This window comes from Papilio xuthus, unplaced genomic scaffold, assembly GCF_000836235.2.
Source record: "Papilio xuthus unplaced genomic scaffold, Pxut_1.1 DF826933.1, whole genome shotgun sequence".
NCBI classification, from domain to species: Eukaryota; Metazoa; Arthropoda; class Insecta; order Lepidoptera; family Papilionidae; genus Papilio; species Papilio xuthus.
In genome coordinates this window covers 2,424,551-2,496,639 of record NW_013531716.1, presented here as the reverse complement: position 1 = coordinate 2,496,639, position 72,089 = coordinate 2,424,551, and the positions used below count along the sequence as shown (strand labels likewise).

The window sequence follows — 72,089 nt, the reverse complement described above, 5'->3', positions numbered from 1 at the left end:
TCAATAAGCTTCCGGTGCGACCTACAGTCCCATTTAGCTTGACATTTACATTAATATCTTATCAATTTATGATATACTAGATATTACCCGCGACTCCGTCCGCGCGGAATTTAAGAAAAAGTAATAAGTAGCCTATGTGTTCTTCCAGACCATGTTCTACATCTGTGCTAAATTTCATCAAGATCCATGAAGCCGTTCCGAAGATACCTCCTAACTAACATTTTTCCATCCAACCATCTAAATTCTTGTATTTATAATATTAGTAAGAGTAAGATGTATATAAAAATAGTATATTAGTTAGTAATATTGTAAACTGATCTGACCCGGAAGCAGATCATTGACACAATGACAGGAAGTGCGCTAGTTAGATATTGTAATTTAGTGTCACTTATGTTCACCGGGTCAGGTAATAATGTCGGGTTATAGTTTTTATCATAGTAAGTTGGCAAAAGAGCAAGCGACCACCTTAATAATAGATTTGCAGATATCTAGCGTAAGAAGATATTTCCCTTTCCTAGGCTAGACTTCCCTCTTCTCCGCTAAACAACTCCCCTTCCCATCCTTTTCTTGTAAGAAAGGGAAGAGACCCAAAATTAGTCTTTATCAGATTAAGCGTAATAACATACTCTCGCGACAAACTTTATCTATTGTCAGTTTTACTGCGAAGTAATAATATATTGCGAACTAGCCGTTGCCCGAGGCTTTGCATGTTTTGTTTCAATGCTGGTAAAGTTAAGTTATCATGATTCGTGGAATAGTGAGTTACAAAAGCAATGTTGTTCTTTGAAACCAACGGTCTTCTCGCAATAACTACTTTTTGCTTAGAAAAAGCAATTAAAAATAGCACATTATTTGCGCCGTTATTTTACGTTTTTATATTAATAATTATTCAAACAAATATATTCTTTAACTGGAGAATTTAAAAATAAGGTTTAAAATTTTTAATAGTTAATAGACGGGATATCAACAGCAAGAGTACTGATATGACAGAAAAGAGAGCCAGAGTAATCCGAGCGAAGCCGCTAATCTTACTAATATTATAAATGCGAATGTGTAGATGGATGGATGGATCTTTGTTTGAAGGTACCTCCAGAACGGATTTGGTATGGCATCGCGGGCGACAGCTAGTTCTACGTAAAAGTGCTAATTAGAAGTCCGTAATCTATGTTCATCTTTCTTACCGTTGAGAGTTTATTTGTGAGAGAAGTGTGAACTTTTAAGCTGAAAAGCTTTAAAGTTAGATTAAAGACGTTACTTCCGTGTCTTAAAACTATAAAGAAGCAATGACGAATGCGCTGTATATTTCAGTTAAAAGTGTTTTCGAACACTTTAGTTGATAGAAAAATAAATTTAAAACGATTAATGCTTAGATATATTATTCCTGTATATTTTTTTTATATAAATATATGAATGAGTTACAGTTAAAATATAATCTGAAAGAAAATCATCGTTTCAAACTGAATCGTACAAATATAACATTATATTTGTAAAGAAAATAAATTAACGTCTACGTTTCGTTGTTACACAACACAAATATGCCATTAAATTGTCGCAGACATGTCAACGTGACGCAAATAAACAATGTTTTCTTTTGCCGATACACTAACTGACACACGCGACTTCGTTTACGTCAATTTAAAATGCTTTTAATGTCATATTAATCATGGAAATATTACATTGGCTTAGGTGCTGTTTCATTAGCCACTAACAACTTTTATGATTTATTTAACGATATGATAAGCTGTTGTCTCTCTCTGGGCAGAATTAAAAAAAAACTTAATTAGTAGCCTATGTGTTCTTTCAGGCTATGTTTTACATTTATGCGTCATTTCAGCGAGACCTATGGATTTGTTCTGGCGATACCTTCTAACAACCATCCACTCAATCTATCCAGCCATACATTCAAACATTCACTTTTATGATATCTGTAAGATATAGAATAAAAATAATCAAGTAAAGTAAGTTTGAGCGCCTTGCTCGCCTTGAAACGATAAACATTGGAAAAAAATGACAATAGTGTATTTTCGACTATAAAATAGACAAAGGCAACTTATAACAATACAGATAATTGACAGTTTTATTTCATCAAAATATCAATAAAACTAACTGTATATATAGTACGGAGTAACTTTGTTGCGAGATACGAAGCAATTTTCATCAACTGAAATACAGCGAACGGAGACGACTAACATTGTAATTATTTTTATTAAGACTACATTTTAAAGATCTGTACTATTTCTACAAATTCTTCTATATTGGAATTCACGTGTGTATTGTCAGGGTAAGGTTTAATTTTATAAACGACTCGACCTCATTTGTAAATGCATCTCAAATTACATAGCCTAAGGCATCTTTAAGTTTTGTCATTTGATATGTGTTCTTCCTCACGGCGTTTAAATGTAGTCATTTGTTTTAGTCAATTAATATAGAATAAGTTTTCTTTACAAATGTAAAAATATATCCCTAAAAGAACTCGGAGAAATAAAAGGAAACTCGGAGAAATAAAAGGAAACTCGGAGAAATAAAAGATATGTATATCTTTTATAACTTAATTGTATTTTTTTGTAAAGTTTCAAGGTTTCCTGTTGTTATGACTTACATTACCATAAACTTGGAACCTGCGCTCCGTTAAGGCTTATGTTCATATTTACATATTTATAGCTTCCACCACACCTTACCAACATAACATTCTTATATTGAATTAGGGATACAAGCTATGTTTTCTGGTCCAGATTGGATAGTTCCTAAAAAAACATACTAAAAAGGTGTGAAATAAATATGTATATTTTGCTACGATAAGCTTGTTGCCTATAGTAATGTTCTATTGGTAATCAAATCAAATCCAATTAAAAGACCTTAATTAATAGCCTTAGTGGTAATTCAAGCTGACATCTCAAATTTACGTGATAACAAATATCCATTCGTACAGACTTTCGCATTTGTAATATTAGTAAAAACGAAGATATCTATCTCTATAAATCTTTAAAATCATAGTATGTTTTTATTTTACATTGCTATCAATATCGCTCCTTGAATTTACGCTGTGAGCTTTTCGCCTGACATTAATTTTGTCATTGTTGCAAGCTTGAAACATTTTTCATTATTTTCGTACCACCCATGGGACAGCTATGACCATTGCGAATAGCTTTGTATTTTCATTCCAGTAAATAAATCCTTGCTAAATGTAAAATATTAAACGTACATTTTATAATCATGTAATTGACATTAGAAGTTATTTACAAAGTATGTGCTTTCTTTGTTATTTTTTATCTTTCAACTAGCTGTCGCCCGCGACTCCGTCCGCGTATTTGTCTAAAAAATTGGGGTGGACTACCCTTAACATTTAGTGGGATGAAAAATAGATGATGGCCGATTCTCAGTCCTACTCAGTGCTCTCAGTATGCTTAAAAAATTTCATGAGAATTGGTCAAACCGTTTCCGAGGATTATGGGAACGAAAATTGTGACACGAGAATTTTATATATAAGATTATTATAGCATTGAAATCTTTTGAAACATTTAAACATTTTGGGTTGAAACACTTGTAATGCTCCAAATAGTTATTTGCTAGGTAAGACTATCTTATAGGGGGCTTGTACTGTTCATAAATTCCATATAAAAGAACATAATGACTAACTTGCAACTAAAGTGGTCTATGTAACATTATGAGCATCTGTGAACATACAAACGACAAAAAAAAACCGGGCTACATCTATTTATTCTATGTTTATTTTGTATCATAGACCACTTTAGTTCCAAGTTAGCCATATAGCTGCAGTAAAATTAATAATTACATTAAAAAGGTGTTTCATCATCATCATCAACTTGCCCTTATCCCTTTTGAGGGTCGGCACAGTATGTACTACTCCTCCATACATCTCTATCAGCCGTCATATCCGAATCTACCCCCTTTCACATAGTCATTTCATACTTTTTTTGCTCCTTCCTCTACCTTTGTAGCCATCCACATTCAATCTCATTAAAAAGGTGTTTATTTATAAAATAATATACACTATAGGATTTTTAAATATAGACCTAAAACATGTAAAAAATATTTCACATGAATAAACAAATTAAATCATACTGTGTATTGAGCGCTACAGCCACTTCCCGCTAGTTTAAAGTGTCAGTTTTGAGATGCAATATTTGAAATAAGTCCTCGTAAAATAGGCGATTCTATCGGAATATTAAAAATGTTGCCGATATATCATATCGATATTGGATGCATTTCTGAAATATCGATATCCTATTTTGTGTTATAAGATGGCAAACGCAAGTGGGCCCCTGAATTCGCTGAAATGGCGAAGCGACCATCGCCTATAGACATCTGCTATTGCAGATGCGTTTGCTACGTCTAATCGATGGAGGAGAAGATGCACAGAAAGATATATTTTTCTTTTTATTTGTTGCCCTAAGTGAAGTTCAAAAGCGTTATGAAAATATATCATGTAAAATTCTAATGTTAACATTAGGTTAAGAAAACAATGGTGAATGTTTGGTAACTTAAATTGCTTTTCTGTTAGAATCATATCGGTCATGTGGACTTTACTTTGGGTGTGACCACTCGATTAGAGGACACTCTTTTGTTTTAGTATCGTATTATAAAAATCCTCCAAGTCGAATTCAAACAAAGATATTAAAAAGGTTTTTATTTAGTTTTTTACTATCAGTAGATTTAGTTAGTCTATCAGATTTAAGGTTATATTTTATTAATATTCTGAGTAAACATAAAATGTATTTGAAGCGATGAAAAAATCTACCAAAATTGTACCTTAAAAATTATCTGTTTTCTTTACGTAATAAACACAAACAATGGTTAATGTAATAATAATATCTAGGAATTTTAGGACAATTTCATTCAGTGAATTCCCCAGAGATGTATTGCTATTGTCCGTCGGCCGGACTGCGAGGGCTTCTGCACACTGGCCTTTGTATTCTACACATGTGTCACATAAATGTAACAAATGCTCACAAAAAAAATAACGTTTACTATTCATTTGTACAGAAAAATAAACTTTCGTAATGTTCTTATCTTATCTACATATATAAAAAAATCAATTGCTCTTCGTTAGTCTCGCTAAAACTCGAGAACGGCTGAACGGATTTATCTTATCTTTGTTTTGAAATGTTCATGGAGGTCTAGGGAAGGTTTAAAATATGAGAAAAATTCCAATAATTGCCGGGAAAACCCTAAGAAAGATCTCGCTGAAACTTGGCATAGATGTAGAACATAGTCTGGAAGAACACATAGGCTAGTATTATTTTTAATTGCGCGAGGACGGAGTCGCGAGCAACAGCTAGTTAACTAAGAAACATCCTTCATTAAATCCATTCCTTTCCACCCGTTCCTTATAAGAAAAGCTGGGAAGGGAAATAGGACTAAATTTTGAACTCCAGAACGTATTTGAACCTCAAATGTAAAATATGTCGATATCTTTTACTTTGAACTCTGGTAACGTTCGTTTTATTTTTGCGAAATAATAATAATCGCATTTCAATGAATAATTTACCCTACGAAGATATAAACACATAAATAAAAATTGCTTGAATGACTCTGATTTAGTGGGTAACTTGGAGAACGTTTTATCCTCATATTTATTGCTTATGATTGCGAACATAACAGTAAAGTTTTTTGGAGTAACAAAACGAAGTGTTGTCTTACTGATATCAAATATTATGTCTGGTTTACATAATTCCAGTACAGTAGTAGGCCAATATCGCTTAATATTAGCGCTGCCACGGTATGTAAACACTAACTGCCGCCAGTGAGCTCATGCTAGGATAGTGCTTATGTCTTACTGTACTGGCATAATGTAATCCGAGCATTACTTATGTTTATACTTGAGTCATTTTGAGATCTATGTCGACGATGTACATTGTTATTACGGGTTCTAACAATGTTCAAATAACTAAGTGGTGCAGGTCAAAATGATATTACTTCTTTCCAAAAATTCTAATTCCAAAAAAGGGTGCACAAAAAAAACAAAGGTAAAAGTTGAAAACAAGTTAGACATGTTCAACATAATTTCAAATAACCTTTAATTTTACAATGAAAGGAAAATTAAGGTAAAAGTAAATAATTTGAACTTAATTAAGATTTAAAATAAGTAAGACGTAATTAAATTAAATTTCGAAAAGCCTATGTCCAGCAGTGGACTGATTAAGGCTGATGATAATGAATTACATTAATTACTTATTAATTAGTAACGAATAATATTTATGCGAAATCAAATTCCCCTGTAAAAGCGTACGTTCAAATCCTATCGTCTTAGTAATGATAATCTTACTTTATAACATTTATAGTTATACTAGCTGTCGCCCGCGACTCCGGTCGCCCGCGACTCCGGTCGCGCGGTATAACGAATAAGAATAAATTTATTTCACAAAAACACATAAGAATAATATACATTGAAATATCTTGCAGTCCCCGAACTAGGCAGGGCCTGTATCTCGGGGCCTAGCCTAGTTCGGGGCCTAATTAATAAAAATGCTTAGCCTATTAGTTCTTCCGGACTATGTTATTTGTGGCAAATTTAATCTTATAATAAAGATACCTTCATAATAATATCCATCTAAACATTTGCATTTATAATATTAGTAAAATAGTAAATACAAAAGTAAATTTTAAATTAGTTAATAACGTAAGCGTCGAACTGGGTTGCGATTCGTATGCAATGCGTTGTGCTACGAACAGGAAGCACACATCACGAGACGAGCATTTATGTTCTACATTTCATGACATACATATGTATTTATATGTTTAGTCTCATGTAAACATACGCTTCTATATACGATATAACCGTAGGTTTCCACCGCTACAAACATTCGCATAAAAACATCCTCCAACGACTATAAAATATGAGTTGATATAATAAAATAATTATTATCGGTTAAGTTTCGCCGCCTGCGATTTATGACCAGTTGCTCGCTACACTTGTTCTTAATGTTTACGCTCCTCTTACAACTTGACCAGTATATGTTTAGTGAAATTACTGTTATTTGTAAGAAAGCATCTATATACCGCATCAAGCGGCAACCAAGAGCACGAAGGCTATAAATATAATGCTGAAGTTACGTTTAGCTTTTCTAAATGTGACTGTAATGTCCTGTTTACATTGTTAGAGTCCAGCGATCGAATCCACCACTGAATTCCAATTGTAAAAACGTAAGCCCACTGTAAAATTAACTATGTGAGGTCAAGAGTAGGTTTACCCTTTTCCAGTTGTTTAACCATAAGAATGTGGATTTGCCAGAGAAGTACCAGAGGAAACCTAGTGATCGCTTGCTTATTTTCTAATGTTTTCTAGTATAGGGAAGGGTAATAAGACGATTAAAAAAAAGATATTATAACAAAAAAACAGCAATTTATATCTTTATTACATGCTTTTATATCGTTTTAAATATAAATATTAATAATTGAAGCTCAGAGCTAGACGAAACAAAATAAAGTAGAAAGTGGCTTTGAACAAGAAAATGAGCTTGCAAAGTATTAAAAAGCGAGATTTTTATCTTTATATTTTGTTAAAGATAATTTACGATAAATATAATTGCCGTTCTCAAAGGATACTTAATAACAATACAGTATATATATATATATAGTATCACTGAAATAGCGTAGTGACCGTTGCCCATATACATACGCAATTGCATATGCGTTGCCTACCTTTAATCTACGTAGGAGAGGATGCACAGAAAGAAAATATTTTCCCTTTCCATGCATCCTCTCATCCGGAAAGTCTTCTTCCACTTCCCATCCTTTCCTTATAAGAAAAAGGGTAGGAAGGGAAAGTGGACTAAACTAGGCCTCTGGCTAAACACTCATCAGACGAAACACGGAATTGCTTCCACTTCACGCCTGTCTTCTGTGTGGTCGTGGTATTTCAGTGGGCGAGCCGGGCCAATTAGTGCGAAGATGTTAAAGCGGGCTCTACCGCTGTTGTAGAATGTTGCCTACCTCTTAATGGACAGAAGAGGGGACTTTCATATACTATTAATTGAACATAAGCATTGCTTTTCTGTTAGCAGTGGCTTTTCGAAGAGCTAATATCTTTAAAAGTAGCTATTCTTAAATATATTAATTTGCAGTCAATGTTTTGTGACCGAAGTGTCTGGATAATACAAGTACTTTCTTTGCGATGTTTGCGAGACAAATAATTAAATTCATTATGAGTACCGTCGCTGTATTCTCAGCATTTTGTTTGACAGCTAGTTCAGTGCTCCCAGACAGTGATAGTTACAAAAGAGTAAAATAATTGTTACATAACTACGAATATACTATTTTTATATCTTACTCTTACTAATATCATAAATGCGAAAGTTTAGATAGACGGATGGATGTTTGTTAAAAGGTATCACTAGAACGGCTCTACGGATCGTGATGAAATGTAGATGAATCTACAGATGTAGAATATAGTCTGGCAGACACATAGGCTACTTAGTCTTTTTTAATCCCCGCAGAAGGAGTTGCAAACGCTAGTACATACATAATAGTAGAGATTCATTTAAAGAGATACGACTGACTGAAGGCTAAAGATAACCTGTTGGAATTGTGATTTCGTAGAGTTTCACACGAGGGCAGTCCAGTACGGAAGAACAATAGACAGTCGAGTACTGCTACTGTTTTAATCCTCATTTACTTTCAGAACAGTACTGTGTCTCGTCGTATGCATTCAAATATGCAATGCCATATCTAGTTCTTTATTTGTTACCTTAAAATATTTGTAATTTGATAAAGTCCCTTTGTTACATATTTGTGTAGCATCGCTTTGGCAGAAGCTCGTACGCCGTCATTGTTACGAATACGTGGAACGTACGAAGCGAAATACACTTTAATTATTGAGGTTAATATTACAAGAACTATTTTAATTAAATCTGTTAATGTACTTTAAATTAGTTCATTAAATACTAGTACATATTATACTATATTACTCCAAAAAATACGATTAGACATTGTTTAGTTAAACACGTGTTTTAACCCTTTGACGGCCGGTTATTTTATTATAAAAGCGAACGTTTTATCTTTAAACAGCATAATATTATTTATTTGTCAAAGTTGCATTTCGGAAACGTATGTATATTCATAATTCAATAATCACGATTTTTGTTACAGTGGATAAAAGGGTTAAATTATGTTTAAGTTAAATGTAACACTGTTTAAGTTTTTTATGTTTGCGTCATTTAAAATTTTCCCGGACAAACAATTCAGTAAATATTAAGAAAACTACATTAAGTCTGCATTCGTACACGCGCGTTTTTAAACCGCGTTAAAAATTGTCGTTACACGTCGAACGCTTTAAAATCACTCTTATTTCTTTTACACAGTGTTAAAAGCGTTGCTATGTGAATAGATACATTGAAATGCGTTCTATCGATTTGGACGCGTTTGAACACGATGTAAAAAAACGCCCATGCTATTTAGTAAAGGTCATAAAACGTCGATAGAAGTAAAACATCTGACACTTTCCTAACATTATTACACAATCGTTGTAACTTTGTTACGAACAAGGACTCTAAGTCGTAGTTATGAAATGTTTTCTTCGTCCTTGTCAAATTATATTACGCCAGTTTCGGCAAACGCAATATTACGTAAAAAAGTACCGACTTGAAATACTTCTTTAGATATCTACTACTAAGTAATTCTTTAATTAAGATTTTAATACTTCGCGGTCAGAGACGAGGGCAAAAGCTAGTTCGTAATAAATACAGAAAAAAACGACTCCAATCAGATATATAGGATAAAATAAACAGCATTCTTTCGAATTATACAATTCATTATAATTTTAATTGGCATATTTATACCGTTTAAATAGTATCAAAACATTTGTACAAAAACCATATTGAAATCTCTATCATACTTTTTGTAAAGAACAGAGATAACAGTATGTTTTTGTAGAGGTGTTTCATCAGTGGAAATTCACGGCACGGGCACAAATATTTGATACGTACGTCCTACATAGATAGGACAGTAATTGGATTTTATAGTGTCGGTTATTTGATACTGTCTAAATTGATGTTAGAGCTGACGTGTACACGATATTCTGTGTATATTTTATTTGTATTACCCCATTTACAATAGGACACATTATTAGAACAAAGAAAAGAAAATGGACTAAAGACATCATGGATTGGTGTCCCAGAGAAGGAAAACGACAAAGAGGACGACAAATCAAAAGATGGGAAGACGACTTACCCAAGGGATGGCGAACATTAGCGCGCGATAGAGAGGTGTGGAAGAGACTAGGGGAGGCCTATGTCAAGGGACAACCTGACACGCAACGGGATGCTGGGAAATCGATTAAACATACATATAACATAGGTTAATTACTAGAAAATAAGTTTGTCAATATTGTATAATAATATTAAGTTTAATAACTGTCAGCGAATAAAGGCTTTATCTATCTATCTATCTATTTACAATAGTAACCGTTATTGAAATTTAAAATTTTGATTAATGGGTTATGACATTTAAAGTTAGCACAAAAGCTAGTCGATCTAATTTAGACTAAATCTGATTCTTTATTACCATAATTATCTTACTCATTGCATTGCATTTTGCATATTATATTATTTTCTAGAAAACTTAATTTATATTATCTTTGATATATAACCTCAATGTATATAATCTACTCAGAATTTCTACTAGGATAAGTGAAATTTAAAAGACTTGATTTGTTGGAAAGACTTCCTGAAGTTAACGAGCGTTAACTCTGAACACTAGTCTCACTGCTGCAGCTCACTGGCGCACACTTTATAACCTTTAAATGCATGTTCTCCACGATTTTACAACATACAGTTTCTATAACTAACGCGATTATGACCTTAGTATTTGTTTTTTTTTTATATTATTTTACACCAACCGGACAGTTTTTTTAATTAAATTAAATCATCATCATTGATCATCGATCGTGATAAAAAGACGTCGATTTTATTAAGATCTTACTAGGATTATAAATGCGAATGCTTCGATGGATGGATGACTGCTTGAAGGTATCTCGAAAACGGCTGTATTGATCTCGTTGAAATTTGGCATAGATGTAGAACATAGACTAAAAGAACACATAGGCTACTTATTGAGTATTTTTAATACCGCGCAGACGGAAGCGCGGGCGACAGCTAGTTGTATTAATATTTTTAACGTAGCTATCATACTTAAAGGCACATTTTAATAAAAGTAATTTAAAAATATCAGGGTCCGGAAGCACGTAGCATACTGACAAGTCGTTGGATGAGGGTGTGACATTGACACTTTTGACCTCTTACGTATTGAACAGATACGAGAATTCAGATACGTAACATCACAACGCAAGTTCGTTTGAAGTATCTACCTGAACTACGACAGACTAGGAGGTAAAAACCGTAGTGGATGGTAAACCAATGGAGGTTTTTGCACGGTTGTACGCTTACGTTGAAATACGCAGTGCAAGCAACTATTCGCATTCGCAGTCTGATCTGTTCAGTGGGCTCTTAAACTCGGCAACATGATCGGAATTGCGTTTCGACGTTTGTTGTTTGGCAATAGCTTATGTGAAGTGTCATTTGTCGTCGACGACTCCTAAAATTGGTCTACCCCTCCACTTTTATACCTAATTATTTATCCCCTCCCTAACCTTAAACCACCCCTTGTTCCCGTCATTTTTTCCACCCCACACCTTTTACCTTTTTAGCCATCATCATATATTTCAAAAGATTTTCTCAGTTAATAAATCCGTTAACGCTTTCTTTAAATATTGCTATGATTGTGTTTTATCTACCTTTTGTTTTCTAAGAATGAAATTAAAATATGACAACGTGATTAATATTTATGATAAAATATCATTTTCCGGTTGTAGGTTATTAATTGATTAATTAATTTTAAATCGAGATCGGCGTTTAATAAAATTTGTAATTGATTTTGGAGTTTCATTATTTTGTGACGATGGAAATATCAGTTATAAATTAGATGCTAGTATTTTAAAATAAATAAACAAGCATGAATAAGTATTACACTCGAGTCAGTTGGACAAAAGGAATTTTGTCAAATAATTCTTGAAGGAAACTCAGCAATACTTGATATTTGCAGCAATACTTAATACTTAATATCAACTGACACATGATAATGTGTTTCAACAGAATATAAGTATGTTTTATATACCTGACAAGTGAGTAATGTTTTTCTGCCGTATGTAAGTATATATGTATTTTTATGTTTGTGAGTTTGAACGTAGGTAAGTTCTTTTGTGACCTCCTCAGCCCTAAACGATTGAATCGATTTTACGATCGAGGTTTCATTTCATTGTATTCTCCGGAGTTTCACTAGCAATTACATTATCACAAATACATATAAACTAAGACTATCTAAATGTATAATATTACTTATATACTAGCTGTATATATACTAAACGCTCGCGACTTCTTCAACGTAAAGAAAAAAAAATAGCGGTCGCCTGCGACTTCATCAGCGCGGAGTTAAAATAGTAGCTTATAATATTCCCGCGTGCATTATCTACCTTTCTATGAAAGTGCCGTCTAATTAGCCAGCCAATCGTTTCGGAGAATACCCTAAACAAACGCGACCTTTCAGACAGACAAAAATGTTTAAAATTGGTTTTATATCAGCAATAAATCATGTGTAAATTTTTTTTAAGATATAGACACTAATTTTATTAGTTTTATAATTCTTTACTAGGTTAATATATACTCGTAAGACTATGCAACCTTCTTTGATCTTACTAATAAACACATAATAACTTTTTAACGTCTCCATAAAATATTTTAGCAATTTACATATTTGTAAACTCGCCAAGTACTTCTGTTGGTTATTCATACTTTGTTCTTGTTTGACAAGATTATTTATCTTTCACTGATTTGTTTGAAGAAAAGCTATTTGTTTTCTCGAAGAAAACAGTTTTTACATTTACAATTTGCATTTATTTACATTTTATATACTTAATATTTTGTAAACTGCAGTTAAGAAGTGTAATAGTGAATAAACATAACTTTTTATATTATATGTGAGAAGCGAGCAAGCGGCCACCTGAATTCGCCGAAATAGCGAAGCGATTACTGCCCATAGAAATCCGCATTTGCAGTTGCGTTGCCTCCCTTTCATCGATGGATGAAGGAACTTACAGAAAGAGAATATTTTTCCTATTAAACGCGTCCATTTCTCCGTCAAATGCACTTCCCCATCTCATGCTTTCCAAGGAATATGGTAGGAAGAGAAATAACACGACACTTAGCACAACAGGCAGTTAATTTTTTAAAGAAAACATTTTTTATATTTATTTTTCATATCACTTTTGCTTTCCACGCTCACACTGCATACATATAATGTTAGTGCTAATTTTGCGCTTCACTAATTTTCTAGGCCTAGCAAGAAAACCAAAAAAGTGTTCGTAGCGTCATTCACAATATTTGTCATAGCTCTGTATAGCGTAGTCGTCTCGGACATAAATTGCAACGACAAATCTCATACAAATTTTGTTGACGACGTACCGAATACTTTCTCACAAATTTTCGTGCTAGGTCCCTTTTGTTTTTGTCTATCCGAAAGTGAAGATAGAAATAAATACTGAGGCAAACAATGCTTCATTTAACTTCGAGTTTTATAAGGCGTTTAGTACTTCGGCACAAGTTGTTTGACTTTACCTCGCTCTTAATAAAGGTATTTTATGTCACCGACTATCTAGAATTATTAATTTTATTATTAATTCGTACAATAATACTCGAGTATAAACAACATTGTAATAAATATTCCCCCAATAAGCTCAAATAATTCAGATAAAACGATTGTATAAAACTTGAATTGAATGAAAAGCTATATAAATACCGTATTGATTATTTTCGATTATTTTTATATTAAAATTTAATCGTTAACATGAATAATTTAATCATAAATATCTGTGCCAAATTTCATAAAGATCTGTTGAGCCGTTCCAGACGTACATTCAAACATCCATCCATCTAAACATTCACATTTATAATATTAGTAAGATTTAACACTTCTATTTGCAACAAACGCTGTGTTGTTTTATTTTAAAATTTACAGCTGGAAGTGACAACAAATCGTTAGTTTTAATTTGAAACTTTGGCAAATATCCTGTTTCGACCGCAGTTACGGTCGGAAGTTTGGTTATAAATTTAAACTGTTACTATTATTTATAGGTTAGTATGTATACCAAACAATTTGCACTCTGGTTTTACGTTGAAAACTTTCTTTCACTGTCCAGGATACTGACGGCTTCCAGTTTCCCGTGAAATGTTGGTAGAGTAAAATGCGTTCCTGCAACTTCTACGGAATTTTATACAAAGTAATTTACACCAGCGATATTTTAACTCTGTTACTTTATAATCTTGGGTTTTGTGTAAAACATTTATCGTTGGTTTCTGAGACCAAAAATATTGTTATATTAGTTTTGTCAAAGATAATGAGAGGGATGACGATATGTTTTATACAGGGATTTTGGTCTTAGAAACCTACAGTTAATCCTTAAAGTAACTCTCTCCATAATAAAAGGAGAGAATACGAGACGATTCCGATTTATGTGTCGCTAAGACATAAAGAGTGAATAAAATGGCGGTAACGACCATTGAGCGGATTTAAGATAACTTTGGAAATACAAATCAAAGAGATTTGTAATGTACTTGATATTTTGTCCTTACAAGATAACGAATTTAGTTTTGGTAAATAAATGTAAATTTTTGTATTTATTATTTTAGGATTTGTATTTTTTCTTTGCATCGATTAAGATTATAATATTATTTTTATTTTGGAGTGGTTTAAAAAATATTTCTCTTTCATTTTTTTATTATGAAGGACATACAGAACAAAGATCTGCCGTCGCGTTCGCTTAGAAGTATGGCCCGCTTAGGAAGCTATGATAGAAATAAATGATCTTTGTTGACAAACTTATAATTTACTTTTACTTACACTGCTCGAGTTATTTATTCTCTTTAGTTTAATGTTGTATTTGTATGTTTGATAAATTATAAAATTGCTGGTAAAAACGAAAGGAAATAAGGTCAACATTAGTGAGTCATGCCACTGTCCTACCGCGATGACATCGGGCCCCGCCTGAAACATAGTACAATGCGGGTTTTGGAAACATTCCAATGTCCATAACAACTTTAAGCCTTTATCTTACAAAATAGTTGTTTCTTATCATTAAAATAAAACTTCTTTTTAATAGAATATTAAAAGGCTTTAGTTGGAAATAGAAAAAATTGCGTGATCTTATTCAAAGGCGCTGTTCACTCTATTATTCGATTTCTATTTTCTTTTAAGTCGAGCTTAAATTGAAAACGTTTTAAAGTATGGTATTATTTTGCTATAAGATCAGCTCTTAACTACAAAAGGCACTTGAAAATATAACAAAGCGTCTTAAATAATTCCTCTTTTGACGGCGCTTAAAAAGATAGACGTTAAATAATTTTAGCGCCTTGTTTTTTTTAGCAAAGTGGTGATCATGGTATATCTGATTGAATTTAGTCAGTTTAACTTAATCGCCATCTTTAAAACAATTTAGACATTGTGAATAAAAAAAATACGCGAAGTTTGTATACTATCTGGTGAGAATAATAAGAATAAACGTAATACTGAACTTTAACCCTAAAATGTTAAATTTATAAATCCAAAATAATAGAATTTTGAAATTTGAAATTTGCTTCCGTTATTGTTATAATGAAATATAACTTTGTTAATAACTTTATTTCGTTCTATTTAATGTACCATTTACCTTATAACGGGCAATTTTGCTACCATCAGACCCAATTTCAATGTTATAATTACGTATTATCACTTCTATAGTTTGTTAAGACTTTTCTTTGCAACGTCAAGATGCGCAGTAAATAACTACAAAAACGGGCATACTTTGGGCTTAACCGTCCTATTTTCACGGGTTCTTACCTCTTAAAACGAGTGGTAAGACTTCAATTTCACGCTTCAGCGGATATTGTTCAACTCATTTTTATATACAAAAACGTTTTTACGACTTATTCTAGGAACCAAAATATCAAGAAAGTAGAGATTTAAATTATAAAATGAGTGGTTGTTGTTTAATATGGTTTTCAAGGTGTAACCTAAATTATAAGACCGCATGTTTGGCACCGTTATTGCATTTTATCATTGTAATCGTCAACAATCGTTAGAAAATGTCATAAATATAAATTAAAAAACATTTTAAAATGATTCTTATCGTACTTACGTCAGTTTCGTATGTGTTAGTACTGAGAGATTGGTAGTTGAATAAAAGTACATAACTATGAATGCGATGGACTTAATTATTGTATTTGTTTAACTAATATTGTAAATGCGGATGTAAGGATGGATGTTTGTTAGAAGATATCTCCAGAACGGGTGCATGGATCTCACATATTAGAGTAACACATGGAATACTTTCAACTCTTTTTTAATTCTATCGACGAAGTCACGGGGAAAAGCTAGTAGTGTATATACTACGTAATATAATGAAGAATGTTTGGATATGTGTGAAAAGGAGTTAATTTAGATATGACCGCTTATAGAGGTATAGAAGAGTTGAATACATTGTGCCCTCCGTAAGACCTATAAGTTAATCTAGAAAGATCCTTGATAAGTTCGCTCTGTTAATTTGATTCCGATTACGTCTTGCAGCATCTCTCTCTAAGTTGATTCGTCTTTTGTTTGACCGAACACGTCGCTCGATGTATCGATTATAGACTTTGTTAAGGTTATACACATGTCGGACAAAAACGTTTATCGTCAATTTATATTACGTAATAGCGTAGGTTTTCATTGCCGAAACATCCTAAAAAAACATACCTTTTTAAAGAGAATGGAAGGGATTGTTATATGCTTTAGCATTGTATGTTCCAAACCCAAATTATGTTTTCATTATAATTTTCGTTGCTCACATTTTTACTTAATATATGGGATGTAATTAAAAAACGATCAGCGTGATTTGGCAGCAATTTCACTTAGATGCTCCAAACGTTTTAATTTTATTTCTTTTATTATCATCTTTAGTTTATACAAATAAAGAACCCATTTTTGCTGTACCAAAATCAGCATACAAGTTTAAAAATCAAATAAAGGCACATCGAGCACATAAAAAATAATAAAAATAATAATTTGAAAAAGGAAGTTTCATACTATCATATCTCTATTTCAAAATAAATAATAAAGTGACTTCCACTTCACTTGTCGGGAGATAAAATTGCATTAAGCTTTCGCTGCGTGATCGATACTCCGCGAAAAATTAACACGTCTCGTTTAATTTTTATCTACACGCAAAAACACTAAAACCTTTACCTTTTTAAACTAAAATTATGTTGTTTATCTATTTAATATCTTTATAAGTAATTGCCACTTTATAATATAATAAAGGGTATTGACAGACGGACGGACAACAACATAAGTAATTGCCACTTTATAATATAATAAAGGGTATTGACAGACGGACGGACAACAACGTAGTTTTGCGTTTTTTCTTTCGAGGTACGGAACCCTAAAAATATCTCAATTTTAACTCAACTTTATATAAATTGTCTGGATAATTTTAGCATGATATTGAAATGTATAACCGAAAGCAAAGTTCGAGATAGAGCGATTTGGAGTCGACTGCGGACGCCATGTGCCCGCTACGAGCAATGAATACATACATAAGTCAAGTAAGTCATGTAATTAATGCCAGATATGGCGCATCTAGTAACATTCCAAGAACGAAGCATCATACAAAGGTATTACTATATTTAATTTCCTAATTACTCTTGTTATGTCATCCAAATATGCAATTTTATAATAAACAACGGAAAAATATCTAAACTAAGTTTAAAGAAAAAATAATTAACAATCGAAAAGTGAAACTAGGTGGCTTTGCAGTCGAGTTATAACGTAATATATTAATTTAATAAACCTTACAGCGTCTATTAAGGAAAGTGCAAAATTTAATAAGAACCTTTTTAAATAATTAGGAAATTTCAAGGACGCAAAAAGTAACGTACAATATTTTATGTAATTGGGACTGTTTACTACGTAGTTTGTAATTATTATATTTAAATCTGAAATAGTATATTTATATAAAGCGCCAGTAGCCTAATGGTTAAGGGTACTGATTCCTAATCACGTAGCAGAAGGTTTGAATCTCGCCATTCGTCTATTGTCTTAAACTTCCTAGCACAAGCGTAGAGCTTACTTAGAATCATACAAGAAATATTAGTAAATTAAGGGAAATCTGCTAATATTTTTTTTTTAAATATCTATTTTCTTTGTATATACATCCCCTGTCCATTACATTGTCTTTTTCCATCGTTTTCTTAAATTTGACAAGATGAACAGGACTAAAATTAGGACTCCAGTGATATTTACAAAATAGAACGTTACGACATATTTTGTGAGATTTTTCACGTACTTCTTTATAAATATTTAGATACGTAGAAGCAAAAGGCAAATCAATGTTCTAAATCAATACTAAACAGAAATATTTATTTAATATCAGTTTCTGCGTATTACGCTCTTTGTTGCCACGACCTTTGTTTACCATGCACATTTATAAGCTGATAGAACGGCAACGTGGCACGTTTTCATAGCTGATTGATTTAATTTTAAATGTTTTAAATTGAATTGACATTTTTGATATCTACGTAGACTATTTTAAGAGTCTATCGTCTGTAAGATCGTCTATCCATCGCATTATTTTGTTAGACATAGCCCAATGATATAAAGATAAAGAAAACGTCTCTGAATATCAAATCAAAATATTTCGTAGAAATCGTTCACAAGCAATTAATTCGATTTCACGTATGAATTTCGTTCATGAAAAATTAAAATCAATAACCTTAAATAAATATATGTATGTGGTTTTGAATGTTCGCTCCATAAATTTCCATTGTGAACGCCTGTAGCTTAAACGATAGTGACATTCGTATTTTTTCCCTGAGTTTCATAATACAGTTGGTTGATCCTTTTTTTTAATAAATAGCATTCTATTATCTTGAATTTTATATATCATAATATTGGTTAATTAAATAATTTAATAATTCAGCAACACTTGGACAAGGTATTAAGCAATTCGTAATTCAACATTCATCTTTGCCAGATACAGAAGCATTTCAAATAGTTTATCGATTAATACGTTACATGGGGCATTAGATCCGTCTACTTCGAGTCCTTAATTAATTACTCTACTCACAGCAGTTATTCCACTTAACTAAAGCTAATAAATTACTAAGTTAAAGATTTTTGTATGAGATATCTAAAAGATCGTAATAATATAGTCTTCGTTTTTTCAAATTCATAAATTATTTTTAAAACTCTCTATATTTTGTTTACAAAACTAAAACTCCTACACACAAGTATAAAATAACAAATAAAATAAACTCTTGATAATATTATAAATACAAAAGTTAAGATGGATAGAAGGATGTTTGTTACGATGTATCGCTCGAAGGGCTCTACGGATCTCGCTGGAAGGCATAGATGTAGAACATATTCGCGTAGAACACGTAGGCTACTACGTTACATAAGTTTTTTTTAATTCCACGCGGACGGAATTACGGGCAAAAGTTATTTTTATAAAAGAAATTTCACAAATTAATAATAGCAGCATGTTGAACGTCCACAAACATAATCTTTTTTCTAAACTCATATTCTCCTGCAGCTTATTATTTTTCTCAAGAAATTTTTATATGAGTTTCTTCGTTTGCCCAATTCTTGTTTCTATACTCCTCGAAATTACTTTTATTAATTTCTTACTTTGTAAAATGACTTTTAAGCTTCTTGTATCCTGTAATGATTATTTTAAACATTTTAACAGCTTAAATTTACTAATGTACATTTGAAATAAAATTAATCACAGTTAATTTTAACAACAGGAATGCATTAATGCGAAAATTCCAGCGCACTTTGCCAGCTTTATTAAATTTTCGGAACCACTATAAATTACACTACAACGCCTCTTAGCATACACAAGTTAATATTGTATATACCAGAAGTAGATAAACATTCATTTATTTTTTTAAACCTGATAAAATTTAAAATAATTACTATAAAGAACCCTTTTTAACTAGTTCCCTTATGATAAGCAATCTCGGAGAAGACCAAAGAGTAATATAAATACGGGAATAAAACCACGAACAAACTGACGTGAAAGAAATTTCAAGACGAAGACATACATAACCCATAAAGTGCTGTAGAAATATAGAAGAAAAATTGTCTTCAATCTAGCTAATATAAATTTGAATGTTTAGATGTGGGTGGATGGTTGAATGTTTGTTAGAAGGTATCTTCTGAACAGCTGAATGGATTTCGATACAACACAACGGTCTTGAAGAATATGTATTCAACATAGTCTAATTAGGTTTTTGTTTAAATTCCACGCGGGCGACAGCTACTTTGAAATAAAGCATTCTTCGTAGTACGTAGACAAGTTAAGTAGGTAATTACATACGTAGGTGTGATGAATTTCAAGTCAGTGTATTGTTATAGTGCCTTATTATATTACATGTCTATCAGTGAGATATAAAATATATGACAGATACAAGACAAAGGAAAGTTACTTAGCTTTTATCCCTCTCGGGTTTCATATCAAAGGCAGAAGTGCGTGTGGTATTAGGGTGATTACTTTTGTGGGTGTGCACGCCTAATTGACATATTAAGTTGCCTTCTCTCATTCAATTAGGACCTTGTAAAAACCAAACTATGATCAAATTAGTATAGTAATACTATTATTTTTTTACATCAATGTTCGAGAAAAAATGGACTTGTTCTGAATTTTTATTCATTACATCAAAATATAATTTTGTTATAGTAAAGTCTACATGTGTTAAGGAAATGGCCCAAAAACTTTAATTTTTGATTTTGACAGGAGGGCCCTAGTAGTATATATAGAATATAGGTTAATCTTACTAATATTATAATTACGAATGTTTAGATGGATGGATGGATGGATGTTTGTTTGAAGAAATCACCGGAACGGTTCAACGGATCTTAATGTAAATTAGTACAGATGTAGAACATAGTCTGGGAGAACACACAGGCTACTTATTAAGTTCTCTTTTTAAATACGCGCGGGAGGAGTCGCGGGCGATAGATAATATATATAATTTAGGTTAACTTATGCCTACCGGGTCACATGACTTTGTCGGTCTATAAAATTATTAACGCCGGTTTTCATTTACCTATACTAATTTATCATTTTACGTAAGAATAAATATAATACAACACGAGAACTCTAGACGGTTTGGGTGTAAATCAATAGATCTATATATATTATATAAAAATCAATTGCTGTTCGTTAGTCTCGCTAAAACTCTGAAACGGCTGAACGGATTCAGCTTACCTTGGTCTTGAAATGTTTCTGGAGGTCTAGATAAGGTTTAAAAGGTGAGAAAAATTCGGATAATTACACGAACTGTCGCGAGCGACAGATAGTATGCAATAAAATAATGATACGAAAATATACATTGTTACACAAGAGATCTTACGAATTGTAATATTCGTATGCATATGAAATCCGGATATCCATTCGAGTGGCACAGGCTTTCAGTATACCTGCATCATTCGCGTAGGTGTACTGTGAATTTAACGAAATTGCTGTAAATATTTCTCTGTTGTATATTTTTGATTGTCTTAACAATACTGTAATCTAATAAAGTCAAAATATGAAACTCTAATGGAGTATCCATTAGACGTAATGGATGGTCCCTTTAAGTTTTATAGAATGTTAATAAATTGATTATAATAATTTTAAAACATTTTAAAAACAAAATAAACTTTCATTTATAAACTAGCTGTCGCCCGCTACTCCGTTCGCGCGGAATTAAAAGTTAATAAGTAATATATGTGTTCTTCCAGACTATGGTCTACATCTATGCCGAACTCCAGCGAGATCCTTTCAGCCGTTCCGGAGATACCTTCAAACAAACATACCTCCATACTGTTAGGAAGAAAATCCGGAAATGAGCCAGAGTATTGACTCAACACTAGCCTTAATAAAATGTCGCCGTTTGTGTCCCCACACATTCATTCTGACACAAGACTTTGTAACGAAAGCACGACATTCGCGTCAAAGGATTGTAATTAATATTGTCTAAAAAAAATTAAACATGCGCATTTATATTATTAGTAAGAAGAAAGATGTACCTTCTACAATGAAAATATAGTAGTACAAGGATGTTATAGCACTAGTAAAACTGTTTAATTATACATATTTTTTAAATATTCTGTTACGTTATAGGCTTTCTACGGCATATAAGAAACATACTGCCAAAACAATATCTGTTTAGTAGTTTAATAACGTAAAAGGGGACAAGCAAACATCGTTTAAATTTATAAGGAAAAACATAAAATGTTAATATTAAAAATAATTATACATTAGGCGAAATTAATAATTGATGTTTTTTCAGAAAAAAATGGTTATTGTGAAAAAACTGTACTAGATAGATATATGCCATCGCGGACTTTTGTTTAGCAATTTTAAAGAGCTATAATTCGTTCATACATCATTTTTATGTAGGTCCTATAGGTAGGCTAGGCTACGTAGGCGAAGAAAGCAAAAAAGTCCTAAATTTTCGACACTCATTTTCAACTTAAACTTCAAATCTATTAAACTTCTAGTCAGTTTAAAAATTCATAAAAAAAATTAGACCCACGCAAAACCATTCGATCAAAAAAATAGCGAATTCGGAGCACCAGGGGCGGAGTTATGCGGTAACACAAATAAAAAAAAGAACATACAGACGAATTGATAACCTCCTTTTTGAAGTCGGCTAAAAAAGACACTAGTTTATATGTTGTGTACTGTGACCGATGTTATAAGGGGTTTTTGACTGAATACGAATTGTAATAAACATCTTTTCAGCTTTGAATAGAAACAAATTTTGATTGATGTTATTCAGATATAGAAAATCTATTAGGAAAGGATGAATGAGAAAAAGAATATTGTGATCGCACAAAATCTTGCGTAAAAGTAATAAATTGCCAACGATATGTCTTGTGTTGTAAAACATTGCATAAGAAAAGTACGATTTCACTTGTAAAATTTTACTTATTTATATATTATTTATTGTATATCCGAACGGATTTTGATAAAATTTGCTACACATGTAGAACATAGTCTGAAAGAACACATAGGCTACTTATTATGGATTTTTTTTATTCCGACGGAATCGCGGAACATTTAGTAATGAATACAATTTGCAAACATACGTGCTCTACCTTTCTTTATAAACTACTAGCTGTCGCCAGCGACTCCGTCCGCGTGTTTGGCTTAAAATAAAATTTAGGGGTGGTCTACCCTTAACATTTAGGGGGATGAAAAATAGATATTGGCCGATTCTCAGACCTACTTAATATCCTCACAAAATTTCATGAGAATCGGTCAAGCCGTTTCGGAAGAGTATGGGAACGAAAATTGTGACACGAGAATTTTATTAATAAGATTAATATTTTCTAATTTTCTTACAATGTCGATAAAAACATGTAGGAAACGTCAGCAATTAGAAAGAGTAAAAGGTTATTTTTACTTTATATTTGTACAGGAAAATAATAATGCCTTCCTCCGAATTATGGATACCAATGAATATAATGAAATAAAAAATCCAGTCAGACATTGCGTAAATCGTATCTAGTGTTTTCAAATAGAAGGGATGAAAAGAATTTATATAACCTCGTTCTTTTTATTTTCAAAGTATCCTACGATACAGTATCTTTGGCATTATCTAATAAGGAAAATTGTTGGTTATATTATTTTAACTAATCTCTAAAGAAATGTGGGCGGAGGGAGGGCGAGGGCTTTTGGTGAGTCTTGTTGACAAAAAAAATATATTAACTTTCCATCGATAACAATGTGGCACCGCACGAGATGCAAAATATTGAACATCTCATTGAAAGTGCTAATAACACGGAGGCTCTGAGTGATTATGATGAATACGAAGACGAATCAACTCCAATCTTATCAGACCCCAGGCAATGTCAGTGAATGATTTAAGACGCAACGTACCATCCTTTAATAAAAGCGAAGACGCACTTTTTATTTTAATTATATTGAGAATCTAATTATATTACTAATCATCATTTTTTTTCTGTTAAACCAAAATAAGTGATTATCTAAATAACTTATTATATAATCTTATATCTTTAAATGAGCAATTCATATATATGAGAATTGGAATCTCGGAATCGGCTCCAACGATTTTCATAAAATTTAGTATACAGGGGGTTTCGGGGGCGATAAATCGATCTAGCTATGAATCATTTTTAGAAAATGTCATTTTATTCGTGTTTTATCGATAATCAACTGAAACATAAACTTAACTTTTTCTATCGGTAAGATCGAAAAATATTATTCATATATCATGATTTCATTAGTAATTCGTACTTAAATATAATTTCCAAAAAACACAATTTAAAAAAAATACATCTAGATTTTAATAATTATATTATACAAAGTACGTAACATGTATAAATATATCATTCAATACCTATATATAGGAAATTTACATTACATAAATACGAATTAATATAGGATACGTCTTATATCCATTCCCGCATAATACGCTTTCCCGCGTACGACGCCTTTTTGGCTCGGTCCCTTGGATCGTATTACCGGGGTTCTACAGTAATTTCATATTGGACAAACAAGTTTTATATGAAATCCGTAAGTAATATGAAATACGTAAATCGATGAAAACTGGTTTTACTGAAGACTTAATTGTCGTGTCACGTTTTGTGAAATATTTCGAGGCATGACATCAAACGTATTTCTGGACCGGGGTTCATCTTTTTGTTGCATAAACATCAATCTCTCGTAGCTGTCATGATGCAGCACGTTTTGGAGTAGATTATACGTTCATTGTGACGTATCTTTGAGACGTATATATTTTTTAGTTAAACTATTACGGATTGTTTCACAGAAATTTTAGTCGACTTTGGACGTGCATATGCGTTATTATTGAAGGATTCAAGCCCGACCGAAGAATATATATATATATATATATTTAGATGGATGTGATGTGGATGGATGGATGGGTTTTTGAAGTTATCTCTAGAACGGCTGAACGGATCTCTATTAAATTTGGCATACGTAAAGAACATAGTCAAAAGAACACATAGGCTATATTTATTATATCCACGCGGACGGAGTCGCGGGCGACAGCTAGTTGATTTATAGATTAAATCGAACTAGAATCTAATCAAAAAGCTGCTTTACCATATATTGTTAAATGTTATTATATGAAGAATGAATAGATCTTAATTTTCTCCATAGAAATATTTCATTTTGATGTTAATACAGTTGTTAAAATCTGTCTTTATACAATATTCGAGGTCGAGGCCATCAAGGACAATTTATGATTTTATTTTCTTATTATATTATCTTGCCTCTTAAGTTTTTTTAATAAAAATGTTTTGTATCCAATAACATCGTTATCCTACTTGTGTAGGGGGAGGTGACATAAAGTTTTCACTACAATATTTCTACATATTAAAAAAAAGATTTGTGTATTTTTAATAAATTAGTATATTTGGTAAGGCTGACAATAATATCCTTATTCAAGTATATTCTAGGTCTATATCTTTTATTAGTCATCAAAATCTAGGTGTAAATTAAATCTGGATTACCAGACAAAGTGAAAAGTAACTACATTTGACTTTTATTTACAAATATTTTAAGTAGGTTTTGTAATGTTTTTCTTTATAATTGAATAAACTCACAAATTATTTGAAGCAAAATTTTATAACATAGATTTAAACAAATTTTGTTTTCATAATAAAGATAGTAAAATAAAAAAGATAATTTTCTACATCGTCGTTTCGTTTACCTTCGGAATTAAAAGTTAATCTATCGTAAAAATTGTCTCTTTTGTAACTTAAAGCTCGGGATAGATTTCTTGTTAGAAAAATATATTAATACGACTTAGAACAATATTAAAGATAAAATTTACTTTCGTATTCCAATTAAATGTAAGCAAAATAACTAACTGTTGCCCGCAACTTCGTCCGCATTGAATTAAAAGGCCCCATGTTACTCCAGCAAACATAAGTTTTTTTTTCATTAATAGACCCGTCAAATCCTATCCAGTTATATCGAAGATTACTCGGAATAAACATGGACTTTTGTACACACAGACAGACAGACAGGCAAAAAATTAAACAAACTGGTTCTTTGTCATTCTAATTTATATACTCGTAGATGTTTTTATACTGTAAAATGAAACATGTATTTGACATAAAAATGATTCAAAAAGTGTTTAAAATGTTTTCACCAATATAAAAAATGTATAATAAAAAATAAGATTGTAGGTTGTCTAGTCTTTGGCGGAATAATTGCATTAATTATATTTGAAAGTTTTCCAATAAACGCCTGAAGCTCCACGTGCCTATTTGAGACTTCGGCCAATCCCTATTATCAAACTTCAGTCTTACTTGTTGGATGTTTACGCCTAAGGGTTAAATGGGGCACTTATCTATTTAATTAGAAGTACTTACACTACTCCAAATTTACAAGATATTTCATGTTATTAGTCAGCATACTTCATAATTTTGCTAATCGAAATTATTTAGAACTACCAGTCGCCCGTGACTCCGTCCGCGCTGAATTAATAAAAAACTTACTACTCTATGTGTTCATCCAGACTATGTTCTATTTCTATGCCAAATTTCAGCAAGATCCCTTTAACCGTTCTGTAGTAAATTAAATATATTTTGTATATATTCTGTAAATTAATAATATTAGTAAGATAGGCTAAAATACAAAATCTTATACACGTGTCGCATCCACCCACTTACTGTTTACTACTATGTACGTTTTCCTTGTTCTAATATTATTTTAGAGTTTAAAATAATTAATAATTTTAGCATCGTTGTTGTCTGATCGATAGGGTTGTCACCTTGTCATGATGGTGGTGCATCATGACAAGGTGACTATATAATTCTTGGCTAAGTCTTCGGTGAAGCTAAGAGGAATAATGTGAGGTTTTTAATCATAAATAATCCGGCAATGACGTATATTCGTAGTCATTTCCCTCAAATTAAAAAGACATCTCTACTAATTAAGATCATTTGAAATTAAACAATAAAATATAAATAGCTTGTATCAAGAGTCATTTAAGTTTATTTCGTCGGCAGTGAATGTTGTTCAAATGTGTTTTTACGTAAATCATGTTCCCGGAATCCATAAGGTCATTCATCCGTTTCATTATGTTATAACGCTGTAAATAGGATTATTTTTTTACATACAATTAAAAACCTATATTAAGGAAGCTAATTAATTAGGTAAATTGTCTAAGGATGACGATAGTTTATTGGCTATGTTTTGGTTTTTATTAAAAGTTTTGAACAGATTGATCTATCAATAATTCAATTACACCTGATAATCATTTCCTAAGTAATATCCTTTTCTGTAAATTGTAAAATGTAACCACAACGTGAACAATCACGTAAATCTGTTGGAAATGTTCCAAAATTAGAAGTAGAACGCGACTGATTCAAATTGAAATCACAAATCATTTTAAATGCACGATTTTGTGCAAAATTTTACTGGTAACAATAAATAATCTATGATGCATCCATCAAGTACAAATATAATTCACGCCCCTAACCCATAAGGGTAGGCAGGAATTACAGATTTCTATTAAAATGGCAAACCTCTGTCGCTTCTTTCCCATTCATATATCGTTACATGCTCGCCAGTTTCTAGTACTCTTAACTGCCCTTGTGAATTTCCACTACCTGGTTGGGAAATTCCATCTTAATCGGCTTAGACCAACAATGCCACTCACTATGACTTTGGCTTTGTGTTTCTTCATTCCTGCTTTCCACGTGTCCAACCCATCGAAGCATACCCTATTCAATTTCAGTTAAAATATTCCCTTTGATGTAAATATGAAATATAAATTACACTTTGAAATTAATATTCCGGAAAACTCGTAGCCTGAAATTAATTTTCCAGAAATTACAGGATCGCATTATTAGTTAAATTATTGCACTAAAGCCACAAATATTATGTTATTAAATGTGTTCAAAATTTTAAAAACATATAATTACATTACCTATCATTCTTGTAGCAATTTTAAAAGTTGTCATTTCAGATGTGGTCATTTCAGATAATAATGGCACAAAAGTAGGAACACTACAAGTAAAATATATACTTACATAATAAATGAGTTTAAATATTAAGCAAAATAATTTAAACGGCTAAAATATAAGTAAAATGGTGTTGTTTTTCATACCATTACAATCTAAAGTGGTTTTATGGCTGAAGCCGCTTTAATGTCCCCACCCTCGCCTTTCCCTACCCTATTAAAGTCCTCCATTATCCTTAATGATAAGCAGACTTTTCACTTGTGAGCAACTTAGCTATATTAATATGATTACCTACATATTTTTCAACTTATTAATTTTAATCAGTAATGGGTACCCAACATTTACAAACAATTGAACCCGCCTTTAAGGTTAACGTGGATTTGTCAACTCATCGCCCACCCGGCACGTCACACATGTCGTGTCCGATTGCGAGAGATTAAAATATAAAATTAGCAAAACGTTACGTCATATTCGCCATCAACCCAACTGTTGATCGTCCAGACGATACGACACCGAGGCATCGCCTACCGCTTTACGGAAAGTTTTGGTAACAATATATATATGACTTCGAGGCGGCGACGAGTAAACCGCGCCCGCCAAGTGGACGAGGAGTGGACAAATGCGCGTTAACCTTTATTATATACTTAAAAGAACTGTTTATTGAATCAAAATTATTTCCGCGCGGAATGGCTTCTTTTGAATAAAAGACCAGGATGTCCTTAATTATTTATTACATCCATCTTTACATTTAATTAAAAAATTTATGTCTTCTTTAAAGACATCGTTGTCCTTATTTAAATACATTATTAAACCGCTTCTACCTGAATAGCATACGTTGGCCTCCAACAAAATATAGTAACGATCAAAATTGCTTCTGCATGCACGTGGCAAGAGCAAAAAGAACACAATCCACGCGGTTCTTAGCAGACGCAGACCTACAGTTGGGATCACAAAGTGCGTATATCCCTTTTATGAGATGACGATCCTCTGTATTGTTTGCCCCATCACTTTTGGATACATTGACGATATTTCGTCGTCCACCAGGCGCTCAGATCCTTCATATGGCCTGGATTCTTCGAGAGAACTATGGCCAGACAAAGAACATCTACTGCATGAAATGAACCGAATGAACTTATTTAACGTAAACATCAAAACGTACTAAGTGCCAGACGCTTTCATAGCACGGCTCATCTATTGTAGAGGCGGGAAGAGCAGTGCGTATAGCGCGGTGAGCAGGGGTGCAGTGAGGCGTGCTGGCGGCGTCTGAGGGGCGGCACAATGCGCGCGCGGTTCGTTGCTGCACGCCGCGACATCCTGTGCCAGCACCCACGCGATACGACGAAGCACGGTGCCCGCCCTGGCTGAGCACGCCCGCGCCGCGCGCGACACGCACGCCAGGAACTCGTCACGGGCGCTGCACACAACAATGTCCTTATTTAATATTCGACGTCACCGAATATACGTGCCCACTAAGAAACTTGTTCTCTTAGTCGACCACGTTGATCAAAGTGTTGGACTAAATTCGTTAATTGTGCAGGTTCCATCACAATGTTCTCCTTTACCGTGAAAACGTCGAATGAATTCGAAAATTAAAATGTGAAAAACCTATGTGAAAAAAGAAATTGGTGAGATTCTAGATTACAAGTTAGCGCTAAATTCTCTCTATTAGCTAAAAATATACTATAAATAAACTTAAAATAAATAAGCGCTGCGCAGTGCCAAAGAGATGTAAGCAAACATTAGATACAGTAAATTCCTGGTACTTTCTTACCAGCAAAATTCTGAGTTTCTGTTGAAGTAAACAATTTGCTGAGAGCGCTCTGCGATATCTCTGACAGCCATTTGCAGATCGTCCACACAGCCCGACCAATCGGCTGACACCATTGCCAGGCACGCTGGCTCTCGCAGGTACTCTACACACCAGTACAATAGAATACACCTAATAATATGGCTATATTAATACTTTATACTCAGAATTTTCAGTTTACATAAACATAAAACAGAAAATGATTATGACATAACATTAAAACTGGCAATAATTAAGTATGACCAGCGCATATTAGGTCATATTAACTATGGTTGTTAGTTCAACGAAAGTTTTACATTATTATCGTAATAAAGTAGGACTGACCTTTTCTCACAGCAGTTCCATTTGAGCAGAGATAGCGCATGAGAATCTGCGCACCAGCTATCTGTCGCTGTATGATTTTCTGACCGTCTGTTGGCAGGCAACGCTTCATCCACTCGTCCATGCACGACATGCCGATATTGTATGCCCTGAAAATATATTATACTAAACACTTAGTTAACAGGAGTTTAAAACAAAATCTTTGAATATACTAATTCTACACATCAACTTTTTGTACTTCGCTATTTGATGTAACCATAGTCCAACCATGTTACAGATTAAATTTATTCATAGTATTCTACTGAAAAACTCCTATCACTTGATACCATATTGATGGGTTGCGCAAAAATATTTTATCTGCTATTTTGTTTTTGGCCATCTTTTATTGTAAATCTTAATGTCCTTTCCACATAAAGGCATTTAACATCAACTTCTACGAAAATATTATTATGTTTGCATACGCTATGATTGAAAGCAATGTAGCAAAGGGAATCATAGTAGAAAATAATACTGTAAAATTCCACTTGTTATCATACAAGTGTAATAAGTACACTTGTATGAAAACATTTTGCTGTGAAGCAAGTTTTTATACAAATGTGTCGATAACCCATAGCTAATAACTTACAAACAGTGCGCATCTAGCTCTTCTTTATTACGCGGTAGACCAACTCGTGTTCGTGGTATACTGTCTACGCAAACCTTCAGCTGGCTTGAATCACAGCTTTCTTCTTCAGGCAAATCTGCTCCAGAACTACCTAAACCATGCAATATATGACTTAATAACATAGTTTCTGTTCTACTACGTATATATATCCGTTGGGTACGGTACTGGAAAACATCGTGATGTATCCTTGTACATTTCGATAGAGAAATTTAAAGATGTGTATGAAGTCAATCAATTCGCATTGAGTCAGCGTGGTTGACTACCCTTACCATTGACTTGGACAAGCTACGAGCCATTAGGTGACGACAAAAACAAAGAAATACAACTATTATCCAATGATAGATAATAATTTAATTATTAACTCTATATTAATAAAGTATAAAAGAAAAATGAGCTGGTGGATTACATTTAAAATGTTTTCTGAAGTTGTTGCTCCGCATAATTTCAATCGAATCAAATACGCTGGATCATACGGAGTTAGGTTTGATTAAATACGACCTTTATTTAACTGAAATACGTACGGAACTTCTAATTCAAAAACAGACTGACAACTCTTGGCGACTTTGTTAAATTAAATTAAATTTATTGCAAAGAAGATATACGTAAGAAAAACAAGATATGTCAGCTGATAGAAATGTATGGAAGTAGCTTCATCGAATATTATTTGTTGTAGTTAAATACTTTTATTGCTTATTATGTTTCTGCAATTAATGTGTATTGTCTCTCTATTAAATCATATAAAAAGATGAATAATATCATTTTATTTTTATCATTTAAAATATAAATCCTTTGATAAATAAAAGGTATTTTCAGGAAAACAACGTACTGTCAGCGTTTCCCTGTACAAAACGTTTTTACTGCCTCTGTTTTTTTTTAAGACAATGGAAGCGATAAAAGTATAATTTTTGTTTATATGTTCCGGTGCTGAATCTTAGGATTAAAACTACCTTAAACTTACTTGTTATCAATAACAAAACAAAAAACAATGTTGTCATGTTTACAATAATTATATTATATTACACTTTTACTATTACAAAACCACAACACTTTTTGAATATCGAACTGGTCTTTAAAAACCTTTTTGTTTTAAACTTCGTCGTGAAATCGTCAGAAGTTTACAATCGGACGGTACGTGCGTCTTGTGTGAGATCCCGTAACTGACTAGATGAGATATGAGGCGGAGACTGGGACTACTGTCGGAGATTTTACTGTAAAATCTTTGGCGATTTGCTGTTTATATTTAGGATTCGAGTACTTGAACAGTATATGTTAACTACAAGACAATAATATTTACGTTTAATTTTTGGTTCACATACACGATACTTCTTATCTATTTGTTATAAAAATATTATATTTAAAAAAAAAAAAACAAAAAGACACTTTTATTTTTATGTGCAAATGGAAGACCATAGATTTCTGGGCCAATATTATGAGGATATATACTACGACCAAGTCTAACCTGCACACTCAAAGTCTGGTTATGGTTCTAAAGGAATCCATGTATTTCCTTACGTGAAAGAATATCCAACGCATTGTAATCTCAGTAAGGTTGAGAGATAGATTATATCCTGCCTACAATGAATAAAACTCAACGACGGTCACTAATAGCGATAAGAGGCCGCGTAGTCTCCGAAATGAAAACCGCGACAGACGACATATGTTTTAGGGATCATTTTTAATCCCTTCACACTCCATTCAGTAGATTTCTCATACCAAATATGTACCAAGTAGTTTTCCCTTAATGACAATTTAATATAATACCTGTGAGTGTGGCAATTGGTAATCTCTGGTTCAAAGGTACTTTAAATTCCCTCGCTTTAAAATTACATATAAACAAAGCATTTACCTCCAAAAGCTAGCTGTTACTAGTCACAGGTTACAGGTGACAGGTCCTTACTCGGCAATGTCAGCTTTACTTAATTCCTCCTTAAAACCGCCAGTTGAAATTACCGTCGACTAACTGGGTCTGGATTATTCGTTTTAGTTTTGAACGCCACTGTCAACCGCTTTCGTCAGCGTCAAGATAGGGAAAATCAAATAGGTCCAAAACATCTCAAGTGGAATATAGAGGTCAATGGTTCCAGTAGATTTGTAGATTGCTCTTCGTTACGATCTTGTAGTTTGAAATCAAATTCGTTACTCTCACCACAATATGTAAATTAAATCTGACATGAATTTAGATTACTTTGTTAGTAAGACGTAAAATGAAATCGGCATCAACAAGGCCAATCCAATCACAATCTTAATCAGAACATCCATTCTGGCGTTATGACTAAAGGAAAAGTCAAAATGTATGACGTATTGACAATAAATAATAAATTATTTATTGTCAAATTACCAACGTATAAGCATATTTATATTATCAAAGGAAATTTAGATTACTACAAACTAAATGCTTTAAAGTATTAACACGTACGTATATTTTAATTAGAATTCCTTAACGTGATAGAAACGTTACGAATATAATTCTTATTAAAAGACTAGCTGACGCACGTGACTTCGTCTGAGCGGAATTAGAAAACAAACTTAATTAGTCTACGCGCTATTTCAGCCTGTATTCCATTTGCGGATTTCAGTCGTTACATAATAACAAGAATCCAGGCATACAAATTTTGGAATTTTTAGTAATAGTTGAATATTTTGTGAATTTTCATAATTAACACTTCATTTAGTTCGTCATCTAAAAAAGTTTGTTCCCAACTTCTTTTAATCTTTACTTTCTATTCTATTAAACAAATAACTTAACATAACTAGTAACTACTAAGTAAATTCGTTAAGAAGGTTTTTTCTTTGCTTGTTAAAAGTTACAGTGATTTTTTAGTTAGAATTTTGTAAACAATGCCGATAAAAGCATATAGTAGAATTAAATCTCCAAAAAAATATTAGGTCCAACCGACTATGTTACCTCTCTACATAAATATGCTACATATATCTCATAATCATCATCAAGCTGCCGTTATCCCTATAGAGGGTCGGCATAGTATATGCTACTCCTCCATACATCTCTATACAAAAATATGCATCTTATATTGCAATTAATATGCGCTAAAGATTTTATATTAGTAAATAATCTATTGTCACGTTTTAAGTAAAACCGAAATGGGGGCCACGAACAGATCGACGCAGCGTAGGCAGGCCTCCCGCAAGATGGACCGATGGACCTATGGACTGATCTGGTCAAGATTCCGGGACTGTCAAGAGACCGATCATCGTGGCGATTTTTGGAGAAGGCCAATTTCCAACAGTGGGCGTCATATGGTTAAAAGAAGAAGTAAACTACCCCTGATTAGAAATCCGAACGAGGAAAACAAACCCAAACGTATAAACTTTGAATATGTTACCTTAAGTTGAACCTGTATTTGCAGCTTTTTATTAAATTTTCAAACCGTCATAACTTCAGTCCGTGTAAAGCCGGAAACCTCTATATCAATTCCAAGTATGTGAATACAAATGAATGAAAATTCTGTGCAAAATGAATGTTACTGTTTTTAGAGGTAAATATAAGCCAAGCAGTCATTTCTATTATTTCGTGTCAGTTTATAGAAAAGTGTTAGAAGTTAAATATAAATTCGGCAATCTGGACATAATGATGTTATTATTATATTCTATTCGAGTATTCAACAGATGCTTATTAGGTAGAATGTTTCGTGGAAAATGAAAATTAATTAGTGACGTCTCCAACTAATTAGGCAAGTAATTTCCCCACTAGTGTCTCGCTATAACTAAAATTAAAGTTATTACAAATTATTGAAAAAAAAATGAGTCCAATTATTTCTTTTTTAGGTGTTTAGTCGCTTCCCTTCAAACCATTTACTTTTATCCTTATAGGAAGGGAAGAGAAAGTGCATTTGACGGAGAAGGGAAAGCATAGGAAGAAGATATATAATCTTTCTGTGAGTCCTTCTGTGCGGATGTCTATGAGTTGCGCTCGCTTTGTTCTTTCGGTGAATGGAGGTGGTCGCTTGCTCGTTTGCCACGTAATATTTTTTAGACATTATTAGTTAGAATCATTTGGCGCAAATGGCGCGCTTTCGTTACTAAGTCAAGCGTCAAATTCTATTAGTGAGGGGACACAAGCGTCGACATCTCCATAACACTAGTGATGTGCCGGTAAACCAGCACAGTGTTGTGTTTTCTTTCTAGCATAATAAAAGCATAATATGGGACGTGCTCTCAATTGCAAAGATACAGAACTATACAATAGAGAAAAAAACCTTCAAATATTTGTTCAAAATAAAAGCATCATACTCTTCACTTAAATGTTTATTAAGAAATTATAATTCTAACTTTACAAAACATATATACACACTACGATTTAACGAATATAAGTAATTTAAGACAACACTATTCTCTGCTCATTGTCACTCTTTTTTGCACTGAAAAATAACAAAACACTACTCGATAAAAGAAAGAAATAAAACCTCACGGCGGCACTATGTGCCAATAACTTTTTACTTTTTATTGGCTCCCTCTAACGTAATGTCGCTAATTACGCTTAGACATATTTCCAATCTGTCTGTCCAACACATTTGATACGGTTAGGTTCCGAACTCTTTGCCTAAAAAAATATATTTTAGTTTCTAACAAAAGTACAAAAGAAAATATCTTAGCTCACGTTTGTTACAATAAAAGCTAGCATCATTGTGCGATCAAAAAGGATTGAATAATGATGTTAGAAATTCTAAGGCTTGATACATAATTCATAGCGTATTGTTGAAGCACTAAATGTGCTATATCACAATCTTTTTTACTATTTCATTCGATGTTTTAAATTTACATAACTACTCTTACATTGCGGATCCGTATTTTTCCTAATTTCTAATCGTAATCCTGGTGGTAAAAACAGGAAAATTATACTTCTTATTAATAAGGTAACTTAACCTCATCGACTAACATTTTCATTGTATTTTTCAATCTGCCTTTAAATTTTGTACGTTAAAGTTTTATGGTAACGAAGCTGCGGATATTAGTGTAAAATAAATGTACGATGTTTCGTTGCAAACGATGACAACGCTTACTCGATAACGAGCGGTATATCATGTTTTTGCGAGCGAGGTTTTCATTCAGCCTTGGTTGTAATAAATCTATTTCAGCAATTGTTACGATCGCAATTAATCACTTTAAAATATTTCGCACTAATAAATTATTACAATTATCCAAGACGTCTTCCAATTACAAATACGTTTGTATAAATAATTGAATATTTATGTTAAAAAGTATCTGTGCCGTTTAATTTTTTTTTAATTCATGCGACGCGCTAAGGATATTCTAGATAGAAGCCGTAATTGAAAGAATATTCGCTTTTATTCCGTAGAATTGCTTTGTGGAGTGAGGATTATGTTGAGTAATAGCTCTATTATATTTTAATAGAACTGTTTTCACAAAACAAATGAAAGTTATAATCCCCACTACACAGACGAGTATGGACATAGCTGCAAATACAAAGTTTATTGATTTTCTATAGTATTTCAATTCACCAGCCTTGTTTTGGTTTGTCATAATGGAAAGTTTTATGCTGGGGCAGGATACCCATTGGAATTATTATTTAAAAAAAAAACAATAAATATACTACAAGTACTAGGATAACAATGACTAACATTAAATATTCCAAAATCTATTAGTGCCAATAAAAAACAAATAAATACTGTAGATCGACAAAGTATTGAGGTACGGTGGGCATAGTCAAACTAAATTATGACAGCTCACTAGTGCCCTCTATAGCTGTCTGTACGCCCAGATAAGGTTATTTGACTATATTTTTACATAGAACTTGCCAAATGTCAGTATTACTGTAGTCTACTAGATGTCGCTGTGGTGACATTGTAAATTTGGTGAAAATTGATGGAAATAAGAAATAGAAAACAAGACTAGTTTTTCGTTGTCGCTGTGTAACCGCTAAATAGAAATAGGATTACTACGGCAGTTACATGGGATAAAACCAATCATTATCTCATACTTATTCATTGGATATTTTATTTCATCAAATGAACATGAACAATTTTTAAGTCACTTTCATACAGCAATTTTTGTTAAAGTACTTTACTTTTGTAATTTTCTTTGATGAAAGCAGGCGAAATACTTAATACTACTACTTATATTTTTAAGATTCATGTTTTAACTATATTTATCAGGAATTCATTAAGATAACTGCGTTAAAAGGAATAAAGAATCTCATAATACGATATGTTTGTAGTATGCATCTCACTTTTACCTGGACAAACTGATATAAGAGTAAAAGAGGAAGTAGATCTAAACTCCCACCAATCATGTGATAAATTTTGATTACACACTTCATATTTTTCAATTCTGTCAAATGCAAACAAATGTCAAAATAATATATTTCAGTCACAGAATAGGATATATGTTGTGTGTTAAGTTTTGTTTTCAGTGTAATTACTTTTCCTAATTTGTTTTATTATTTTATCATATGAGTGTCTTGTATTTCAGTTGAAAACATTTGTGTCACCAACACTATGGGATGTCTGACATGGATTAGAGGTATGACGTCGAACCTTGCGGGAAAATATTAAATAAATATCAATGTGACTGTAACATGCCTTAAAAAAGTTTTAAATTGACTTTTATATATACTTAAAAGTCTATAAATTTTTATGTATCTTACAAAATCTCTGATTGTGATATAAAAAACACTTTCTAGTTGAGTTTCTCTACCTGTTATGCATGTTGATAACATTGTTGTATAAGACTATAGAGATATACGAAGTAATAACTATAACACGAAATATATGCATTGTGTATTACTGTAAGTTATGAGGCAGGGCTCCCTCGGAGGTGCCACCACTGTGATAGTAGTCTATTTTTAGAAATTAATTGCAGTCACCACATAACAATTAACTGCAAACTTTATGTCATAGATGCTATTTTATTGTATCCTTCATATTGTTTTATGAAAACCCCTCTGGTATGTATGAGCTGATGAAATATGCATAAAATATGTATAGACTTTGAAATAGCGAGAGAGGTGTGCATCCTAGCAGCATCATGCTGAATATTCAAGATTTGCTGACTCTTTATGTTGCAAATTTAAGTGTTTATTTATTTATTGTTGCATTTAAATTATGGCACATTTGTAAATAAAAAAAAAGTTATACCTCAAATAATTATGCACTAAATTAAATATATTATTATTATTTATTATAAAAAACTCCTTGTATAGTTTATAATGTTTCCATTTTAATGTTTTGTTTTTGCCTGTTTATAGGTTAAAAAAATATATATCTTGTTCTAGGTCTCAAAATACAATTGCCCTTTAAGGATAAGGAGTTAAACAAGATTGCGGCATTCTTCAATGTGATTACATTCTTGTTGACGTGCGCAGCTCTAGTACAACCCAGTTGGTTTAGGATTAAAGGTCTGCATTGTACACAGAGCCTCTCACCCGCACAATTCTTTACATTTGATGATGATGATGATGATAATGATCAGCTGACACTACATCAGAATAAAGAATATGATCCAATCAATAGATCTGATTTCAATGGTAAGTAAATGTTTTTCTTAAAATGACTACTTAAGATATCACTTGGATATCTAATTTGTTTGGCGAAAAACTAGTGCCTTACAATAATACAGTTATGCTTAAAGTGCTTTTAATGTGGTTTAAGTTTAAAAGTGGTCAGTGTTAGGGTTTTAATAATTTATCTGCAGTTGTCACAAATATATGCTGCGAGCCATATCAGTATAGTATTACAATTGGATAACATAAGTGAGATTGTCCTGCAGAAGCGAGAGCTCAAGGGACTGTGATATTTGTCTGATGTATAGCAGTTTCTCTCTAACTCGAGTTTCTTGATTATGTAGGTTGTCTGTCGAGACTAGAAAATGACTGGCATAAAGAAGTTTCTCATTTATCCAGGTTCAACTGTATTTGAGATTTGTACACACATGATGTGTAATTTACTTTAGAAGTACTTATGTGTAATTAATAGAAATTAATTATCTACTTTTATTTTTCATGAGAATTAATGTTATTTTCTCTTTTATGTGTAAAATCATAGTTCATTTTTTACTTCTGATAAACTATTTTACCTTGGCCTTGGCATGTATATTTTACACATTATGTCATTATTAAATCACCAATTAGTTAGAATGTGAAAGCTATATGATGACATAAAATATAACACAATGAATTGTCATCATTATAATGATATGATGTCACTTTTAATTAATTACATAAGTGTGATGCTATTTTCTAATGTAATGGTGTTTTACGCGTAAATAGAATAACGGCTTAGGGTGCGGCCCCGAAATATAGGTTAATTAAAATTATGATACGAATATTTGGTCTATTTTACTTTAATAATAAACTAGCTGTCGACCTTCCCCGCGAATTAAAAAAAATTTTTTAGTAGCCTACGTGTTCTACTAGAATATGGTTTACATCTGTGCCAAATTTCATCAAAATCCGTTGAGGCGTTCTGATACCTTCAAACAAACATCCATCCATCTATCTAAACATTCGCATTTATAATATTAGTAAGATGTAAGTCTCTATGGCATGTACCTATTATTCTATTTTATATTCTTATCGGACATATAAGTTTCATATTAAATTATATGAAAAAATGTGAGAAAAATTGCAAAAACGTTCAGCAAATATCTTGAAATTTACTAAATTTTGTGACAGTATAGATTAGATTCCTCTCATTTCCCTCATTATAGAAAGAACGACATGTTTGTGGTATGCGTTTCCTCAAAGAAAACTGACGATTAGATTTTGAATTGTAACATTGAAGTAATCAATTGTAATTATTATTTTTTCAAGGTCTACCACCGTGTACGACTCCGGAGATAATAACACTAATGAGGGTGTTAATATTACTGTGTTTTATGGTGTTGTTGTGCTCATGTATCGGTGTACTCATCAATCTAACAAGTCTCAATAGCAAAGCTATAAAAATTCTGCGACGGAACGCCATACCGAGCATAATGTGTGTGTTTTGGGTAATCGCCATTGTTGGCGTGTGCTACTACACAACAGTTGTGCTCGGTAACGTCAACAATAGCGACCCAAACACAATACAAGTCGACTACGAGTATGGATTCTACACAATAACAGGAGCAGGTATGAGTCTAAATTAATTTATTTATAATTTTACTTTAATTAAACAGTAACTAACTATCAACTAACTCGCACTGGGCCAGCTTGATTGTCTATGGTCTTGACACCCCCTACTTACGGAAAGCTCCGAGCTACTCAGTTGGGACGGATAGTGGGCTGATGATGATGATTAGCTCATGATTAGTTGTTGATCATAGCTTCGTTAGCGCGTAATCAAAAAGCTTAAGTTACTCCTGAACAAATAAGCTACCTTTCCTAAAAGTTCCTTAAAAATAGGTCCAAGCCTTTTAGAGATTACACGGAAACACATATTTGCGGACAGACATACAGACAAATATAAAATATATTGGAATTTCGTTAAAAGCAACGCAACACATTATGTTTGCGGAATAAACTGATATATAAACACGGCTAAACACTCACGTATATACGTCCGGTGGCGGCACCGACTAGTTTCGAGCCCATCGGGGGCCCTTCATCAGGATGAGTGGCACACGGTTTGCGGAATATTTTTTTCGATACAGAGACTCCAATTTTATTCATATTTTAAATTCCACGACTAATTTCCATATTAAAAATATTTAGGTATAAATTTTTATGAGTTGTATTAATATTTGCAGGAGCTCTCGCTTTGTTAGCGTCTGCCGCTAATTTGTGGGGAGCACCATTGTCTAATGATGAAGATCTGCAAAGGCGGAACTTGATGGAAGACTGGGATGGGTACGAGGCCCACAGCGTGGGACCTACACCGGCGGTGCCCACGCTGCCCCCCTACACGCCTACTGCCGACTATATATCCACATTGCCCTCAAACTTTGCCCCACCAGTACTCGGCACACAGCAATACTTCCCTTTTGATGATCTTTCCATTTTACCCCCACCGCCGCCTTACACGCCTTAGGCTTTTTAATTACAGTAAGAACCGTTTAATACAACATTAGTGGAAACGGTATACCGGTTATAACGTCCTAGGCTATTCCGGAATGTCGTCAATCCCTTTGATGTCGTTTTATTCGGGTTTAACTGTATGTTAGTCGTTTACTAATTAAATTTTAAGGCTTGTGACAAAATCTCTATGTGACACCAATTGGTACACGATAATTCGAATATTTTTTTAATTTAGTGTCATGTTTAACTAAATGCTCCTAAATAACTAAGGTTAAAAAATATTTAACAATCACAAACACTTTTATAATTTATAAAAGTCAACGAGATTTCCAAATCGGTAATCTGATAAAACTGCACAAAAAATTAACTCAGCAAACATTAAATTCGCTAAAATAGCGAAAAGGCCGGTACCCTTAGACATCCGCATTTGAAGACGAACAATAAGAGATTCTTCTTCCTTTGCGTGTCCTCTGTCAAATTCATCTCCCGTTCTTTACAAGGAAACTGTGGGTAGAAGTAGTGGAACAAGGCCAAAATTAGGCATTACCAGACAATCCATAAAATAATTATAACAAAGGGATCAAACTAATTATTCACCTTGATTTTAAGCCAAGTAACACCATAAATTTTCTACCATCCAAAGAAACTATAAAAAAGACATTTTTATACAAGAATGTTTTTAATGCGTTAAATATGAGCATGTAAAAATACATTCTTATAAAATACCATCCCATTATAAATTACGTCAAATAAGTGGCATAAAAAAATCAGCCTTTTTTTTACATCATTTTTAAGGTTCCGTATCTCGAAAGGAAAAAAACGGAACCCTTATAGGATCACTTTGTTGAAATGTCCGTTACTAGTATATACCTATTTAAGCAATTTTTAATGTTTTGTATTTTAAACTGTATTTTAAGTTAAGATAATTTAATATTATTGCCTTAAATATTTAGCATATCACAAAGTCGATAATTTAAATTGCAAAATAACTAAGAGAATAAACATCTGTATTGATAAACTAATGTGATAATAGTTTAAAGGTTTGGTTAACTTTCTCATACTAAAACAATTAACATTTGCACAAAATTAATTATGAACCTCTGTATCAAAAAGCTGTGTTTTGTTGCAAAGTCGATATAAGTCTGTTGAGGTTATAAACAATTTAACAAATAATAATATCTAAGATAACAAAACATATATATTGAAATAAAATCCTAACTATCCATTTCCATTGCTAGAAAAATCATTGAAAAATATAAATAATTTAAAATGATTTTGTACCAATTTTTACGCAATAAAAACATACGAATCACAAATCGAGGCATGTGTAAAGTTCAAAGAAGCTATTTTTTTTTCTCATCAATGTGTTTTAGGTTTTTTTATATTTAGCATGGTACTAAAAGTAATGGACTATATTATAATTAGTTAACGGTATTATAGTATATTATTGTCAAAGTAATCCACTTGGGTTAATCCTTCTATTCTCCATTAAATTTAACCTAAATGGGTAATGAATGACCAAGTATTCCCCTCGTGAAAATTCTAACATCCTTTGTAGGTTTGTACAATCGCGTCGACAATTATTATTACATAGATTCACTCCATATGAACGTAGAAAAGTTATTTGTCGTACTATGGATTTTTAAACACTTTTCTTACTCATAGTACTAATTATTGCAGACATACAGTATGTTACATTTTTCATAGGGGGTATACTTAGTCAACTTAAACCCCTTCGGGGGAATAGACCTTGGGTATTAGATGGACTAACTCATCTAGCTATAACATTAATATGTAATCTATAGAAATATTATTTTTATGTATATTATGGTTGTGAGTTTTGAATTGAATGTTTTGTGGTGATTTGCCATTTTAGTGCCTATTTGTGTCAAACAATGTATGCTATAAAAATATAATTCTATATTTGAAATGATATCAACATATTGGTTAAGTTTGAATTATCCTTATAAAATTTTAAGAGGCTAGGACAATTTCTTATTATTTGATTTCTATTTAGGTGAAGATAAAAACGAAGAATTTCAATAGTTTAAAGTAAAACGACTTTATAGTGTCAAAGTATATTAATATCATTTAATGTTCATTCAAACAAAATGTAAATTTCAAATTTACAGCAGACTATGATGGCTTTACCCCAAAAAATAAGCTGGTAAATATAATAAAAGGTCAGTCCCATATAAAAAGTGACACTCCTTGTTTTTTTCTCGTGCAGTTCAGTTGTGGCAGGCAATGTGAACTGTGGCTACTGAGACAGTGCTTTTTCTCTCTTGAGAGAGAATGAAAATTCATGAGAAAGTCTTCCTCCATTTTATCTACAACAATAGAACCTTGTTTTTTTCTTTAAATGGATTTTACTGTAAATTTCGACTGCAGTGAAAATTGAAACATATTGTTGTCTCTTTTTTTTAAAGAGAATGTATGGGATGGCAATATATGTCAATACAAGCATCACTGGAGTCGATACCGTCAATAATACGTAAGATCGCGAATTTAAATTTCTAAATTATTTATACGTTGCCAGTAAAGCTATTTAATGAACGCACAAGTATCATATGTATGATTATTCTTACTCAGATTCTTTTTGACAACCAAAGTTGTCAAAAATTATAATAATTCTACTATGGTTCGTTCGAGTTTCCAACACCGCAACACTCAGCGCCAAAATCAAATAGTCACAAATTACCTCGGCTTTTAATCTTTCCAGTGGAATAAAGATCAATGCTTTTACTGTATTATACTTTGGTCATGGTTTTTAATAATAATGTGATATATAGTATTAAATCATCTTACACTTACCATTGGTTTCTGAGACTTAAATCTCTGTATAAAGCATATCGTCATCCCTGTCATAATCTTTGACAAAGCTGAGATGCCAATATGTTTTAAACAGGGTTTATGGTTTTAGAAACTCACTGTTACACGATTAATCCCGAATCATATATTAGGAATGGAGATGTATAATTTTGATTATACTTTGCTTTTGTTTTCTACTTCACCAAACTGTCATGTATTAATTTTTTTACCAAAATATGTTAAATCAAGGAAAATTCTAAAACAATGTTGTTTGTAGCAGTGTTATAAGGTTTTCATAATATAAAATGCGCATAATTTTTCATTTCAAATGAGCTTTTAAAAGATCTGAAAACGAAACTCATTGTATACAGAAATCTACCTTTTCTGGTATATTTCAGGTTACCAAAAAAAAATTTAATGTTACTAGAATATTGATTGTTAACTATATAGAAATCATAGGCTTAAGAATAGTTATTCCTAGGTGAAGCAACTGGGAAGTTTATTTTTACATTTGAAAAAAAAATAGTTTTATTTTTGTGTATGACCAATATGCAATAATACATATCTTTGAAAAATGTAAATGGTGTTTTATTTTAAAAACTAGCTGAAGCCCGCGACGCCGCGCGGAATAAAAAAAAATATTAGTAGACTATGTGTTCTTCCAGTCTATGTTCTATATATTTGCCCAATTTCATCGAGATTCCTTCAGCCGTTCTGGAGATACTTTCAAACAAACATCCATCTTAACATTAGCATCTATAATAGTAAGATTACTGTAAAAAAAACTCATGTAATTACAAAATGGTCCATGGTCGTCGATAAACACATGGGTGTTCCCGCTGCTCCTTTGCCACCTACTCTTATAAGAAAATAAAAACAGTTCTTCGGCAGTGAACTTAGTCACAACTTCGAAAATTTAATAAAACAAATTAAGTGATAAAAATGTTTAATACAATAGTACAAAAATCCTGAGTAGCAAAACTGTCAGTCTGAATTACATTCCAAGAACTCTACTATTATAAAAATGAATATAATTAACCATAATAATATTTAATTGCAAATAATTGTGGGTTCCGATTGTGGTAACACTTATTATCGAAATCCACATTTTTATAGTAAAAATTGCGATTATATTGCTTTTAAGACTAGTTTGTCATGTTAAACTTGTGGTATAGTGCCATACAAACAATATAGCAGCTTGCTATCCCATTGCCAAGGAGTCATAAAGTTAGAATCTGTCAAATTAGGAATCTAAAAACAGCACTAAAAAACAAATTATTATCATAGGCCACTACTTCAATAATTATTTTAATGTTCTCTAGAATAACATGTAGGCTATACTAATATTGAAGAGAGGAAAGATTTAGTTGTTTGCATTCAATGGGTTCCAAAACGATTTGAAAAATCTTTGACTATATTTATTACTAGATTTTATTATTCAGTACTGATAAAGTCATGAGCAACTGCCAGTATGAAATAAAACTGGTTACTACAAAATCTTGCAAATTATAAACTTACTGGAATATTAACTTGATAAAGAAGTACTAGTCAATTGAATGGTATTTGCTTAATAGGTTTATAGGCAGCAGTCTTGGATTACTTATATGGGTTTATTACTTAATATCTATTGAAAGTATTTATTGGTCTTTGAATGCACTTAAATCAAAATGTGGCTGCTGATTTGTTCTCTCCAGGATTAGAGCATTCATTTGTTGATTCAATTCAGTTGAATTGTTTGAATTAGTTGCTACATTCAACTCATCTTTAGGTACAAATATTGTTGAGAAATTACTTTGTTGACTGTTCAAATATGATGATGGTAGGTTCAAATATTTAACTCTTTCTTTTTCCAAATAACTAACTCGTTCCTTAAGCGTTGTATTTTCATCTTTGAGAACTTCAACTTGTAGTACCAGTTGTTCAACCAGCGAATGTAAATTTTGACTGAGAATTTGCAATTCCTCAACAATAGTTTGTTGAGTTTTCTCAATTTTTTTGCCATCTGTAACATCACCAGAATATGCTGGATCTTGGAATACCCTCGATTCAGTGGATAAATCCTCATTTGACATTTTGTGGAGCAATGCTTCTGATTCATTAATGGCTCTATAAATAGCAATTTGTAGTTTAGAATACTCATTGCTTTGTAGTTTGAGATGAGGATCTCGGCTCAACAATTTGATGTTTTCCATAGCTTTTTTGACGCGAGCATATTGTTCTTTCTTGCTCTTGATTAGATCCTTTTGTTTTAAATGGTAACTATGTTGGAGACTTATTGATTCCAATGCTGCGGAAGAGGTGGTTGACTTCATTGCGTCTAGTAATAATTCAGCTGCATTGTGATGGCACTGCATCGCTTCGTCGTATCTATTATTAATTAAATGAGCATCCGCACGACGATGTTGCTGATGCGCCTGAAAAGAATGATAATTCGTTATTTTTACCTATGTTTTGTTTAAAAAAATTGAAATATTAATACGTACCAGGTTAAGAGGATGTGATTCCATGTTTTATTAAACGCCGTGTTTACATTTTTCGCAAAACCTTATAAACAAAAAGAAAATTTTCAGTACATATCTCTTATGTCACTTGGTTGTCATGTTGACGTTGAAACTAGACAGTTGACACAACACACACTATAAAATACTCAAAATACGAAAAAATCTTGAAATCGATTACTAGTATTTAGTATTTGTATTTTTGAATATACATGTGTGTTACTAAATAATAAAATTCGTTTAATAAAATATTAACATTACTTTAAAAAAACCATATCTAGTGATAAAAATGCCACAACAGTCTTATCATAAAGTGATTCCCGTTAAATCAACAATTCGTTTGAGTTTATAAACAATTCTTTTGTGAGTTTTAACTGTTCGTTTCTTGTGCACTAAGTACGATTTCACGATGAAACGTTTGCACTTTATTACGCTTACATTTAGTTTAAGTAGTATTATATGTGAAGGGGTGCCACAATGTTCAATGGGAGATGTTAAGAGCCTGCTTGAGGGATGCGATAGATTAACTGGACTCAACGTAACAAGTGTAGGAGGAACGATGGTTAACGATCACAATTGCGATGTTCTTCTTCCTAAACAAGTGTTTAGTGACGAGCCGTTGTTTCAATACGCATTAGCTGATTCGGTATGAGTAGCAATAAACGATATATCTTTTATATAGGTTGTAAGCAACCACTAAATTATGGGTTATAAGCGTTAACACAACATTTGCTTGCAGAAAAAGTTTTATACAATAATTATGGTAGACCCAGACGCACCACCACAAACTGAAGGAGAATTTTTCTTGCATATGTTAAAATCTAACATACCTGTGAGTATTTTTGCAAAAATAACAGAGTCTTACAAGATTATTTGCAATAAATCATAAGTTATACTTTTATAACTTTAGTATTGGACTAATTTTAAAGTCTGTTTTAGCATTAGTCTACTTTTATACAAACATTCTAATATTTCAGGGTCTTGCACTAAGAGCGAAAGAGAGCATTAAAACATTTGGCATTGATTACCGAGGTAAATATTTAGTTTGCGATAAATTAAAAATAGACGGATTAACCCTCTGCTTGCCGAAAACATTTGTTACCAATTGCAAGAAAAAAAAGGCTTTTTAATTTGCAGGTTATAAACCACCAGCGCCACCTCGCGGAACCGGCCCACACCGCTACATAACATTACTCTATGAACAAGGCGACGGCAATAATTTCCTACCGAGTGTGCCGCCATCTCGTAGTCGCTTTATGCTTTCAAATTGGCTACGGGGGAAGAACCTGTGTGGACCTGTGGCCGCCACGCAATTCAGGGCTCAATTCTAGATGGCGTTAGTTGTTTAAATTTTCAGATATATTATGAAAACGACTTTAGGGCAATACATAACGTAAATTAAGATATTTTTATCATTTCATTTCAATCTACAAAGTTTAAAGTTGATATTTAACCTACTTTCTGTAACAATGCGTTAGTCATTTATTTCTAGATGTTCTTACACAATTTTATATTTCAACTAATATCTCTATGTCTCACCTTTAGGCAATCTATAGATGAAAAATATACATAACTTTAATTCTTTAGTTTTTGAGTTAATAGTCATTCAGATGCGGTTAGATAACTTTGTTTTACAGTCGGAATAATTTGTTAAATATTGATGTTAATTAAATACAAATATAATTAATAAGGTTGGCGCCAATGTTTACCTTCAACGGTCCTGACAAACAAACTTGAAAATATCCGGCAGCGTGCGGTGTCAGCGTAGGCTGCGTCGGCGCACGCGAGCAACGCCGCCTGCCGGCCCACGCCGTAACCACAGCGCCTAATTTATTTAAACAAATTATTTTCTCATCTTACACTAACTACTGGTTTTATTATCTGATTTATGTTCGCCGCAGTTGACGTTAGATAACTGCGGGCTATTTTACTGTTTACAGCTCTAATTTTACAGACCCACTCACAAATCTCTCCAAACATAAGATATACGTTGGACAGCAACTTTAAAAGATAGCAATGATTGATAACCAAATAAATAACAATAAGTTAACTGTTATGTTTGAATACTCATACAATTTTTAATAATTTTCATACTACAAACAAAACCTTCGGATTTCACTGACCAAAAGATATTGTCATAATACTCGATCTATTTAAAATGCAAGGATATTTCTTGTGTGTCCTTTAACAGTGAAATCCTACGTTAACATTATATTATACAGTACTAAGCATGTACTTCTTTCTACTTAAAATATTAACCACTAATAATTATTAAAGAAACTGCATTTTGTTGTATTACAAAATATTCAAAGGAATAATAAATTGGGCGATGAGATCACGTTGTCGCAAAACAAATAACTTTGAAAAGGTTAAAGTGACACGTGACAATGAATAAGATAGTTGTTGTTTTGTTGCTTGTTTATAAGCATTTTATAACAAAAAAAATATTACGTTTAATAAATACCAGCTGTCGCCTGCCACTCCGTCCACCTGGAATTAAAAAAAACTATAATAAATTAATAATATATGTATTCTTCAGGCTATGTTCTACATCTGTGCAAATCAGCGAGATCCATGCAGCCCTTCTGGATATACCTTCATCCATCAATCCATCTAAACAACCGCATTTATAATATTATAATTTATAATTTTTAACAGTGTTAGAGCCCGCTTTAACATCTTCGCACGAATTGGCCCGGCTCGCCCGGTGAAATACGACGACCACACAGAAGATAGGCGTGAAGTGGTAGCAATTCCGGGTTTCGTCTGATGAGTGTGCGTCCCGGAGGCCTAATTGAGTCCTCTTTCCCTTCCCACCCTTTTTCTTTTAGGGAAAGGATGGGAAGTGGAAGTGGACTTTCCGGATGAGAGGATGCATGGAAAGAGAAAATATTTTTTCTTTATGTGCATCCCCTTCTCCGTCGATTAAAGGAAGGCAACGCACGTGCAATTGCGTATGTCTATGGGCAACGGTCACTTCGCTCTTTCAGCGATTTCAGGTGGATGCTCGCTCGTTTGCCACCTTATGGTATAAAAAAAAATTAGAAAGATACAAATTTCTTTTATAGTTTAGTTCCATAGAAGTTGTTCATAACTTTTATTGGCTCTTCCTTATTTCATTGTATTAGACAAAACACTTAATGTGTTTAAATTTACGTAATCGTATAAACAATGAGTAATTATAAATTAACTGGAAATAAATAAAGTTCCTGGAACACGAATGTGAATTGCGATTCTGTCGACTTTATGATTAATTCTGGTTAACCACAACAGAAATCAAATTATTAATGAATGTATTTATAAAAAAATAATTCAAATCTTAATTGTAAATATATTTAATTACAGTCTAAGTTAAAAACAAAAAGTAATCCTCAATAACATAGCTTAAGTAAACGTCTAGATGATGAATACTGAATTATAATGAGTGTGTTTTCAACGAAAAAAACAAAAAGACCAGAATATCTATATTGAGTATAACATCCCTGTCATTATCTTTGACAAAACAGAGATAGCAATATGTTATAAACGTGGATATTGGTCTCAGAAACCTACGGTTAACAAAATCCTCTACAGACATAATTTTACTGTCGAATTTTAAGAAAGGTTTTCTAACTTTCTTTTCAAATCTTATTTCATAATTAATTAATGTTAATTATTTATTTTGTTGTAAGTGTTGTCGCGCGAGCATTTATTATAAGTCCAATTAAAAACTCTTTTTAAAAATTATAAAGAGACGATCAAATTCTATTGGTCAGCTTGTCATATTGTAGGTTGAATGTGGCTTTTATCACAGGAAGCTGGTCTATCGTAAATTAATCGACATGGCTCTCCAAAAATACCAAATTATTAAACAGGTTTGGCGTGTGCGCGCCGCGGGTTGGGCTGTACCACCGGAAATGCTCTCGAGAAACGTTGTTAAGTCACACAAAAACCTATCACTTAAACCTGCTAAGATAATCTAAGATCGCAACACAATTCTGACATTTTGATCGTCTTAAAATATTATTATTTATATTGTAACTGAAAAACTTTAACTGTCTTTTTAAAAAGAAAGAATAGTAATTTTCTAAGTGTGTTTTAATTCTATTATTTTTTACTTTTAATGTTTTATTATCTATATTCTTAGTACCCTAGCACCTTCAAAGTATTTTTTCCAATCCAACCCATTAGATGTATTTTCAAAAATTAATACATAATACTTAGTTCTCGTCAACATCATACGGTGGGTAAGGTTTTGTAACATTAAATTTTTCAATTAAATTTATTTTATCTGCATTACAATATCAATCAAAAAGTATTCTTAACGTGTAATCTAACGAATAAAAATAACATTTAATAGTTTAGCTGTTTATCTTTATATATAATTCTTCTGTGCGTGTGTATGTCACTGAACTTCTCTCAAACGACTGGATCGATTTTGATGAAATTTTTTGTGTGTGTTCAAGGCGATGTGGGAATGGTTTAGATTCACAATTTTGTCCGCTGGACAATGTTTTTTTAATTAATTTTTAATTTATTAGTAGTTGTTGATTTTGGAATGTTTTACATTGGATCCGACAGACGGCGCTACCATCGCAGTGTCAAATTTTAAATAATATTCGAAATTTATTTTTTTATTTTATTTTAATAGACAGGACAACGTTTGTCGGGTCCGCTAGTAACTTTATAAGCCACAAATAAAAGTACTTTGACACTAGAGATAGACTCTTTTTAATTTGTTTTGTTTTTAAGTTGAAACTGAATGCGACTGGATGAATTTTTAAAAATAGAACCGTATGTTTTTTTAAAACTTCCAAGATAATTAAAGTTTCATCGAGGTAGACGTGGGCGAGGTTAGACAGACGACCAGTCTAGACTATGAGGTCCATAACATAGACTATAGACTAGATACTATCCTTGCAAGTTATATTTATAGCAATGACGTGGGACCTTTGAGTCCTGCCCGTCCTAAGATTATAGATTTATGTTGAAATCTGAGTCTAATGTTGCAAAGAGATAGAAATAGGAATACAATGACTCGAAAAATAATGTACGTTACTTCACTAATAACTCATTAATTGAACTTAATTTAGACTCATAACATTTATAATGAAGAATTTTTTTTACTCTACTAGTAGTAAAAATAATTATGCCGATAATTTTATGGAATAAGTTTCACAAAATAAAATTACAATATCATACGTTCTAAAATACAAACTGAATTTGAACTAAATTTCGGAACAACGAACTTTTGAAACAGTATTTTTGAATTTTATATAAAGTTCATAAAAATTATGTTATAAGTCTTGAAAATGAACGACTTGGTTTGACAAAGCCTATACATACATAGTAAGTTCAGGTAAACTCCAACTTTACAAATAATTATAAAACCTATGTTTTAATAACAATGTAACATAATTTTGGGAACTGTAGAAATAAGCATAAATTTGCAATAGACACGGTTCGCACTAGACCACAAAATTACGGATCGCTTCCGGTCGCCCACGCCCTCGCCCCCGTCTCATAACATCAATCACTGAACTAAATACAAACCATTTCCATGATATTATTGCTGTATAAAGGCTAATGATTGCAGCTCGCTAAGTGGGTCATTTATTACAAATGCGCTCGACAAATTGACTTCAACTTCTGTAGAGAGCGATAAAAAATTAAATTGTACGATTTAGGTTCATGAAATTATAATTTCCTCTTTTAAGTTTGCGATGAAAGTTAATTTTATTCATTATATAATAAAATATAATTAAATTATATTAAATAATACACAATATGTAGCCTTTTATGCAGTGGTAATTGGTCATTTTGACCAAATTTTTACTATTTTAATAACAATTTTGAATCTCAAGTAATAACAACTAAGAGCTTAGTTTACTTGACAAATTTGTCTAAGCAAATAATTAATTATAATTAATAATGAGGTTGTCTAACCGTATTCGATTATGACAATATACATATAATTAATTGCCGCCCGAAACGTCCGATAAAGTAAAGTTAAACGAGCTTCTAATGCAAGCATCGCCTAATACAGAGCTAGCTGTTTCTCAATGCTTAATATAATAGCTGCACTACGTCATACTTAATCCAACCGAAGGCTAACTGGAGGCGTTAACAGTGCCAAAGCAATTCAATTAATTGTTTATTTCCTTTCGAATTCATTGAATGTTAACTCGCAAATAACATACGAAGTGTACTTGGACCGTTCGATGAATGAATACGTGTTTGTGAATGGGACGCGTTGCGTACATGTTAAATGCTTATGTCCGCAGCAAAGGTCTTGACGGCGCAACACCACGGGGCCAGCGGTCGAGTCTTCGTTGACATTTTCCATTAGCAAGGTTGGTAATCGCCGGCCGGCGGTCGATCGGCCGTGACATGTCTTAGCCCCGTGCGTACGCCACGAATTCGTTCATTGATAAAAACGTTCGCCCACGGCTCGGAGGCTCCATTCACTCGGCGCCGCGGGTTGCACAACGCGCGTGCGTGCCCCCCTCGCCTCGCTCCCTTCTCTAACCTTTATTCGGCACAAGCCTTCCGCAACAGTTGTCACTGTTTTACTATCTCTCAGCTATGATGACATAGCAGATGTTATACGTGCTAACATGGCACAGATACATTGTAACATCACATTCTACTGGATGCTACTTAAGTAACCGCAGTTACTACTTACACATTCTAAAGTTTTGTTGTAACAAATAGCTAAGTAATTGGTACTAGATATTTAGAACATGATGTATTTACGAGAATTTTCCTTTTGTATCATTATCGACTATGAAGTATACAGAAGAACAAATTATGACTGACCCATTCATTGGATTGGACTGAGGTTTTGATCTATAGGGTGTTATTCTGCACCGCTTTCAGCCTAGTCGCTTGGCTTACTAAATAGCGATATGTCTGCAAATCGTATTTTTCCTCGAAGTGTAGGATTTAATTAAAAGCTTAAATGTAATATCAATGTTGCAATATAACCCATTTACTGCACATAAAATAGTAATTAAATTTAGCTGATATCTGTACAGGAGCTCTGTACAGGGAAGTTATCTCACCGCAACCGGTTCCATAATTAAGAGCACATTTAAATTCATTAAATATCGTTAAAACTTTCCATAGATATGCTCAGCAAAGCGGCACTTTGTGGTGACACCAGTTTGAGTAGTCACTCAATGTTGCACTCAATTAAATATATGACAAAAGTTCCTTTCTATTAAAAAACAAAGATCTAAACTTTCATCATAACTTATTTGGTCTTACATAAAATATCGAACTAAAACAATATGTGTTTAACCAAATATTTTTATATGTAATTTTGGTCATTATTAAGTTGAATCTTTTAATGCAAATGGCGCGCATTCATTACCAAGTCTAGTGCCAGAATGATTAGTGAGGGGACATAAACGTCGACATTTTAGTAAGGCTAGTGTTACTGGCACAACACTAGCACAGCACAGTGTCGGATTTTCTTCCTAAGAGTAAAAATCTAATAAACTGAATTTTAATTTTACTTCTTAGTGATATTATAAATGCGAAGGTTTAGATGGATGGATGAATGTTTATTTGAAGATATCTCGAGAGCTGCTGTAAGGATCATACAAGGAAAAACATACAGGTTGCGAATTAAGTTTTTTTAAAACCGCGCGGACGGAGTCGCTGATGACAGCTTGTGTCTTAATAAAGAAAACAGATTTATAAATCAATGATACAGTATATTATTCCACAATATATTTACCCTACTTTCACATACTACACAAACAATATGTTAATTAAAAAGGAGATAAAATATTAAACTTGATTACGAAATGTGATTAAAAACTCAAAACATTTGTCGCACGCAACGCATTTGTTACGTACGAAAGTGAACTGGTTGTACACATTTTTATATGGAAGTTGAAGTCAGAATTTAAATTTTGACGCAACATATAAAAGAGTTATGGAATTAAGTGTATAGATGCTCACTATGATGATGATCTCCATTACGCCAAACCGCTACGACTTAAGTTCCTTCAAGGAGCAAGCGTTATTTATTACCATCTTAAAGGCCGGCAACGCATCTGCGGTTCCTCTGGTATTGCTGATGTCCACGGGCGTCGTTGAACACCTCGGTATTCACGCTGAACCCTCCTGAAAAAAAACTGAGGAGCTTACCCTAAATCGCTGGCCTAGTGCAGGTTGGTTGACTTCACAAATATCTTCTCAGATATGTGCAGGTTGCATCATGATGTTTTCCTTCGCCGTATGAACGTCGGATAAATGTACATATGTAAATCGGAAATCGAAAATCACATTAGGACATGGCGTGATTCGAACCCGTAAGCACTGGACTTGCAGCTTGCAAGTCAAGTGCTTACTTAACCCACCGAGGCACCGACGCTCTCACTGAGTTCACACACAACACAGCAGTTACTTTCATAATCTATATATCTACAACCTGCCAGTACACTCTGGGACATATAGATTTAGGATGAAGGCAAGGTAGATTGTGCTAGACTAAAGATAGACTATTTTCCTCACCAGACAAGACACAGAAGTATTATAATACTTTGTATTTAGTGGTTTCTGGTTTATCAATCTATATGAAATGAAAAGCATTTTTCTCTTTGTATGTATATAAGTAAAGTCAGGCGATGTAGATGTTTTATTTTTTATCTGTATTCTAATGTCAAACAGCTGCAAAAATATTCTGTCACATCCGGTCGTCTATATGTAAATCAGCCGTGCCTTTACGAGATACATACATATATTGTCTTTAAACAGGTTTTGGAAACAATGTGAAGGGATTTGAAGACATTTGTATTACTAGACTAGAGTAATGTAACACACATTGCGTTTTAGATAAAATGTTACCTTTATTTATTGTCAAAACTCGTACAAAAGCATATCGTTCTTTCAATTAAATATAATACATAAATATAATCCCACTAATATTATAAATGCGAATGTTTGGATGGATGGATGTTTGTTTGAAGGTATCTCCAGAACGGCTGAACACAATCTAGGAAAACACATAGGCTACTAATTGCTACTAACTTCTAGTTTTTATTTAATACCGGACGGAGTCGTGGGCGACCAATAGTAACATATAAGAATGAGTTTTTGTACGAATTGTTTCAGAAGTAACTCAAGTTTAGTTATTTTAGAGTAATCTTTATAGAAAAACTAGCTGTCGCCCGCGGCTACGCACGGAATTAAAAGCAGACTTAATAAGTAGTTTAAAAGTTCTTGAAGACTATGTACCACACTCATGACAAATTTCATCAAGATCTGTTGAGCCGTTTTATAGATGCCTTCAAATAAACATCCATCTAAACATTCACATTTTTAATATTAGTAAGAAAATATATGCATCATGTTGTATTCGAATTCTTAAATAGGTATCTAATAAAATGTGTAATAACAAAAAGTGATTGCCTCCAAGACCTCGATGGATATTTGCATTGATATATGAAGGTGCGCAACACCAAGCTCACGTAATCACAGTGTAATGACATAAATAAATATTCACATAATTTACGTCACTTTAATTCATGTTTCTTTTTTGACTAATATGTATTAGCTTAATAATATTTAAGGTTAAGTAAGTTATAGGTAAATTTGTGTATACTTTATAATTTCTAACGTGATATTTACGTAAGAGAATTCATATTTAAGTACGTTTTATGTCAAGTTACAACAGTAGCAGTTATCTGTTCAACTCCCACACCCATAGTTGTGTCCAAGAGTCTCTTAGTATAGATTTAGTGGGAAAAATATTGACCAAGGAAGGACGTAGAATGCACACATAATAGTAATATCTAAAACCTTTAATGTTATTAAAGTGATTATTTTTCAAGTTAATAAAATAACGACTGAAGCATCGAAGAAATCTCAGCAGATCTCGACGATACGAAGTACTAATAAGCACCATCAAAGGCAGGAAGTGAGAGGCAGCTGATGCCGCAAACGAAACAATATGGCGGCTATTGGCAAATAATGCGTTTGTTAGGCGCGTGCGCGGGCGGCGGCGCGGCATGAATGGACGCCAGCTCGGGTGAATCACTGCGACTCATTCACAGGCCACGAACACTGTTCTAGAGACGGTTCATTCATAATTTGTCTTTTAATATATGAAAAACTGTGATTTATTTTTTATATTATGCTTTACTTTTTCTCATTGTTATATTAACCTCTACAATTTTTCTTAAACTCAACTTACATTTAAAATCAATTGTGTAATCTTGACACTACGTTATAATTCAAATATAAAACAAACTTAACAAGTGTTAACGTAAACACTTAAAGACAAAAGCACATAAATAAAAAAGTAATAGTTTAAATTCTTGACAAAGATTTATGATTCCTAAACTATTATTTATCGTATTCCGTAATAAACCGTTGGAAAGTTGTAATTGTCGTCCAGTGTAAATGGTCCCGTTCGGCCGAGCACAGTTGGTTTGACTTGGAGGCAAAAGGTTATGAGATTTCAAGCCATAGATCCACTGATAGCATTTAACCGGACGGGTAATTGTTTGGTGAGAGGGCTATTAATTTTATATAATGGACCAGAGTGCGCATTTATGTTTCCTAAACAAAAAAAAACATGGCTTCGGATCTCTGATAAACCATTGAAAGCTCAAGGCGTATAATTGTTACGTTGTAAGAAATCTAAACTGTTTCGTTTGCTACATCAATTTCAAAATGTCCAATCAATCAAGCAAATATAAATCCAATTTGCTCAGAACTATATATCATAGTCCTTTTGAAGTATGATTCATTTGTGTTGGAAGGATTAGAACAAGATCGACTGATTGTTAACAAGTTATGGTAAAACGAATTTGCTCGAACATGAATTGAAATTTTCATAAAAGAAATAAATAACCCACACATAAACTTTTAAGCGATCAGAGTAGATTCATTTAATGAAAAATGTAAGCTAATTGATAAATTGACAAGTTGAATTTTTTATAGGAGAATTTGAAAATGTGCTGAAGGTTACCTATTATTAATGGTCTTATTCCCATAGAAATCTACAACACCAGAGGACAAATTAAAGAAAGTACTGCAAATTGTTGATATCTCAAATTATCGCGTGGATTTACAGTCAAAGCAGCCTGTTAATAGCATGTATAGTATTTTGTTTATTAATTATATATCTACAAGTAAGAGGCGCACTGCAAGCTAGTAAAGTTATTGACCTACTAACTTGTCTTATTACGTTTTAAAGTTGCAACAAATACGCGTCTCCGAAGATTTATAATATAATATTTTGTATCTTATTTGTACAAGTTTAGGTTAGGTTAGATTAGTTATTAGAATGTCGAACGACAGAGCATCGGTGGCTCAAGGGGTAAGCACTTGACTTGTAATCAGGTCTTGGGTTCAAATCCCGCCATGTACCAATGTGTTTTTCTCTTAGGATTCACACAAACGCATTCACATCGTCATGCAATCTGCACATATCTGTAAAGAAATTCAAAGATATACCTAGAATCAACCAACCCGCACTGGGCCAGCGTAGTAACTATGGCCTAATCCCCCCAACTAAGGGTTGCCGAGCCCCTTAGTGGAGACGTATAGTTAGCTGATGATGATTAGAATTTGTATTTTAATCACCAGCATCATCGTCATCAGCTTATACTAGTCCACTACTGGACATAGGCCTCTCCCATGGCACGCCACTGACCACGATCCTCGGCCACTCTCATCCAGAGCTGGATGAGAGTGTATTTTAATACAAATACATAAATACTATGTAATAGTTGAAATATATTAAATATAAAATAAGATTGAAAACATTTAATAGTCAGTAATGAGCGACTAGTTGCCGGATAAGTAATCGACTCTCGAAAGATATGGGGCGGGAGAACAATTTGCATGCAAAGCTAATCTCAAAGTGCGCCAACATTGAATATTTTATAGAAATCAAGCTAACAAGTGCTGTCGCATATAAATAACCAGTTAGATAAGCGATAGGTGAACAATAAATATAACAACGAGTCTGCAATATGCCTGCAGTTTAAAGTGCAGATAATCTCACCGGTGTCAAGCGCATTCAATCTGTCGTAATGTAAACAAGATCTGATTAGATCGTATGCTAATAAAGATTATTTATAAGCATTTGTTCAAGGAAGTTATTGTAATGTTTACTTCATAAATACATAAGTGGGAGTCTCTTTTTAGGAGTCAAAGTGTATGTAGGAAACAATGTAAACAAACATAAGAGTAATTTTATGTACGTTATATACCAATTTTTACTTAACTATTATTTATTGTACCGTTTCATTACATTCTTACCTCTAGGCTACTGTCATATGGTTCACGACAACAGTCGAATGTAGAATATGAACTGTCAAAGGGATCAGAAATCCGTACATTTAACCTTTAGATTATTGGCGTTTTATACTTACTTAGATTTTCATGAATAATTTCCTATTTAAAATAACGAATTGATATTAAATTATGAAAAATCTGACAGATATCAAGTTCATCAAATACCGTTTGAACGTAATTATCGGTTTCCACCATCGAAACAATCCCGCAATAATAATTTTATTCTTCACGTAATAATTATATTTTGCAAACTTTAACAGATAATACAGTTATAACAAATTATAGATATACGAATAAGTAGACATTCATTTTTATTACCTCATATTGTAAAGTTTTCGTAAGCCGTACTTTAGCAAGAAATGTCACCACACGACGAAATAATTCTTAAAGATAATCGAATACATAAATATATCTTGTGGTAATATTCCGTCCGCTTATAAGGCATTCTCATTCAGGACAGTGTATTTAATATCAACGTTGAATGGATTGTTAAGATCTTCGACGGTCAAGTTCAGTTCTGTTTTCGGTCACGATTGCGATAACGAAGGCTAACCGCACTATAAAGTGTCATAATTCACTTAATATTATTGCTATCGACTCCATGCCTTTTCCTGTGCACACTTTATTAAAAATATAACGGATTTAAAGCATTTCTTTTTTACAGAATACAGCAAAAGTTAGTCTGATGCATCTGTTTGGAAATATGAAAATAGGGCTGCACTATAAAGAACGTACCGGCTGTCAGATGAGATAGTTATCTGCTAACGAGCTGTCACAAGACATCGCGCCCCAGAGTGCCATCAAATGCAATCTCTATTGCCGCTCGGCGACCCGCTTAACATGCATAGACGTCTCAAAGAAATTAACTAACGCTACTAGAAATACTCGATCCATATCTTAAGCATCTTAAAACGATGCTACTATACCCGTAACTCTGACGATTCTAATTGTAGAATCACCATACGACCAGTACTATTGCTTTTTGGAATCAAGAATGTGCCTGATTGATAACTGATAAAGATATGTATAATGTAAGTAAGTTTAAGTTGCAGGCTAAGTTCAGTAAAAGAATTATTTGTGTGGTGTTTTATCTCGTATCGAGTCTATGTCTCGACTTTGGATCATGGGCGAGCAAAGAAGCGGATGATAGGGCAGTTTGTGCAAACATATTTTTCACATCTATCGAACGTCAAAATGTGTGTGTCGTAATGAAATTTTTGATTCTTGCATAATCTTCTCATGTAGTGGGTAATATCTTGGAACATTCTCAATAACCTTATAATAGTTGAGAATCTTCAAGCTTCCGTTTGAATTGCATACACAACTATGTTATAACTATAAAATTAACATAAAATTTAAAGACCCAGAGAAGTGTGTTGGTAACCTCGGTGATATAAAGATACATATAGTTAAAGCTGCTATTGAGTACACCCACGCGTTCGCGTTTGGTTTTGTGAATGGATCACGGGCACGAGTCGTTGCTGTGAGCTTGCAACAGTCACGCCTACGACGGACGCCGGAGGTCGCCAACTTTCATTCATAACCAGAGTCCGCTGAAATTGAACGAATTGAAGAACAAAAAGATAAACAACGCATAACGCGTAACATTGAATAAATTAATTTGGACATACCAGAAGATGATGGGAAGCAAGTAATGAGAATGAACTTATGGGATAGATGGTGGTAGGCGAAGGAAGAAGAGAATGGATGAATTGTGTGAATGCACATGGGAAAGATGAAAGTGAATCCAGAAGGGACAGATAATAGAGAAATATGCATATGCCTTTGTAAATTATTGTGTCATCCCTTCGTAGGTAAAAGAACATAAATGAAATAAATTGAATGATTTAAAATATGTAAATGTCTGAGATAAGAGAAAATCTCTGTGTAATTACTAAGGTTAACCAATATTCAAATTTACCTGCATTATAAATTCCGTAATAAGCCTCTGTGCTTATGCAATTAAATAAACAAGCAGGTCTCGCACCAGCCGAGAGGACTTCAAGAAAACAACCTTGTTCCATTTTTAGCGTTTACGTAGATTGCAACAAATTCTCATAAATTGTATAACACCGGTTTTATTTTAAATTTGCGTAATACGAAAAGAAATGCATTTGATTTTATTCATTTTTATCAAAACATAGATTTAATATAGTACCAAAGCATTCTGCAATGGAATTCATATAATTGTCCTTCTCTTTTTTTTGTTCTGTCATTCCCCAATTTTACAAAAAAATAGAACAATGATATTTCCAAACTGTAAAAAGAAAATGATAAAGTTTTATATCTGGTTAGAATCCACGATGTCCATATTGTGTATTATGTATACGCGAAAGTTGCTTCTCAAATGACCTACTTAGTCTTATTGCATACAGAGTAATATGGTCAATATGTCAAGACTCATCAGCCGATACTTTTGTAATCCATTCGCAATACATGTTGTGTTTAGTTACCAATATTCTAATGATTTTTTTTTTAGAAAAAACAAAAGAAGCAAGCATTTCACTTGATCATCAGTTACCAAAATGAGACTGACTTATAAAAAGAAGTCAAATAACTTAAGAAATAATAAAGGGAAGTTAATACGGCATTTGCTGTGATGGATACCATAAATTACAACTTTAAAGGGGAATCAATAAACATAAATAAGTAAACAATATATAATAATCTTTAGCTCAAGACGTCTAAATTGATTTGAATGAAATTTGGCACAGAAATACTCTCTCCTGGATAAGTCAAAGGCAGAAGACTAAGTTAAAGTTAAAAAATAAGTTGTATATTTGAGATTATCTGAAGATGATTCATATGCTTCTTGATTATGAATAAGGAGATTTTTATATACTTACTTTATGTATTTTGGTTTCGAATTTCTTGAATTGTTGATTATTAACAGAATTCGATCATCAAATCTTGTTCCCTAAGCCAATCATGAACGTCTTTACCAAAATGACTGAAAATACATTCACTAGTTTCTTCTTTCCATATAGACGGTCGGTCTTCATAATTTTTCCACATGTTCAACTTTCTTTTAACTTAAAGTTGAATTATCTCTGTCCCATTTTCACAATGTAATAAAGAAATAAACAACAACTTTCACCAACTTAACAAAAACTATGAGTCACTGTCTAATAGTTTTCATTAACTTTAATCTACTAAGAATTTACTTTTTTCATTTGATTACCTCTAATTAAATTAGGAAAGATAATGAAGCTTAACCTTAATTAATCTGAATATACGAAATGTATTTCTACAAAGACTCTTTAAGTTATACTAAATAAAGAGAAAATGTGTTAACTTGAAGTATTTTATATTTACCGTATACCTACGAGCTATAAGACCGTCGGTAGATCAGGGGTTAAGCACTTGACTTGCAATCTGCAGGTCCTGGGTTCGAATTCCGCCATGTACCAATGTGATTTTAGATTTCCGATTTACATATGTACATTTATACGACGTTCTTACGGTGAAGGAAACATCGTGATGCAACCTGCACGTATCTGAGAAGATATATGTGTGAAGTCAACCAACCTGCACTGGGCCAGCGTGGTTGACTATGGCCTAATCACCCTTAACTTAGGGTAGGCTCCGAGCCCCTCAGTGGGGACGTATAGTGAGCTGATGATGATGATGATTTACAGCTACGATCTTTGTGTTTCTTATAAATATTTTCTATACAAAAGAAAACATTTTTATGGGTACAATATTCATTAGAACTTTAACAGCATTGCTACTGGATGAGTTTAAAATTTAAGACTAGAGTATAATGTCGGTTAATTTAAATTTAATCCGATGATCGTTATTAGACATTAATTTAAATGTAAATGATACAAGTTGAATCGAATTTTGTAAGCTATAGATGCATAAAAATATCAAAAGATGCACTGTCGCTTATATTCATTAAATTATAATTGATACAAAGCAAGTATCGAAGCTGGCGTCTATTAAACTGTTTCAATCATACGAGCGTCCGACAAGAGCGACGAAGCGATGGCGTCCAAAATATTCCCGTCGTTCATTGACACGTGCCAAACCTGTTTTTCGGGCGTGTTTTTTTTTCTTTTGAATGGCCGTTTCCTTTGTAAGAGTAAACATATTCAAATGTTGCGATTAATTCATGGCTAGATAGTGGCTCGCTTTTATGAATGGAAACTGCGTGCGTGAGTGTGAGACGCGAGTTAACGTATAGGAACTCATAAGCGTTCAGATTTGCATACTGGCTTAGCGAGCCACGTGCTCGCTCAAAGTTACCTTAATATTCAAGAAGTTAATTTAAAATGTAAATGTTTGAAAGTCAAAGCTTATTTTAATATGAAGGTTCAATTAGGTAATAACAATTTAATTGTTATGTTTCCGAAGTGCTTACTTTAGTCATCTTTTCCTTCCCACTCGTTTCTTCTAAGGAAAGGATTCCCAACCTACGTCTATTAAAGGTAGGCAACGCATCTTCATTTTATACGTCTATTGTCAGAGGTTGCTTCCATATTTCGGCAAAGTTAGGTGGTCGCTTGGCACCACCACCATCCTATAATATTAAAAAAGAAGGAGTTTACGCGTCGAGTAAAACTGTCGAGATTGCGCGTTAAACATAAAATAGTTCGTTAGCGTCCACGGGTCATTAGCTGCGATATGGTGAGGAACATTGTTGCGGCTGTGCCGATGCCGTGGCTTTCCACATACAAAAGGATAAGTGTTTGGTCGTGCGTGCATCGTACAAGTACACCTTGTTAGCGTGATTTATGTCGGCCCTGTGAAATATATTATCAAACACTCTGAAGTTTAATATCTCAAATATGAATATCAAGCACTACATACTGGATTGCTTATTTACATTTTAAATGTCTGTATTGTCATTGAATTTCATGTAATCTTAACGAGAATAAACAACAATATTTTAAGAGTCAAAATAGCCATTTTAGGATTCCGTACCTCATAGGAAAAAAACGAAACCTTTATAGGATCACTTTGTTGTCCCTTCGTCGGTCTGTCAAGACCCTTTTTCTCAAAAATGCATGAAGGTATCAAGCTGGAATTTATATTTAAATAATAACGCATTAAATAGGTAAAAATATTTCAACGCGTAAAACAACTTCAAAATGAAATACATAAAACGAAGAAGGATGAAAGAGAGAAATTACCTAAAATAATATAATCACTACTACGTTTAAAATGTATAAGTACTTAAAAGAACAAACCGAGTGATATACTTAGATGATAATATACTAAAATAGTTAAAAAGTTTGTATATAACGATTACAAATTGTAAAACTTAAAGGTTTAATTCGCAAAACGTATCTTAGTTGTTAATAGCGAAGCTAATAAGCGTGAAAGTTGCAGTCACAATAGTCGCCGGACCAATAGCCCTCCGATGTTGATACTAATCTGAGATGGGTGGTCTGTAATTATGCATGGAGAGAAAATGTTTAATATTGTTTCTTACAATATATTTGTATGTTTAAAAAAACTAACGAAACTTCTAATAATTTAAAACGTTTCTATCCTAAGTTTTAATCTTTATAATTTTATAAGACATGTATTTAAACACGATTTAAGTTGTACAAAATTCTTACACTGTATACACGGTTTAAGAAATCTTTATTTGCTTAATAAGAATATCTATAAATATCTTACTTATATTATAAATGCGAATGTTTGTATGGATGGATAGATATTTGTTTGTTTGATGGTATCTCCAGAATGGTTGAATTGATCTCACTGAAATTGGGCATAGATGTAGAACATAGTCTGGACTAACACATAGGCTACTAAAGTGAGCGAGCGACGGACCAAGTCCGCGAAATAATACCAGTACCACTCATCCTGATGAAGGAACCCCGATGGGCTCGAAACTAGTCGGTGTCGCCAACGGACGAATATACGTGGGTGTTTAGCCGTTTTTATATATCAGTTTACATAGGCTACTAATTAGGTATTTTATTAATTCCGCGCGAACGGAGTCGCGGTCGACAGCTTGTGATTTATAAAAATGTTAATATTTAAACCAAAGTTGATTTTAAAGTTTACTTCGTCATCTATTGTTATACATAAAAGTAGTCGAAGTGAACTGTAAATATTTATGACACGCGTATCTGAATAGGCCTCGTGCACCACTATTAAAAACCCGAGTCATTTCCGGCGAGGCTGTTGTCTTGTTCAATGATAATGTTGAAACGAAGAAGAATCACTGCTAATTTATAATCGTCACTTTCATAAAGTCTGAATCACGCAAAGCACTCGCCTCGCCTCGCGTTGTTGTGTTGGTGGACTTAAGTGACGTAATGCATTTGCACAATTTGACCTCATCTCAAAGTATTCGCGTTAATTTATCTGAAAATTATTAACAATGTTAAAGAGAATGTATGTTATTTAACTTTGATGTGGTTTATGTAAACCTACAAATGGTAATATTAAGCATACGTTGTACTTATGCAACTTTTTTACTTTTTATGATAGCATTGGAACACTATATTCTTCTATATTATGTTCAATGACTTTGCTATATTTAAAATATACAAAAATATAAGCTTCTGAACTTAATTAGCAAAAAAACGTGCTTAGAAAAACTAACGAAGTCTCTACCTTGTCGTAATTTGTAACATAAAATAAAAAAACTGCATCTTTTAATGAATAGATTATTAACATAGGACATTTATACTTTCTTTTCTACAGTATAAAGTTATTACGTTAAAACTACACGCCTAGAAATAAATTAAAATTACTTAACCAAAAGCAAATCTGAAAGAGGAAATACTGTTGAATAGTATAATGTCCATCATCCATCATCAGCTCACTGTACGTACCGAGGGGCTCGGAGCCTACCCTAAGTTAAGGGTGATAAGGCCATAGTCAACCACGCTGGCCAAGTGCGGGTTGGTTGACTTCACACATACCTTTGAATTTCTTCTCTGATATGTGCAGGTTGCATCACGATGTTTTCCTTCACCGTAAGAACGTCGGATAAATGTACATATGTAAATCGAAAAACACATTGATTACATGGCGGGATTTGAACCCAGGACCTGCAGATTGCAAGTCAAGTGCTTGACCACTGAGCCACCGACGCTCTAGTATAATGTACCTATATGAAATAAAACTTTATATTTTATGATGTAAAAACAAAACTAAAGCGCCAATAGCCTAAGGTTAAGGGTACGGATTTCCGATCATGAGTTCGGGGGTTCGAATCCCGCGATTCGACTGTCGTAAACCATGTCCTAGCACAAATAGAGCTTAGTTGGAATGGTATAAGAAATATTATTATATTACAAAAATCTGAAAATATTTTAAAACACTGGCGCCATAAGAACAGTAAAATAAATAATTTTTCAATAATCACTCTTGCTATCAAATAAACATGCAGCTGTTAAAATAAACTTATATTAAAATAACATAAAAATGTCTTCGTCATAACCCAAATATGTGATTAGTTTTATTGTCTTTGATACTTGTAACCGATTCTTAGATGTAAAGATAATAGTCGACGGCCACGTTGGCGCCATCTTTCACCATAGTCGGTAAACTTAAATGTACAGTTATGTATTGTGATATTGTAAATGTAAATTTATAAATATTCAATTTATCTACACATTTTAATTTAATTTATGTATAACTTTATACGATTGAGCATATTTTAAAAGGCCAATTAGATATTAATAAGTTCTTTAGATTTAATGCTGATTTAGAATCTTTAATGATTCGATTAGGTTGTATCAATTAAAACTTTTTAAATTAATTAATTGGAATAAATAAGCTTCTGTACATGATAGGGGACTCCTGTGAAAATAACAACACGAAGACATTCAATTTTTATCGAATACTGTTTAATGTTTGAATCTAGGAGATGTTCAGAAGTAAAACGTTCTTAGTTCTTAAAACCTGCTTACACGAACGCAATGTAACCTACTAACTACGTGCTAGATCTACGTTTTGAGAAGTATTTGACATTGCACATATATAATTCACCCCTAACTTAGGAGCCTCGGTGGGGACTATAGTGAGCTGATGATGATATATAATTTGGCATTCGGTGCACAAATACAAAAGTTTTAATTTATTTTAATGTATTTTATTCGTACTTTAAGATTTCCGACACCGTAATGATTTTGAGACTTGCAGAGCTCAACATGTTAAAGGTAGAAATATAAATACATAACATTATTCTTTAAGGTTGTACTTGTCGAAGTTCCGTTACATAGCTACGTGATATTTAAAGCTGGTTATACAAATTCGTATCCAAAGCTTATATCACAATGCTAATTAAAGCCGAAACGTTTGACTATCGCTCGGATATTTTAATAGGGCTCGATATTCAAATGAGCGTCTGACCGCTGGTGCAGCGGCGCCAAAACTCGCCGGCGTCAAGCGCTAGTTAACATAAAACTGATTACGTAAACAAACATCGCGTTTTTTATTGAAAAGCGGGAAAGCATCGTATGTGGCGCAAGCGATGTGGGCGGGTAACGGGACGCGGCGCCGGCGCGGCCGCGGCGAGCGGGTGCGATACCGTTTCGCAACGTGATGCCTGATGCTCGCATACGCTGTGTGTGACACCGCCCTTAGGCCTGTGTTTTAAACTGATAAACGTTGTAAATTGATATCATAGTATGGAAATACAATAATACACAAATGGACACTAGAATTTAAGTGAAAACCTTTGTCGAGGCTGGGAAGCGATAAAATCATGATTCTGGCAAAATCTATTCCAAATACAGCAATGTCCACTATAATTACTAAAACGTAAAATAGCATTCGATACTCAATACACGAGGTAATATTTTATTTAAAAAAATGTATTTTTTTGTTCTCAGTGTGACACGAACTTAATTAGATGTTGGTGAATTATTACCGGCGCCCACACGGGCATCGGCGCGACGTCGCGAGCCCATCGCGCTCATCACTGGCTCGTGCCTAATGCGCGCCTATTAATTTACTCTGTATTATGCATACGGCACGGCAGCTGCGTTAGAAAGTTGGCCAGATTTCATGCACGTTATAAATGTAGGCAGTTTTATTGAAGTTTCGGAGTCTGTTCATGGGTCCAAGTTATCATAAATTAATGTCAAAAGACATTAAGTCTGAAGTAATTAATTTATTAAGACGCCGGATAAGGTATTACGTATAAACAAATATGAATAAAGTTGAACCTGGATAAGTGAGAATCCAAGAACCTGTGAAAATTATTCTCGTTTAAAGCGGTTTCTTGCTTACTCGAGTTTCTCGTTAATACATGTTCGACTGCATTTACTTTAATAATCTAATGAGTACCTAGTAGATTTCGGCAAAAATAGCATTGCATGAACGGGCCTGGCGGAAAGATCGAGTGGAGAATGCAAACACAAAGTAGGTCCCTCCACAAGAGAGGCAGGGTCTCACCTGTTTACCATGTATTTCATAAACTCTCTACTTTTCTATAATACATTCCTGCAACCCGCGAAGTTTCAAATGATATTATGGCTTCCAGTAAACAGGAAGTGCTTTTGCCTTCTATAAAAAAAAAAATAATCAGCAATTAAAAAATATACATAATGCGTTATTAAAAAGGTTATACTTGAAGGTAAATGGTGAAGTAAATTTTCCATACAGCAACATCGTACAAAAGTCTGATCTCGAAAACATAGTGATTAAGAAACCACTCATGTTCGTGTAATGAGGGGGCGTTACGTAAACAAAGAGTTGGGCGGACCTGCCACCGGCGCCACCTACCCCCCCACCCCTTTCCCCCGTACCCCTGCCACCTCACCTGCGTCTGCGCAGATTTTTGCAACACATTCAGACACACCAACGCGATTGGCGCGGTTCATCAGAAAAATACAAATAAAACATTAATTAAAAACCCATTGATTCCATCATCGATGCATACTAATCAGATGTTAATATTTGAAATAAAATATAGTTTTCTTAATTAATTTAATAAATATTTAGACATTATGCAGTTTATCGGGAACTCTAGATAGAAGCCCGTAAAAGAAAATATCAGATAGTATATTTTATGTTCGACGATCTAATATATAATACATAATTATGGGCCTAAATATAATTAAAAATAATAGAAATTTTCGTTAGATATTTTAAGTATACTACAATATACCAGCGTGATAGAAAAGTGCTCTTTTTTGAACTTGTAAAAGGTTCCTATTTTACCCGGCAGGCTCGTAACCTTAGATTCTCCATAAAAGGTGAAGGAGAGAATTGATGGCGTAAACATTAATGATTTTACTTCATTTACATTTCACGTTAACAAAAAATATTGTACAAAAGTCGACGCTAACTAAACGACCACATATGGCGTCGATTCGCCGTCGCCCACTAATTAAGAGCGACACTAGGCAAATATATCGCCTTTTATGGCCGCGACCGGTATTAACTATTCTGATTGATAAATAAACAGAATAGAGGTTCGTAAGGTCGGGCTGAATCAGCTCACGATCGGGTCGTGATTAGGAGCGATTAGCATGCGCCTGCGCAGCGCTTCCAGCCGCGCCGCGTGGGCGGTGGGAGGACTGCGCGCCTATTGTCTCACGACGCCTTATAGCATTATAATAGCACTGCCATTGCACACTATTTATGTAAATCTAACTGAGAATTCAATTTGTACTATTTAATATATGCATTGGGACGTATCGGATTTCGATTTGAATGCAGGGCTATTTGTCAATGAATCTACCGTTCGAAGTATGAATTCACAGTATTAATAGCACCTTAATGATAGCGATGATGAGGCGTAGCGGGGCGCAGTCGTCGGGTCGCGGCGCGGCGCAGCTTCCATTTGTCGAACGCCGCGCTCACCGCGCCTGTACCTCCGTCTACGATATATCCTGGTCATTGTTATTCTGTCATTGTTATAAATGGCGAACCGATGCTATCTCGATGCCGCTTTGAGGATTTGTTTCGTGTGCAATAAAAGCAACGTATGGTAGAATATACCACCGTGAAGCACTAACCGCGGCGACTCATAACTCGGCATTGGCACGCGTCCCCGGCCGCTTTATCTGTGTCGGCGCCACAAACGACTTTCACGTCTGACAATGACGCTCGAATCGGAAACTAAAAACATTTTATGACCACCATCCACGCGCCGGGCGAAGCTAAACAATCGTCGGATAACTCAATCGCGAACGCCTATTGCCTAAGCGTGAAGAACTGTCGTAAATTCCGTGAACGCGCGGCCACTTAACGCGGGTGCGATATTCGACGTCGTTCGGACTGTTTGCTCGTTACCGTCGAGTACTACTTCTAACGAAGGCAACCAAAATCGTTCCCACAGTCGTCGATCACTGCGGAAAAAAAACAAAATGTCTACGAATTAACACGTCCGTGCACCGTGTGCGTGTGTATGAAAACACTCGGCGGGCGGCGGAGGGCCCTCGTGCTGACGGAGAGCTGTCACCGCGCGTGGTCGGCGTTGCGGCCGGCGGACGATGGGCGCCGCCACTGGACGACAGTGATTGTGTGTAAGATAGTTGTTCGACGTCTTTAATTTATATTAATTTCGAATACTCGGTATTATGAAGTGAACTCAAGAACCATCGAGGGCCGGTTAACAATCAAAAACGCATGTTGTGTATGAGCTTTACGATTTTAATTTTCCAGCGTCAGAGGTATTCAGTTAAAAGTGTCCAGTGTCCATGGCGTCACGTCGCTTCAGTCGCACATCGCTTCAACTACGACAATGTTGAAACACAAAATCGAGCTCGAGGACAAGTATTGCGTGTCGTCTGACGACAGTTACGCTCCCTCACTAATGTCTACGGCAAACATGGCAAGTTTGTGTGTGAAACTCAGCCTAGTTCGGATCGGATACACTCGTTAATACGCAGTGTAAACCACGGTTAATCTTTCACTTTGTGCCGCTTAGAGAGAAATTAACGAAGAAATGTTACGCAAACATCAGTCAATACTACAACTATTAGCTCCTTTTCATTCATTGTAATACCACAATGTTAGATTGTTTTAAAATCGTAGTAGAAATGCAGTACAAGGTACAAGAATATCGGCGTGCAATCAGCGGTGGACAATGAGCATGGTCTCGCGGTCGAACGACTCTCAAAGGCGATCGTGGCCAGAAGGCGAGAATAAATCAGTATTTGCCGCTAGATGGACGCTTTAATTATTGATTTATTGTTGGGCGTCCGGTGCACGGCGCCGACTAATTGGTCGCAGCGAGCGCTCGCGTGACACCGGACACGAGACAGAATTATTGAGACAAAATCGTCCAATATTGTAGAACACGCCCCGTACACCTCATGTCTCCGGCTACAACTGCAGCCGTCAGGAAGCTTGTTAAACTTCCTGCTGCAGCGTTGACACTAGTAAACGATATCGTGTCTGAAGACACGACATTTAATTTAGAAGACCAGCTATAGTCAGAATCATGTCTCGCAACTAAATAATGTTATTCTAAACTTATTAGTACCAATATCATATATTATGTATCTTTCCAGAATTTCCTTTGAAACTATTGCCAAAAACATATAATCAAAATTTACTCACGGAATAGTTGATCTAGTCACATTTAATTGAAGATGCAGAATTAAGCTTCGTATTTCAATCAATGCCAAATCGTCTGGATTTTCATAACGTTATCTAAAATTATTCAGTAACCGAAATAATATATTTATAATCGTGGTCGGAACCTTTAAATCCAATTTCCAGTCTTCCTTCGAGAATGTTTGCTTGTCATGTTTCCCGCTTCCGTTAATGCTTTGCAAATGTTCATTCGCCGGATCCTAGTCTGTGGCGCGAACAATTTGCATTGACAAGCGAGGTGAACTCTATCGGCGCGAGGCAATACTGCGCTCACGACACCATAACGCTAGAGCAAACACGAGCGTGAGACATTCGTCAAAGCTTAAGATTGTGCACACAAATGTAGAGAGATGTAAAGTTGCTATAATGCAACAAAATTGTATTATTACGAAGAGTATGGAAACGTTAGTTTAGAAGTTAAAATAATCAATGGAGACAATAGACGAGGGAAATAATCGGAGGTGAAGGTTATTATTAAGTCAACAATGTATCATTTAGGAATGAAATCACAACAAAATAGTTATAAGTTTGCTTTAAAAATGTTAGCATATTTTAGCTTGTAGTGGTCAATATAGCTTAAAGCACCGTGGCGGGACTAGAACGCAGTCGGGTCTCGTTTCAATATTTTAGTAGCGATGCAAGACAAACAGAACTCCTTTGTTGGGGGTCAGGCGTGTGTGAAGAGAGTTTCCGTGTCACTACAGAACGCGCTTGGTTACACATTAGCGGACGATGCTGTCAAATATTTTTTGTTCTCCCATGATCACCATTAGCCGGTAGGCTTGACATATTTTACATGTTTGTTATGACATTCCATTGGAAGACATTTTGTTTGTGGTACGACTATGTACACGTTCATTTTTACTGGGACGCTATTTATCCGGTTGTTCATTCATGTTTAGCTCATTGGGAACAAGAAATTTTACTAATAAAATACCTTTTCTTCTCTCCTTATGATATCACCAATAATCACGCAACCGGCTTCCCACATTGCCAGTTCTAATATTAAAATATGGCGATTGATTGTAATTTTGTTTGTAAGCAACAGTTTGATGTAAAATCAGATTAAAAGTAATATTTGTTAGTTAGGAGAAGTTGGTATGTTTATGTTTGTCGCAGCGGCATTCGCGTTAAGAGATCGGAGAAGCGCTAAAGTTAAGT

General features: G+C 33.5%; 4 protein-coding genes across 5 annotated transcripts; 2 read left to right on the top strand and 2 right to left on the bottom strand.

Moving 5' to 3' along the window:
- Window positions 1–28,756: 28,756 nt before the first annotated feature.
- On the bottom strand, window positions 28,757–31,973 carry LOC106122029 (uncharacterized). Its single transcript, XM_013317878.1, has 5 exons — window positions 31,786–31,973; window positions 30,789–30,918; window positions 30,167–30,312; window positions 29,807–29,948; window positions 28,757–29,449 (listed from the first exon to the last, which is right to left on the bottom strand). The coding sequence occupies exons 1-5, from the start codon at window positions 31,820–31,822 to the stop codon at window positions 29,227–29,229; spliced, it is 678 nt and encodes a 225-aa protein (XP_013173332.1). The 5' UTR covers window positions 31,823–31,973; the 3' UTR covers window positions 28,757–29,226.
- A 5,143-nt stretch (window positions 31,974–37,116) lies between these two features.
- On the top strand, window positions 37,117–41,439 carry LOC106122172 (transmembrane protein 127). The gene is made up of 5 exons (XM_013318071.1): window positions 37,117–37,193; window positions 37,275–37,325; window positions 38,077–38,328; window positions 39,613–39,912; window positions 40,530–41,439. The coding sequence occupies exons 2-5, from the start codon at window positions 37,301–37,303 to the stop codon at window positions 40,808–40,810; spliced, it is 858 nt and encodes a 285-aa protein (XP_013173525.1). The 5' UTR covers window positions 37,117–37,193; window positions 37,275–37,300; the 3' UTR covers window positions 40,811–41,439.
- A 3,572-nt stretch (window positions 41,440–45,011) lies between these two features.
- On the bottom strand, window positions 45,012–46,298 carry LOC106122217 (nuclear receptor-binding factor 2). Its single transcript, XM_013318126.1, has 2 exons — window positions 46,092–46,298; window positions 45,012–46,022 (listed from the first exon to the last, which is right to left on the bottom strand). Exons 1-2 carry the CDS (start codon window positions 46,113–46,115, stop codon window positions 45,246–45,248), a joined length of 801 nt encoding a protein of 266 aa, XP_013173580.1. The 5' UTR covers window positions 46,116–46,298; the 3' UTR covers window positions 45,012–45,245.
- Window positions 46,299–46,476: 178 nt separating this feature from the next.
- On the top strand, window positions 46,477–47,857 carry LOC106122218 (CEN-like protein 4). 2 transcript variants are annotated; one of them, XM_013318128.1, is made up of 5 exons: window positions 46,477–46,752; window positions 46,846–46,938; window positions 47,084–47,138; window positions 47,244–47,442; window positions 47,798–47,857. In XM_013318128.1, the coding sequence occupies exons 1-4, from the start codon at window positions 46,516–46,518 to the stop codon at window positions 47,435–47,437; spliced, it is 579 nt and encodes a 192-aa protein (XP_013173582.1). In that variant the 5' UTR covers window positions 46,477–46,515; the 3' UTR covers window positions 47,438–47,442; window positions 47,798–47,857. The 2 variants fall into 2 exon arrangements, with proteins under 2 accessions (XP_013173582.1, XP_013173581.1); XM_013318127.1 differs by lacking the exon at window positions 47,798–47,857 and having other exon boundaries at window positions 47,244–47,508.
- Window positions 47,858–72,089: the final 24,232 nt, after the last annotated feature.

Bases quoted from the DNA above. Each gene is read 5' to 3' on its own strand.
- LOC106122217 (XM_013318126.1), bottom strand. From the start codon at position 46,115: ATGGAATCACATCCTCTTAACCTG. The intron at 46,023-46,091 runs GTACGTATTAAT...CATTCTTTTCAG, and splicing joins AATCACATCCTCTTAACCTG to GCGCATCAGCAACATCGTCG.
- LOC106122218 (XM_013318128.1), top strand. From the start codon at position 46,516: ATGAAACGTTTGCACTTTATTACGCTTACATTTAGTTTAAGTAGTATT. The intron at 46,939-47,083 runs GTGAGTATTTTT...CTAATATTTCAG, and splicing joins TGTTAAAATCTAACATACCT to GGTCTTGCACTAAGAGCGAA. The intron at 47,139-47,243 runs GTAAATATTTAG...TTTAATTTGCAG, and splicing joins ATTTGGCATTGATTACCGAG to GTTATAAACCACCAGCGCCA.
- LOC106122172 (XM_013318071.1), top strand. From the start codon at position 37,301: ATGGGATGTCTGACATGGATTAGAG. The intron at 38,329-39,612 runs GTAAGTAAATGT...TATTTTTTCAAG, and splicing joins CAATAGATCTGATTTCAATG to GTCTACCACCGTGTACGACT. The intron at 39,913-40,529 runs GTATGAGTCTAA...TAATATTTGCAG, and splicing joins CTACACAATAACAGGAGCAG to GAGCTCTCGCTTTGTTAGCG.
- LOC106122029 (XM_013317878.1), bottom strand. From the start codon at position 31,822: ATGACAACATTGTTTTTTGTTTTGTTATTGATAACAA. The intron at 30,919-31,785 runs GTAAGTTTAAGG...TGCATGGTTTAG, and splicing joins TGTTTTGTTATTGATAACAA to GTAGTTCTGGAGCAGATTTG. The intron at 30,313-30,788 runs GTAAGTTATTAG...ATATATTTTCAG, and splicing joins GAGCTAGATGCGCACTGTTT to GGCATACAATATCGGCATGT.